The 55,000-nt window shown below is 42.0% G+C and overlaps 1 protein-coding gene across 4 annotated transcripts; it reads left to right on the top strand.

Moving 5' to 3' along the window:
* The first annotated feature begins 11,690 nt into the window (after positions 1 to 11,690).
* Positions 11,691 to 50,239, top strand: LOC122876345 (EMILIN-1-like). Of its 4 annotated transcripts, none has more exons than XM_044196592.1 (14): positions 11,691 to 12,210; positions 26,964 to 27,089; positions 29,688 to 29,935; positions 31,711 to 31,967; positions 33,322 to 33,513; positions 33,709 to 34,593; positions 34,999 to 35,332; positions 35,706 to 35,942; positions 36,033 to 36,281; positions 40,924 to 41,115; positions 44,423 to 44,512; positions 44,776 to 44,793; positions 45,998 to 46,132; positions 46,867 to 50,239. In XM_044196592.1, exons 1-14 carry the CDS (start codon positions 12,077 to 12,079, stop codon positions 47,187 to 47,189), a joined length of 3,420 nt encoding a protein of 1,139 aa, XP_044052527.1. In that variant the 5' UTR covers positions 11,691 to 12,076; the 3' UTR covers positions 47,190 to 50,239. The 4 variants fall into 4 exon arrangements, with proteins under 4 accessions (XP_044052527.1, XP_044052510.1, XP_044052537.1 ...); XM_044196575.1 differs by having other exon boundaries at positions 44,423 to 44,539; XM_044196602.1 differs by having other exon boundaries at positions 44,423 to 44,539; positions 45,998 to 46,182.
* The last annotated feature ends 4,761 nt before the right edge of the window (positions 50,240 to 55,000 follow it).

The raw sequence follows: 55,000 nt of genomic DNA, 5'->3' as shown, positions 1-55,000 counted from the left end.
GCGTTATATAAACTTCTCCTGCATGTTTCCTGAGCCCACGATTAATCCTCTGACTCCTTGTGTTCAGGTTCACTCTTCAAACCGACACCTACCTCTGATCTACCCACCGGCTCTCCAGAAGCTTCTCGCCACGGGTTCGCCTCTGCTCCACTCCAGCCAGCCGTCCTCGCCAGGCTACCTGTGCTCACGGACTGCCTGCCTGAGCCTGGGAATCATCCTCGCATCACGGAGCCTCCCTCCACACACCTGGTTACTCTTTCGACTTGTTCGTACAATAAACCAAAGACTAACCTTGTCCTAAACTTAACTCTGTTTTCGAGTCGTGCTTTTGGGTCCAGAATCTGTGTGTATTATAACAACGGAGGGGAGAGGGTCGGTTTTTATTTCCAATTATCGTCACAAAGTCTCCATGTTATTTTGCTGCTGTGATGGAAAAAGTGTAAATGTATCAACGTTTTCAGGAATCCAGGGGAAATATAAGAAATTTACTGCAATTACAATGCGGCTCTGATCATCATTATGTATTAATTTGTTAGAATCTGTTTTAAAACTAGAGTGGAAAAGGAAAACCTGGAAGCCTGACTTTATTACTCTTCACTACATTGTAAACTCTTTTGTCCCTGTAGGAACGATGACTCTGATTGGTCAGGCTGTTGGCTGTGTAGCATAGGTTACCATGGTGATCTGCTCCAGTTATTGTTGTGATCTGCCCCGGTTAAGTCCAAAGATGGCTAGTTAACTCACCGATCTTGCCTCATGGTTCAGACTCCTGGAGCTGTTTAGTTGTAAAAGGTGATCACGTGCGCTCGAAGCTCCTCCTGTTGATCGTTGCTCTGCTGTCGTCCTGCTGCTCTGATTGTTTACATTTACAGATTTTACACTCTGCTTTAACTTACTCAAAAAATGTTTAACCAGACAGCTGAACTGTAAACTGCCATTTTATAAGTAAATGGAAGAAACTTGTGCGGGTTGATCCATTTTGCTACACTGATGGCATTTTAAGGTTGGACTGTATAGCAGCTGTGAGGAAGTGTTTTAGAAGTTTGGTGACGACGTCTTTGTTTTAGTACATAAGACATTCTTCAGTGTATGAACATGTGATCTTGATGTTAATTTTCTGGGAAAACTTTACCAGATTTTGGTGCGAATTCTTAATAATTGTCTCAGTTCCCAGTATTTAACTTTACTCAGTGAGTATAAAAGGTGCTTCAGATCATATCTGTGAAACATGAGCAGTTCAAGTTCTGCATGAAGGCATTAAACAGCTGTGGAGGGTTCAGTGTGTTGCTCAGAGGCACTACAGCAGGAACTAATGTCTTGCTGTTCTCTCAGCATGCACTGACCGGTATCAGCTCTGTCCTCACAGATACAGCAGAGAGCAGTGTTTTCATTAACAGATGGAAACAAAGACAGCACAGCAGACAGTTTCCATCTTTATCACCACAGAAACTCTCAGTGATTTTAAGACTGACAGCGTGCTGCGTTCAGGGTCTGTTGTTTACATTAACATCAGGAATGTTAACAGTGATCTCATCCATTTCCCACTTTATTCCCTGTGAAGACAAACTGACTGAATCTGTGTTAACTGAACAGCTGTAAACCCTCATCTTTACTACCACAGTGTACTTCAGCAACACATCAACCCTCAACCTGCTAACAGCTGACAGAGGAGAGTTTCTCAGAGGAGAAAAGTAATAAATACAGATTCATAGTAAAGATAGGGCAGAATACATGTTAGAGACACAGATTGTCTTGTGACATGAAGGTTGCTTCTCTATTTCCCCCACAGGCAGAGGAGCAGTGTATCAGGCTATTAAATCTAGAGATGAATTTCAGTTGAAGTTGTTTCGTGTCAACTGAATACTGATGGTGAAACAGTGTTTAGATTTTGTTGTACATGAGAGAGTGAGAGGAGGAAGCAGTCTGCTGCTGTGCTGGTTGTTGTTGTTTTGTCAGAAACAAATCTTTCCTGAACTACTCTTGGAAAACATTACAGGTGTTTCCCAGCATGAAGCAGACACCTATAACACCTGTGTGTGAGTTTCTTTGTGTGTGTGTGTGTGTGTGTGTGTGTGTAGTTTTCCACTCTGGTTTCTAAGATTTTTTTCTCTGCTCACATCTGCAGCATATCAACACAAACACACATCTCTGTTCTCTCTGCTTTCTGTTCTTAGTCACGACTCAGTCTCCGCTCAGTCACGGCGGCTTTAGTGTTCACAGGAAACGTTTCAGAAGTAGCAGACACATTTGGAGTCTGGTGGAGTCCGGTAGAGTCCGGTAGAGGCCCTGCAGCCTGACCTTAGTGTGTTCAGACCTCAGACTGACCTCAGATCAGACTGATGAACTCAGAAGATAATGAGTCAAACAGATTTTACAGTCTTTGACCTTTGACCTCTAGAGGTCACTAAATCAGAGTGTCTGAACTTTAACGATCAAACTGGTCAGCTGGTCTCCATTCGTTCATATCCTGATACACAAAATATGTTTAATTATGCCTGTAAAGATTTTTTTTTATCAACTTAATGCGTAAATATTTTTAATGACATATCTGCAAAACATTCACTGTCAACATATTTCATTAGAACTGAACTCCACCAGAGTTTAAACTAGTGAATCTGAAGCTGAGTTACCTGAGCAGGTTCATCGGTTTGTCTGTATTTTATATAAAAGCTTCATCACACCAACACATATATGAACTGTTGTACAGATACACCAGAAAAAAGTTTGTCTTTATTATGTTTTATTGTGTTAACACAATACAGAGTAGCCCAGTCAGCCGAGGTTTATCTTCTTCTTCTGTGGTGTAGACAGAACCCAGTTTAACTTCAAAAGTAAATAACTTAATTAGCAAACTACAAGTGGCTTCAATGACTGACACACATTTAGCTGTCTGGTGAAAACCATGCATCTCCAGGTTGGGTAATGAGTTAAAAGGATTAATTGGCGCTTAAAGGTTGATTCAAGTCAGTCTTATTTACATCACCCAAATCGTTTTACACCTGCACATTAGTTGTATGTCATTTCTTTGATTTTAACCTGTGCAAATAAACTCAAAAATCCAACTCCACAAAAAGCATTTAAGAGGGAGAAACTTCTGGAAGATCAACAGAGGAGAGATTACTCTTCGTGTAACAGATGTCTTTACACAGGACACAGATGGACAGGGAGGATAATTACTACAAACACAATGAATATATGAAGGAAATAAACTTACTTTGAATATCATCAACATTAAAACATTCAAAAGGAAAAGAGAGAGCAAGTTTAAAACATGTCATTAGTTTAACATTTTCAGTAGTTCCTGCAGTGTTTGGAGATGTGTGGTTTTCAGTGGCTATGGGAAAGAGTGGCTGCAGCTGAATGACGAACATTTGATGCATTTCTCAGTTTGTGTCTCACCTGAGGCTCTCCCTCTGGAATGTGTTTCATACAAAATCTCCATTTAAAAACAACCTCATGAAACTGAAAGCAGTGGTTAGTCTGGGTCGTCTGCCTCTCCACCTGTGGAGGGTGGGGCCTGAGGGAGGGTCACCACACGATTGATGAGATCTGATAAAGAATATTTCCACTGTAGCGTCCTGTTTTTACTGTCTCATTCTGTTGTTCTTATCAGATAAAAACATTTGAGTTTTTATTGGCGTTTGGCCAGGTGTCGACTCGTCTGCTGTTCTCTCCATGCTTACACTAAAGTCCTGTGAAAACAGACTGAACAGAATTTATTATGTTTGAACAAAACAGACATTTTATCACATGATTAACCTGTGTGAATAATTATTATTCACGTCTGTAGTGATGTCACTTGAGTCAGCATCAGCCAGTACTACTTCTTATGTTTTAAAAGTAGTATGAAGCCTTTAGTGTCTCGGAGGGAGCTGTGTGAAGTCTGATAAATGTCCTCAAATGATGTCACTTGAGTCAGCATCATTTGGGGCTGAAGGCTACAAGTTTGAAAGTGAAACAAATCTTTTGGTGTGGAGTTAGAAAGAAGTGAGCTCACCAGACCTCTGCAGCCCACTGTTCATCTCTGCTGCAGGCCAGCCCGCATGCTGCCCGTTGCCGTAGCTCCGTCTCGTCGTCTTACTTTTTCCAACTTTTAACTTTTCTTTTTCTTCCAAACTTAAGTAACTTGTGTGTAAGTATAGTTTAAACTATGCTCTTTATGAAAATGAGGGTAGAAAGTGTTTTGGTACTTTTTTTTTGCCGTGGAACTTCTTCTCCTGCTACTCGGTCATGGCACCGCTGCAGATCAGCTGTTTGGCCGCATTGTTTACACCAGGGAACAGCTGATCGCGCTGAAGCCGAGCAGCATGGCGCCCAGGACAACCGATGTCCCCACTGAGATCTGGAGGAGGAGACACCGAGGATGCAGAGGCGGAACGAAGCAGCGAGGAAGAGAGAGGGGTGCAGACAAAAGAGACTTAAGAATAAGAGATGTAAGCCGTGTCTGCCTTCTCTCGTAATGGGCAACGTGAGATCACTGGCGAATAAAATGGACGAGCTAACGGCGTTAGCCCGGAGTCAGACGGAGTTCCATGAGTGTAGTTTGATGTGCTTCTCAGAGACATGGCTACACCAGGATATCCCGGATCATAACGTTTCCATCGACGGGTTTCAGACTGTTTGGGCCGACAGGGATCACACCGGGAGCGGTAAGAGGAAAGGCGGTGGGCTTGCTGTTCTGGTTAACAACAGATGGTGTAACCCTGGTCACGTTACTATCAATCAGAGTATCTGTAGCCCGGACATTGAACTGTTAGCTGTGGGACTCCGGCCATATTATCTGCCCCGTGAATTTTCACATGCCATTGTTGTGGCTGTTTACATCCCCCCCTCTGCTAACCCGGCATCAACGTGCAACGCCATTCACACCGCCATAGCACATCTCCAGACTCAACACCTGAGTGCACTCATTTTAATCTCGGGTGACTTCAACCATGTCAGTGTTTCAACAACACTGACTAATTTCACCCAGTATGTGAGTTGTCCTACTAGAGAGGAGAGGACACTGGACCTGCTGTATGCTAACGTTAAGGATGCATACAGCTCTTCCCCCCTCCCCCCCGGGTAGGTCAGACCACAACCTGGTTCACCTCAAACCCTGCTATGTGCCTCTGGTTAAAAGGCAGCCTGCGACCACAAGGACAGTGAGGAAATGGTCAGGGGAGGCCTATGAGACACTGCAGGAATGTTTTGAGGTGACAAACTGGGATGCACTCTGTGAGCCTCATGGAGAGGACATTGACGGGCTCACTGAGTGCATCACTGGCTACATTAACTTCTGTGTGGACTGCAACGTCCCAACTAAGATGGTCCATTGTTATCCAAAAAACAAACCCTGGGTAACAAAGGACATCAAGGACATCCTGAATGCCAAGAGGAGGGCCTTTACTGATGGTGATAGGGAGGAGGTGAGGGCAATCCAGGCCGACCTGAAGGTGAAGATCAGGGAGGCCAAGGAGAAGTACAGGAGGAAGCTGGAGCGGAAACTCCAGCAGAACAATATGAGAGAGGTCTGGAGCGGCATGAAGACCATCACTGGCTTCAGACCGACTGGCAGCAGAGGAGTTGAAGGCAGCGTGGACAGGGCCAATGAACTTAATCTGTTCTTTAACATATTCGACACACCGGCTCCTGCTCATCCCCCCTCTAACTCAGCTGCTGCCAGCCCTCAGACTCCTCTGAGTACTCTGCTCCCCCCTCCCCATCAGGCTAACGGTCCTCTTCAGACTAATGACTCCCCCCCTCCCCCACCTGTAACCTCTGCTGTGTGCCTGACTGCTGACCAGGTGAGAGGACAGCTGATGAAACTCCACTCAAACAAGGCTGCAGGCCCCGATGGCGTTAGCCCCGGGGTGCTAAAAGCCTGTGCCCCCCAGCTATGTGGAGTCCTTCAACATGTCTTCAACCTGAGCCTTCAAAGGGTCCCTGTTCTGTGGAAGACATCCTGCCTCGTTCCTGTGCCGAAGACGCCGCGTCCCAGTGGCTCCAAGGACTACAGACCGATGGCACTGACCTCCCACATAATGAAGACCCTGGAGAGACTGGTGCTGGAACAGCTGCGGCCCATGGTCAGACCCCTCCTGGACCCCCTTCAGTTCGCTTACCAGCCCCGAATGGGAGTTGAGGACGCCATCATCTTCCTGCTGAACTGCATCTACACCCACCTGGACAAGCCGGCAAGCACGGTGAGGATCGTGTTTTTTGACTTCTCCAGTGCTTTCAACACCATCCGGCCAGCCCTGCTGGGTGAGAAGCTGGCAGCAATGCAGGTGGATGCCCCCCTTGTGTCCTGGATTGTGGACTACCTGACTGGCAGGCCACAGCACGTGCGCCTGCAGCACTGTGTGTCGGACAGCGTGGTCAGCAACACTGGGGCCCCTCAGGGGACTGTCCTCTCCCTTCCTCTTCACCATCTACACCACGGACTTCAGCTACCACACAGAGTCCTGCCACCTTCAGAAGTTTTCTGATGACTCTGCTGTGGTGGGATGTATCACCGGTGGTGATGAGACTGAGTTCAGGGCTGTGGTGGGTAATGGAGGGCCAAGGCACCAGTGACCCCTGTTTCCATCCAGGGGGTCAGTGTGGACATTGTGGAGGATTACAAGTACCTGGGAGTACACTTGGATAACAAACTGGACTGGGCTAAGAACATGCAAGCTGTTTACAGGAAGGGCCAGAGCCGCCTCTGTTTCCTGAGGAGGCTGAGGTCCTTCAACATACCGGACAATGCTGAAGATGTTTTATGAGTCTGTGGTGGCCAGTGCTATCCTGTATGCTGTTGCATGCTGGGGCAGCAGGTTGAGGGTAGCGGACGCCAACAGGCTCAACAAACTGATCCGTAAGGCCGGTGACATTGTGAGGGTGGAGCTGGACTCTCTGGCGGTGGTGTCAGAGAGGAGGATGCTGGGTAAACTACACGCCATCTTGGACAGCGTCTCCCACCCACTCCATGACGTGCTGGTCAAACAAAGGAGCACCTTCAGCGGAAGACTCATCCCCCCACAATGCACCACAGAGCGCCACAGGAAGTCACTCCTGCCTGTGGCCATCAGACTCTTTAACTCCTCCCTCTAAGTGTCAGTCTGTATGACCCGAAGTCACTAAACTGCACATTGATCATCAACATCTCTGCAATACTTGAATAATTGTGCAATATCCGTGTAATACTCATGTGCAATATTTAGTTTTCCTATGTTAGTTTTTCCTATTTATGGACATTGATATTATTTACCTCCATTACTGCTGTGCAATATCTTAATAATCTCAATAAGCTACACTTAACTCGACAGTACATGCACCACTGCTTATTACTTATATTATTACATTGTATTATTATACTGTAGTATCATCATCAACCGGTAAACTTATTTTATTTTATACTTATACCCACCCGGTACTTAATTTATTTTCTGACCTGTTTTTATAGTGTATTATAGTTTTTGCTAGTACTTTCTCCTGTGTGCACTGACGTAAAGTCGAGCTGCTGTAACAAAGAGTTTCCCTTCGGGGATCAATAAAGTATTTCTGATTCTGAGTCAGACAAGACCCAAGGTGTAGGCTGTGCAAAGAAGCCCCTGAGACAATCCAGCACATAACTGCAGGGTGTAAGATGCTGGCAGGGAAAGCATACATGGAGCGCCATAACCAAGTGGCTGGCATAGTGTACAGGAACATCTGCACTGGACTGGAAACCCCGAGGTCACAGTGGGAAACACCTCCGAAGGTGGTAGAGAACAACCAAGCCAAGATCCTGTGGGACTTCCAGATTCAGACTGACAGAATGGTAATGGCGAACCAGCCTGACATCGTGGTGGTTGACAAACAGCAGAGGAAAGCCGTTGTGGTTGACGTGGCAATACCAAGTGATGGCAACATCAGGAAAAAGGAACATGAGAAACTAGAGAAATACCAGGGGCTCAGAGAAGAGCTGGAGAAGGCCTGGAAGGTGAAGGCAACAGTGGTGCCCGTGGTCATCGGAGCACTCGGGGCAGTGACCCCCAAACTGGAGGAGTGGCTACAGCAGATCCCTGGAAGAACACCAGACATCTCGGTCCAGAAGAGCGCAGTACTGGGAACAGCAAAGATACTGCGCAGAACCCTCAAGCTCCCAGGCCTCTGGTAGAGGACCCGAGCTCGAAGGATGAGACCACCCGCGGAGGGTGAAAGTTTTTTTTTAATATATCGTTACTGCAAACCACAAAGCAATTACACTTAGGGCACCCAAATGACCAGCAGCGGCCCTGGCCCAGGACAATCGCCACACATTCACAACAGACCACGTGTACTGGAACTGTTTAATAGAAATATTTGTTCTACTTACTGTTTCTGTCAGTAACTTATCTTTTAGTTTTATCACAACATACAAAAACTGCTTAAAAAACATCCAAAATAGTTTGGTACAGCCTTCAGTTTCAGGAGTTAGTCAGCGTCACTTCCATAATGAAAGCATAACTATTTTGATTAAACAGTGACAGGAGCTGCCCTGTGTCGTTTATCTTTGATTTACACATTTCGTTTAGGAGTTTGAACACTGGCCAGACACTCTGGACCAATCAGCTGGCCAGGACACTGAGGATTATCCCAGGCCAGAGTATAGGAGTGAAATGATAAATCTGGGAAGTACTCCATTAATATGTCTGTACAGATTTAAGGAGTCTGTGAGGTGAAATGTGTTTTCTCATTATGTCAACATATTTGTATTGTGTGACCATCTCAATATTAAACTTCATGTCAGGGGTGTGACCACAGAGGGGGCTGAGGGGCCTGGGTGGGGCCCCATTCACAGTTTGTGAACAGAACAAAAATGTACAACAATGCACTGAGATAAAGGATGAACACATTCTGGTGAATGTTAATATCATTATACATCAATATGAGTAAAAATGAATGTTGAATCTACTTTAATGAATCAGTGATTTAATGCTCCACCCAGTGAGCACGCTCAGTGACACAAATCAAACACACCCACAGAACAAGAAGTTCACAGAGTCGTGTTGTTCTCACCAGAGAGACTGCAGCTTCCACTGTTATCTACTGTGTGTGTGTTAGAGGTCATCTAGACTGGTTTATTTTAGGGAGCAGCAGATATGAAACATCCTTTACCCTCAGGAAGTCTGCAGGATGGTTTCTCCTCTAAAGGACAGGTTCACATGTTTTTAATGTCCATCTGTCAGTGTAAAGAGTAGTTAGTGTCTGGAATCATTTCTCTTGTTGATACAACACAACTACACTGTAAGAGATGCAGGACTAAAGCTGCAGTCCTCCTTCTACAGTTCTACAGTCTGCCTGTTAGTTGCAGTTACAGTGTGTTTAGTACCCATTTCTCTCCGTGTGTTTCCCTGCAGTGATAACACTGATAATAAACCTTCAGACAACCGTCTGTTTATGTGATGTTTTAATCAGTTTAAACAGAAAGAGTATGAGCCAACTACTTGGTTCATATAACATGAGATGGGTTATGACACGGTCCATTTGTAAACATTTAAACATGTTGGTTCTGCTGTGAAGTGACTCTGCTATTAGTATTAAATCCTGAGAAGGTGTAAACAGTCCTTCTGCTGCTTTTCTGCAAGTAAAGACTCCTTGTCTTTCCTCTGAGGAGAATTTAAAGAAGCTGACTGACTTCATCGATTGGGTCATATGAACCAAGACCTTATGAATGATGTAAAACACACAGGTCATATCTCAGGAAACTGACATATACCAGCTAAACAGTTTCTAATCCAACCTTCAGACTGAAGTCTGGTGGTTTTTAGTTTCTGATCAGTCACAAACACATTTAAACAAGAAGAAACAGAGGACGACGAGTCAGCTGTAGCTGCTCACCTGTAGCTAGCTGTTCACCTGTAGCTGGCTGCTCACCTGTAGCTAGCTGCTCACCTGTAGCTGCTCACCTGTAGCTAGCTGCTCATCTATAGCTAGCTGCTCACCTGTAGCTGCTCACCTGTAGCTGCTCACCTGTAGCTAGCTGCTCACCTGTAGCTGCTCACCTGTAGCTAGCTGCTCACCTATAGCTAGCTGCTCACCTGTAGCTAGCTGCTCACCTATAGCTAGCTGCTCACCTGTAGCTGCTCACCTGTAGCTAGCTGCTCACCTATAGCTAGCTGCTCACCTGTAGCTAGCTGTTCACCTGTAGCTAGCTGCTCACCTGTAGCTAGCTGCTCACCTGTAGCTGCTCACCTGTAGCTAGCTGCTCATCTATAGCTAGCTGCTCACCTGTAGCTAGCTGCTCACCTGTAGCTGCTCACCTGTAGCTGCTCACCTGTAGCTAGCTGCTCATCTATAGCTAGCTGCTCACCTGTAGCTAGCTGCTCACCTGTAGCTAGCTGCTCATCTATAGCTAGCTGCTCACCTGTAGCTAGCTGCTCACCGGCAGCTAGCTGCTCACCTGTCCAGGGAAACTATGCAGAGTCGGAGTGTAACGCTCAGTCTGGTTCTTCAGCTGGTTCTGGATCAGATGATGATCAGATTAAAAACATGTTATTACATTTACCAACCAGCCATAATTATAACAACATATGAAACACAAACATTAAACCCTCAAACATCAGTGAGGACAACACACACACACACACACACACACACACACACACACACACACACACACTTTCTGTTGTAATATTACAAGTAAAAGTTGTAATATGATGTAAAATAACTTTATTCTGAAAGTTTTGCACCTTTTCTGGTGAAATAACACCTTCTTTTAATATTATATAATTTTCTTGTACTACTATGACTTTATTTGCAAAATATTATGACTTTTTTCTCGACATATGAATTTAAATCTTCTCTTAAAATAACTTTATTTTGAAATATTTTAAATCAATATTTTGAAACAACTGTATTGCTGACATTCCACTTTTTGTAAAATAAATGAACTTTAATTAAAACATTAATGAACAGATTTTTATTTAAAAATGTAATTATTTAATTTATAATGGAGCTGAAAGCGAACCAACTTGGAGTTTAAATACATTTCCTGTTTTATCTGTGAGTCAGACTTAAAACAGCTTCTTATTGGTCCAACAGTGTGGATAAAACCTAACTAACAAAATGAACTGAGGTAATGCCATCAGTCTGTTTTATTCTTTCATTCATTTCTAAAGCGTGTTTTCTGTTGCACAAACCTAAGATGAAATCCTCGGCCATGAAAATGTCAGTTAAGATCAGGGAGAAGAAAACTTCTGTGGTTTAGTTTGTAGAAACAGGTGATGCAAAATCAAATGAAGCAAGAAAAAACTAAATAACCCAAAATAATCAAGATATTCACTGACGAAAAATAAACAAACTGCTGATGTTTGTGATGCATGTTTTTTATCTGAGATATTACAGATACCAACCAGTCATATTTCTAAAAACATGTGAAACACAAACGGATTCAGCTGAAGAACAAACTTAAATACTTATTTCACAGAGACTGACAATAATAAAAATAAAGAAAAACAGCAGACTGATCCTTTAATTTAAATTTACAGAAAGTATAAAGTTTTTCCATCGCAGAGTCAAAATGTAAAAATCAACAAGTCTTTACAGAATTTGATCAGTTAGTTGTTGAAATGTTTCAGGTTTTTTACAGTGCATCAATAAAAGCTATACTGTCAGTACCGCCCTGCTGCAGGTGTGGGTGCGGAGCTGCACGTGTCTAGTTTCTCCTCCGGGAGGGGCGGGGACAGTTCGGGGGGGCGGTGATGAAGAGGAGGAGCAGCTGGTCTCGGTTCAGTCTGTCGCAACGTTTTCTTCTTTTCTTTGTTTCACATGAAAAGTTCTGATGCACAAACTCTGACCGGATCAAACCGGATTCAAACTGGATTAAACTTGGATCAAAGGCGGAGGACCAGCGGGACCCGGACCCGGACCGGGACCCGGAGCGAATCAGAGTAGACTGGACTCTACTTCAGGTCTGGTTTCTGGGTGTTTGGATCAGAATCCGGATCATGGGTCAATAGGACGGACGGACTTTGTGGAAACTTTTATTTGTGTCTCCATGGAGATGGGAGTTTTTCCCGCCAGTTGAGGAGTTGATCACACTGATCGAGTATCAATACTCTGTATTGATCGTGTATTGGTCAGAGGGATGGCCGCGCTCCTCCTGCTGCTGCTCGCGCTCTGGACCTGCACACACGCCAAGAGCGCGTTCCCGCTGCGACCCGCTTACAGTCTGTACGCCGGCGGGCACGCGCACGGAGCTCGCGCCGCCAGCAGACACAGGTAGGTTGACACGTGCATGGAAAGCCTGATGATGAGGGTGGAGATGAAGGAGGAGAAGGTAACGTCAGAGCTTGATGACCTCACCATAGAAGAGTGAGTGAGTGTGTGTGTGTGTGTGTACGCACGCGCAGCAGATGTTTTATTGTGAGCCAGTGGACAGGAAGTGCCAGGAGGTTGCTGGTATGAATCCCGGTCTGGTTCTGCAGGTCAGATGTTTCAGACAGCGAGGCGTGGAAGCTGTTTGTGGATGAAACCAGAAGCAGACGGAGAGAATAACTGCTGACGTCATGAAGAGCATCAGCTGTGTGCGGAGCGATGAGGAGGCTGGAGCCTTCCTCACATGAACACATGAAGCCAACAGAAACGTCATGTTCCCACATGGTTTCCATCGTCTGAGCTTTTAATGGCGTCGTCTCGCTGCTCCTCCTCTTCTGCGCTGCTTTAACGGCAGCGGCTGGAATATAATTAATAAAGATATTAAATTATCTAGAAGCTGCAGGTCTGAACATAAAAGAGACATAACATGATTTTATTTTGATGGTTTCTGCTAAAACTTTTAAGGCATCCATCTCTAAAATCTTTGATAGAAGTATATTTAATATTTACATTTTTAGATGTGTGATATTATTCTCATCAGTGTCATTAAGAAGAACAGATTGATATTGATGCGGGACTTTGCCAGAGCAGAAGGGGGGAGCGACCGTTGCGAAGGAAGGAGTAGGCTAATGTTACAGCAACGCAGCGCGGCGGAGCCCAAGAAGCGTCGAAGAAAAGTTTCTAAAGCTCCAGATGAAAAAGAAAATCAGCGTTCAGATGAAGGTCGAAAAAAGAAAGCGATCGACGGCGAGGACAAACACGATTTACCTTTGATGTAGCGCTGAGAAGGAAGGGAGGCTGTGTAGCTATTACATTTACTCTACCTAAATGGACTGGTGTGGAGCAGCAGTGCATTGTGGGATACACTGAGGTGTGCGGCTTCAGTGTTGTGTGCTGGACTCACCTGTCTGCTACCTGCCAGTGTGAATGTGCACTGGAGTGCTGAAGACTGACGCTGTGGGTGTTGGGACGTGCCTCCCTTTAACTGCAACGACCTCTGACCTTTGACCTCTGACCTCTATTCTGTTTCCGTTTGGGCTGGTTTGATTAATGTTGCTGTCACCTTCACAAACCACGGGAAAGTTTTTGTGTCTTTTCCTTTTATATTTTTTAGTGTCGACGTTGACTTGTGTCTTTTTAACTGTGTGTGTTATTGTGTGTTTAGTATTTTACAGCCCTCTCTAACGGTGCTGGTAAAACGCCGTTCTCTGTTGGTGTGAATGGGTCAGAGGGTCATGTGACCTGGGTCAACACTGAACTGGCATCGGCGTAAAAGCAGCTGGAGATGTTTTGATGTTTGAAGCTTCAGACCGAACATTCAGATCTGATCTGCATCACTGGACATGTTTCATACAAACACACACAGTCAACAAGCACCTGGAAAACCAGCAGCACTGAGACCGGCTGAAAACCAACATCCTGTGGTTCAGGGGTCGTTTCAGAAGACATCTGGTGGCTGTTACAGGAACTGCACACAGTTCAGAGCTCCTGGAATAGGTTTAGGGGTCCATGAAAAGGTTTTGAGGTCCTTGAAGAGGTTCAGTTGAAGAAATTAATTGTTGGAGAGTCATTTTTATTAATGTTTTAAAGTAATGATGATGTCAGTGATGATGTCAGTGACATCAGGATGTTGATTGTGGTTTTATACCCTAACCACAGAGAATTCTGGATTCTGATTGGCTGGAAGGTGTGGATTCATTTAGTAATTGGACCAGTATTGTTTGCAGTTCTAAAGTGATGTGTAAATTAAACTGAAGGTAAAGACAGTGAAGCTGAGCTGAAGAGTGTCGAGCTGGAGTTCTTTATGGAACCACCAACCAACCAAAACCAGAACTAATCTAAATAGCTGCTCAGTCAGAACCAGCTTAGGGTTTAACCCTGACTCCTAACCCTACAGGCTGCACTGTTCACTACATAAGAGATAATACCTGACAAGGTGCACGTTTCATGATTGTAATGGATGATCAACCGATTCTCACTGAGCAGCTGTTTCGGTGTGTTTTGGTGGTGGACTGCATGTATATAGCCATTTTCTACCTTAAAGGACAAACCGCTTACAATTTTGCCTCCCATTCACCCATTCACACACACAGCGATGGGGCGAAGCTGCGAGGTGCTGGCGTTTCCGTCTACTGGAGGCTGAAACAGGAAGATCTCCTCAGACTGTCCACATGTTTTTTTCTCAACATTTAAACAGATGAAAGAATCAACAGGAAGTCAAAATGTGGAGGTCAAACAGAGAAGGGACAGACAGACGCTGACAGACCACATCAAACACACACTGAAGTCCTGTGTCGGGTCCTCAGTTCGTCCAAAGACTGAACTCTGTTTAAACTCAGCTGCTTCATCTTCTGTAAAAGAGAAGGAGGCTGAAGAAACTTAAGTCATGTCTGTGGCGGTTGCGTCGGTGGTTCGCCCCCCGGCTCCTCCTGTCCCCATGTTGAAGTGTCCTTGAGCAAAATACTGAACCCTAAACTATATATATATACATACACATACACACACACACACACACATATATATATATATATATATATATATATATATGTATATATATATATATATATATATATATGTATATATATCATATATGATATATCAGACATTAGAACATAATTAATTTGATCTTTACAGTCTGTTATCAGTAGTGTCCCTCCCTCTGATAGACACTAGGAAACATAATGCTGCCTGGATTGTGTTTTTATTAACATCATCAGGAAACATTGTTAATGAAAACTGATCTAAAAGAAAAAAGTTCTGTCAGCATTCACACAATAACTTATATTTCTACACATCTGTATGACACCTGTTTACATGTAAGTAAGTTATAGTTACTTACATTATGAATCTGCTTCATAACATACAAAGAGGAAAGAAGGGGGGTTCCTGCAGAGTTCAGAGATCATTCAGAGGCTGGACTCAACACACACACACACACACACACGGTGCATGTGTACTTTTCTAGCTAGCTTACAGCTGACATCTGTACAGACATTGGCACGGTTCATTGGCAGTTTGGGGAGAATACACACAAACAGTCCAGTGGTCAAATTCAAATGAATGATTTGAGGCAAAAATTCACCTTCTGTCTAAACACACCTTTAGTATATTAGTGTAGTGTTTGTGTGTTTGTGCCCAGAGACTGCAGATAGCTGGAAGATAAATCTGGTACAAATATCTCTTTTCTCTTTATGAGATTAATGCTTTTTTAGTTTTTCTGGTTCCTGGCAATATTTAGTTCTTAAATATCATACATTTCAAACTAGATTAAATTTAGACTCAGATTAAAGGTGCTCTGTGGAGTTTTCTTGTAAACAAAAGTGTAAATATTTAAAAATTGAAAAATATTTACATTGTGTGAATCACTGAGCTGTAACAAATGTGTCAAGTGCATTTCCTTCTTCACAAAACATTTGCAAGTATTTTAAATCCAGCGTTGTTTACATTCATGTTTACTAGGCAACAGTCTTCTTCTTCACTGCTTTTCCCGACACATTGCTGCATATCTCGGTGCGTTACCGCCACCTGTAGATCAGTGGAATAATGTCAAACCATTGGTGGGACTTTATATTGTGTCACCTGCGTGAACTCGTGCACCTGTGTCCTTGTGCCGGGACCCACTCCCACAAACAGCTCCATAGTGCTACTAGAGGTCAGAAACTCCACAGGAACCTTTATTTTAAAACACACACACACTGTAAAACAAACACACCTCCATCTGGCAGTGAAGCAGTTGGGATATCAGCAGCAGCAAACTGAAACAAATGCCCGAATGACTCATTTCCTGTAGAGAGAGTGACATCACTGTGTGTGTGTGTGTGTGTGTGTGAATCCTGTTATGGACTTATTAGGACTTATAAGGTTATATCCATATATTGCCCGTTGTGTTTACATGCATGATACATGTTAAACAACAGTTTAACCAAGATGATGCCAGAATAAAGAGCAGGGTTTTCCTACACTATAAGACAACACCAGAGCGTTTTTTTTTTTCACAGAGCCTAAGCAGAATGTAACAGAAAAAAAACTATGCTGAGTCTGAGACATGTTTTGCTGTTTCTGGTCACACTGCTTCTGTCCTCTCGTCGTCTGCTCTCTATGTCTAAATTTTGCCATGGGCGGGGCTCAGGCAGCTTAAAAGTTCATTGCTCTTTGAAAGGGTGTACTTGCATTATTATGATATTATATTATCATTATATCAGTGGCATAAAATGGTCTTAAAATGACAATAACATTGTATATCGCAATTTTTTTGGGGACAATATTATCGTCCAACAAAAGTTAGTTATCGTGACAGGCTTAATCCTGCAGACATAAAATCTCTAGTTTTCTCTATGGATTCTGGTTCACGGTGAACTCTGGTTTAAGGCTTTTATTTTCTCTGCAGTGTGAAGATTAAAATCTGTTGGAAAAACATTAAAACATCATCAGTAGAAATGTTTTGATGTTTTTCTACATTATTATTTCCACACAGAATCCTGCTCTCTGATTGGCTGTCATAGTACTGATGCTCACATACTGTAATGCTGCCATTTAACTCAGGTGTCTCAAACTCGCGGCCTGGAGGCCAGAACCGGTCCTCGGACCCAATTAATTCGGCCCATGAAATGATGTCAAAGATATAGAGTAATCCACCCCATTTATTTATTTATTCATTCTTTTTAAAAATTATTTAGTGTGCCTGAAAGCACAAGGCGCACTACTTATTATTTGTCATACTTATCATTATTGTTCTGTGTCTGTATCTTCCGCATGATTTTCTCCCCGGTTTTCACAAAATCACAGTTTACATTTTATGCTTTTTTAAGACCGTTTCAGATTTTACAATGTTTTATAATGTTCAGAGCCAGAGTGGGTGACATCAACGTTACTGTGGAGAGCAGCTGTACATTTTTCTTAAAAATTTCTATCGTAGAAAAGGTTTCAGTCGTAGTCGTCTGGACACTGTTTTCAGAATCAAGGCGGTTCGGGTCCCATCCGGAAGTCATTCTCAAGAAACGTCTTGATTCTGAAAACAGTTTCCAGATGACTATGAATGAAACCTTTTCTACGATAGAACACCCCTGGACGAATGAGGGACTACACCGTCTTAAAAATTTCTCTTCAACTTGCTCTTACTCCCACAATTTTGAAGCTTTGCTTTTGAAGGATAGGCAGAATCACTTGACACGCACATGATAGATGTGTACAAAATGCGCATCTGACTGATGATCTCCTCAACCTTCCTGAAGTCATCATCTGTGACCTTTTCAGGTCTGAGATGAAATTCTTAAAATATTATAATGTATGTATTGTACATTATTTGTATATATCATGACATGAATTTTTGTCATGCTGACATGAACTCATTGTTTTAAATCATACATTATTATGTTTGCTTGGACATCGGAATGTTCAGGCAGGCCTGAAACATATAAATGACCGATTGAAATCCATTTAAATATATTTAGTCCTGCCTGAATGATACTGAAACAATAAGGCTTTGTTTCTTACCCAGGATATGCTGCTTCTCCTGGAACAGAACGATGGATGATCTCTTGATCCACACAGTGGCATCCCGGATCCTTGCCGTTGACTTGGAGATGGTTTGGATGGTATAGGCCTTTTGTGCTCCAAGATTGAGAGTATGCGCAAAGCATCCAAGCTTTATGATTTGGAGCTGTCGTACAGCCACGTCCATACTTGCAGCATTATCTTCAGTTGCGGCTACACTGTTCTCTCTTACACCAAATTCTAAAAGGACTTTTCCTATCTCCTCAGCCACAACAGGACCACTTTGAGACTCATACACTGCCTAGGTCTTTAGGACTTTCAATCTCAGTTGGCCTTCATTTACATGTGCAATTGTGATATAGAATACTAGGGTCAATGGTTCAGAGTAATGGAGACTGTGGAAAAGAGGTGAAGAGGCGAGTGCAAGCAGGTTGGAATGGGTGGAGAAAAGTGTCAGGTGTGTTGTGTGATAAAAGAGTATCAGCAAGAATGAAAGGAAAGGTGTTCAAGACGGTGGTGAGACCAGCGATGTTGTACAGCTTAGAGACAGCGGCGCTGAAGAAAAGACAAGAGGCAGAGCTGGAGGTAGCAGAGCTTAAGATGTTGAGGTCCTCTTTGGGAGTGACAAGGACAGACAGGATCAGGAACGAGGACATCAGAGGGACAGCTCATGTTAGATGTTTCGGAGATAAAGTCAGAGAGGCCAGACTGAGGTGGTTTGGACATGTTCAGAGGAGAGACTGTGAATATATTGGTAGAAGGATGCTGAGGTTGGAGCTGCCAGGCAGGAGGTCTAGAGGAAGACCAAAGAGGAGATTTATAGATGTAGTGAGAGAGGACATGAAGTTAATTGGTGCGAGTGAAGAGGACGCAGAGGACAGGGTTCGATGGAGGCACATGATTCGCTGTGGTGACCCCTGAAAGGGAACAGCCGAAAGGAAAAGAAGAAGTGATTGTGAAATAGAATCAGAATCAGAAATACTTTATTGATCCCGAGGGGAAACTCTTTTGTTACAGCTGCTCACTATCACGTCAATGCACACAGGAATAGAAGTACTAAGCAAATCAAAATATAATACACTATAATACAGCTAAGATAAATTAAGTACAAAGTGGATATAAGTATAAAAGCTAAAATAAGTGTAAGTGAAGGGATTTACAGGTAGTATTAGTGCAATAATGAGTACTGTCAAGTTAAGTGTAGCAGATTAACCAGATTATTAGATGGTGGATATTGCACAGCAGTAATATAAGTATGAATAAATATCAATAAATAGGGAAAATTAAACTGAAAACAGAGTATATTGCACAATATTTCAAGTATTGCATATATAAAGAGTTTGATGGCCACAGGCAGGAATTACTTCCTGTGGCGCTCTGTGGTGCATTTTGGGGGGATGAGTCTTTTGCTGAAGGTGCTCCTTTGTTTGACCAGCACGTCATGGAGTGGGTTGGAGACACTGTCGAAGATGGCATGTAGTTTGTCCAGCATCCTCCTCTCTGACACCACCGACAGAGAGTCCAGCTCCATCCCCACAATGTCACTGGCCTTACGGATCAGTTTGTTGAGTCTGTTGGCGTCCGCTACCCTCAGCCTGCTGCCCCAGCATGCAACAGCATACAGGATAGCACCGGCCACCACAGACTCATAAAACATCCTCAGTATTGTCTGGAAGATGTTGAAGGACCTCAGCCTCCTCAGGAAACAGAGGCGGCTCTGGCCCTTCCTGTAAAGAGCTTGAGTGTTCTTAGCCCAGTCCAGTTTATTGTCCATGGGTACACCCAGGTACTTGTAATCCTCTACAATGTCCACACTGACCCCCTGGATGGAAACAGGGGTCACTGGTGCCTTGGCCCTTCGTAGGTCTACAACCAGCTCCTTAGACTTTGTCTAACACCATGAGACAAAGTTCCCCACCACAGCCCTGTACTCAGTCTCAACACCACCGCTGATACATCCCACCACAGCAGAGTCATCAGAAAACTTCTGAATGTGGCAGGACTCTGTGTGGTGGCTGAAGTCTGTGGTGTAGATGGTGAAGAGGAAGGGAGAGAGGACGGTCCCCTGAGGGGCCCCAATGTTGCTGACCACGCTGTCACATGCTAATCAGGCACTTAACAGTGATGAAGTAGATGCAGCCAGAGAACAATAGGCCTGATTACTGATTACTGGGCCATCTTGAAACTATTAGGTCAGTTTCAGGTGAAACTAGCTATTAACAGATACTCAGGCAGATTCCCTCCTGAGGGCAGGGCTTATGTAACTCAGAGTAGTTTAAATTTCCAGTTCCCGTCCAATTTTTTCACAATTGAGAATGACTTCCGGATGGGAGCCGAAACGTCTTGATTCTGAAAACAGTGTCCAGATGACTACGACTGAAACCTTTTCTACCACGCTGTCCGACACACAGTGCTGCAGACGCACGTGCTGTGGTCTGCCAGTCAGGTAGTAAACAATCCAGGACATGAGGGGGGCATCCACCTGCATCGTTGCCAGCTTCTCCCCCAGCAGGGCTGGCTGGATGGTGTTGAAAGCACTGGAGAAGTCAAAAAACATGATCCTTGCCGTGCTTGCTGGCCTGTCCAGGTGGGTGTGGATGCTGCCAGTCGGTCTGAAGCCAGTGATGCTCTTCATGCCGCTCCAGACCTCTCTCATGTTGTTCTGCTGGAGTTTCCACTCCAGCTTCCTCCTGTACTTCTCCTTGGCCTCCCTGATTTTCACCTTCAGGTCGGCCTGGATTGCCCTCACCTCCTCCCTATCACCATCAGTAAAGGCCCTCCTCTTGGCATTCAGGATGTCTTTGATGTCCTTTGTTATTCGCCAGTGATCTCACGTTGCCCATGACGAGAGAAGGCAGACACGGCTTAAATCGCTTGTTCTTAAGTCTCTTTTGTCTGCACCCCTCTCTCTTCCCTCGCTGCTTCGTTCCACCTCTGCATCTTCGGTGTGTCCTCCTCCAGATCTCAGTGGGGACATCGGTTGTCCTGGGCGCCATGCTGCTCGGCTTCAGCGCGATCAGCTGTTCCCTGGTGTAAACAATGCGGCCAAACAGCTGATCTGCAAGTTTCACAGCGAAAAAAAATGCCAAAACACTCTCTACTCTCATTTTTGTGAAGAGCGTAGTTTAAATTACACTTACACAAAAGTTACTCAAGTTTTAAATAAAAAGGAAAGCTGAAAGTTGGAAAAACTAAGACGATGAGACGGAGCAACGGCAATAGGCAGCATGCACGTTGGTCCTGTGTGATACTTGTCCACCCATCAGTGGTTATGGCTACTTTTGACACATTGGCAAGCTCATCAATGATGTTTTTCTTCTCAACTTCATAGCAAGCAGGTATGAGGATGATAATGTGCCTCTGGAAGGGGGGCGGTAACTGGGGTTAAGGGCTGTATGTTGGTTTTGTGTTTCATGAGGTTGCTGGTGTTGCCCCTTTTACACGAAACTACCTTTATTTATTTGACTATTAACATTTGTTGATTCAGAGCTCAATTAAAAGTATGGATGTCCTGATCCTGATCAGAGTCTTTTAATATTATCTTCAACCAAACAATCTTTGTATTTGGTGATATTTTTCTTTATAATGCAGCTGATATTACCACATATTACTGAGGCTACATGAACATTTCATTAATATGCAGTCACATTAGTGAAGATATGTAAATTAAATATTAAATATGCATCAGGCTTTCTGTGATGTTATTCAGGGTTTCATGTCTCCATGTTAACTGTAGATCTGCAGTAAATCTTTAGTTTGGGTTGGGTTTCTGTGTCTGATTTCACTCATGCCTTCAACGTTATGTCATGTTTTTAATCCTCGGGAGGGCACAGAGTTACACTGTGTACTAACAGTTTGTCTTTTTAAGGTAGAATTGTAGTTGTGTTGGACAGTGTGTGGTGGTCTCTGTATGGGCCTCCAGTGAGGTTTTTGATTTAGTTTGATTTAATTCGGTTTATGAATATTCACACAAGGAAAACTCCATTCTCATCCAAATTACGCTCCCCATATCTCTTTATTTAGAGTGAATGCAAACAACATTATTTGTCCTCCACAGCGTCTCTCTTTTTGTTTGCTTGCTGGGATCTTGAAAAGGAAGTTTTGATTGAGATATGGATTCTTGCTGAGATTCAAAGAGTTTCCCCTCGGGGATCAATAAAGTATTTCTGATTCTGACTGATTTGAACTGAGACAAGGACTCATTCAGTGGTGGTTGAACTGTGGGTTTTGTATTGAGCACTGACTGTATAATACACTGTGGTGAACTTTAAATTCTTGTGTGCATTCATTGATGAATGCTGCAGCGTTTATTCATAGGCAAACTGTAACCTATACTGTACATTTACTGCCATTGCCATCACCTGTCTGCTCTGAGTGCAGTCACCGCCACTCTCTCGCTCACCCACACACTCACTACGCACTGCCCTGTTCCTTAAAGGTGGGATATGCGATTCGTGAGAAGTCCTATACCATGACAAGTACCATGATATAGAGCAAACAACGACACATCAAGTAATATAACTAACATTAGCTAGTTTGTGTGTTAGCAAACTGTCCCTGCAGTTGCTGCTGTGGAGCTAACAGCCAGAGAGGACGAGACAGTTTCCCAGTGCCAGCACAGCAGCTCCAGACAGCAATACTCAAAACTCTCATGCTACTATAGCTAACATCACAACAACAGCATATCTTGGCAAACTAGAAAGTAAGCTGAATGTCTGTGGGCAAGTCAGTTAATGTTACCTGACACACAAATTATGGCTGGAATGGCTGGAATAGTGTTGTGTGGCTTGGTCCAAGCCACTTTGTTTGTACACAGCCCTGGCTCTGTAAATGGGAAACAAACACCAGAGTTTTTTCAGTGCACATACTGAACAGACAGCTAGTGTACCGTGGGGAGATTTTTGCTGAATTTGACAAAAAGACGTGTATTGGATTATAATTGCATACCCCACCTTTAAAGGAGCCACGCTACTCATATAACAAATAGGGAGGAAAGTAAAGAAAGACCGGGTACCGAGTAGTTGAGGATGGGCTGTGAATGGGCTCAAATGCCCCCCCCCCACGATCGATGTCATCGTCCATCTCAATGTTTTACTGCCAATGCCAATTTGGTAGACATCGCCTAACCCTTGTGCTTTGCGTCTTTTGTTGTCTGCTGGTGCCTTTGAAATACCTGGTTGTTAGTTACTGTTAAGGGGTCATGTACTAAAAGGTAGGGTTGACTGGTACAGAAATATTATCTCTGTCAGACCTTAACTCTGACTGGCACCCCAGCTCCCAGTCGAACTGCTTCATAAAAAGTGGCACCCCAGATAGGACTTCTAACATCTAACAAACCAGTTTGTGTGCACGCTAAAAATCGGAGGAGACCTTGTGAAAAACAAAAAACAAAACAAACGCTCAGTTCCCTATTTAAAAATCTGCCAAAAGGACAATACAATTTTGGGAGGAGAGGGAAATGGCTGAGTTGCTGGAATTGTTGGATCTCTCCCTGGAGACACCGCCACCTACTGGCCAGGAGGAACAGATGCAACATACCTCCTTTAGCCATAAACTCTCCATACAAGGGAGCTTTGGAGGTTATACAGAAATCAAACCACAGAATGGACACAATGATTCAGGAGTTGAGAGCAGAAAATCAACACACTAATGCGAGTGTTACTAATGCTCAATTCCCTCAAACATGCCTTCACTGGGACTGGGACTTGGGATGGAGTTATTGGACGCATGCCATTTGCTCCCTGATACTTCAAATCGTTTTATACTAACACTGCAACCAAAGTGAGCCAAAATGAGAAAATCCCGCAGCTGTCACGGCAAAAGTCAACTACAACTGACTCAACACTTTAGCCCACAAGATAAGGGTGCTAGCAAGACGGCTCCCAGTGCAGCGGCAGTTAGTGCTAACACTCGATAAGCTACGTAAAAACATAACAGGTGAACTTACCGCCTCCTCGAACGCTGCCCTGGTACCAATCCAAGCCTCTCTCCAAAAGATAGCTGACACCGTGGCCTCATACACCGCCACCATCTCTGGATTGAAAACGGCTGTCAGTGCCCATTCAGATGGAATTACCACTCTTATCCTATCTACTGTAAAGATTTGAAGGCACTTTAGATGCCACTTTAAAATTGCTTCTCTTTCCCCACTAATGCCCATCTGTGACAAACATCTACTGCCCTCAGCATTTGACCCAGTCTTCTCTTTGTGGAAGGACAAAGGTCTGGTTCATTTTAAACAACTTTATGTTGACAAGGTTTTTGCCTCTTTTGACAATTTTAAGACTAAATTTGACCTTCCATAATTATTTATTTAGATATTTTCAAATCCGAGACTTTGCTCACAGTAACTTCTTCAACTTTCCCCATCAACCACCTGATTCTCTCATTGATACAATTCTATCTTTCCCTGTAGTTCGTGGAATCATTTCAGTCGTGGTGAAGTTAATCATATCATCATTATCATCTACTTTGGCAACTAGGCATACCTGGGAAAAAGAGCTTGTTACTGTCTTTTCAGCTAAATGGTGGCAGGGGGCCTCAACAGAGTCAATTCTACTTCATCTTCAGCTAGTCTGACAATGACTCAGTTTAAGGTCTACACAGGACACACGTATAGACAGTTCTTGGACACCCTTAAGTAGAGGCTGCATCATTATCATACGGAGCTGCTGAAGGACATCAGGAATATAATATCCCCAATGGTGGCCATGGTCACTCACCTACAGGATGAAATTTTAACACGTAACCATCAATTGCACAGTGTGGCTGAGGAGGTTGGCGTCATAAAACAACAAACCCTCTAAACCCCACAACCCCTACATCGACCCACTCACTAACCTGGAACAGTGTCAGGACTATCTGGCCTTGAACCCCCTCACCGATGAGGAACTTCTCGCCACCCTGCACAATGTTCTGTTTGGCACAGCTCGCGACTGGTGGCACATGGTGAAAGCTAGAAACTACCTGGGGGGGCCTGTGAACATACATTTCTTTCAGCATTCCTCTCTAAGGATTATATGGATGAACTGGAGGAGCAGATCAGGACACAGGTGCAAGGAGAGGAGGAAAGCATCGAGGGACTCTGCTTACGTACCGAGCACTCTGCTGCAGATGGAAACCAGAGATCACAGAGGAAAAAGTGCTCCAGCTCATATACATAAACATACGCCTGCATTTGGCAAGCCAGCTGAAGAGCACTGGTGTCACAACTGTAGATTCTCTGGTGAGGCTAGGCCAACAGCCTCCAAGGTCCCAGACTCTAATAACACCCACCGCAACCTCACACCCATCTCCTTAACCTCAACAAGCTAAACTTGCTCAAGCTTCCTGTTGGTGGTGTAAAGGTTCACATTCACTTCACAATTGTCCAAGCTTTTCATCTAATAAGGGGAAAAATTCCATGCACGTGAATCTAAATGGCCCTTTTTGAATATTTTCATTAAACCTCCGAATAGATCTAAGCTGCTTTTAGATATTGGTTTTATTCATGACATGAATAATCCATATCATGTTTTTTAACTTTGTATTATTATTGTGCCCTTAAATATAAAACCAGTTTGCTTTGTATTTTTGGATGCAGCATCAAACTGTATGTTGTTGTTGAACATTATCTATACATTAAATGATACAATCATCGGGACATTAAAAATAATTATCTGGACGTCAAACATCATCTGGATGTTAAGCACTTTAAACAGCAGCATTCTGCACCAGTAGAAGTTAAATTCCTGGTTGTTGATCTGGATTCCAGAAAAAAAAATCAACACAATTTAATTTAAACACAAAGAGACACAGTTTGTCTGCTGCTGATCCAACATGGCCGACACAGAGACACATTCATCATCATCATCACACACTGATGACATCAGCAAATTACATCAGCTCTATGCGCTGAACATTTTTTACTCACAACAGGAGACACACACACATACACGCACACACACAAGCACCCAAACACACACACGGACAATGAGTGAGTTGTTGTGTTTAATGAGTCTCAGTGTGTGAAGCTGTCAGATGATCTGCAGGATGTGTTTCTATATAAGATGAATTTCTAAACTGAACAGAAACATGGAAACAGAATCTGTCAGAAATCTGTCTGACAGTAAAAATGTGTTCATACGTTATCATCTGATGGTTTTGCAGTTTTAGCTTCATATATTTTCAATCAGACAACATAGCCATGAATTCAGACAATACAGACTTCAAAATAAAACATATCATATATAAAAATGCAAACTGATCTGAAAACGTTTAATGAAAAGGTGAAATACTGGTTGAAACAAAACCAAACATGCGATCACTGATCTCTGATCATGCACTATTGCACACACAACAGATACACATACTGTAGATAAACATACATACATACTCAGAAATTCAATTCAGTTTTATTTATATCGCTCCAAATCATAACAGAAGGTATCTCAGGGCACTTGTCATATAGAGCAGGTCTAGACCGTACTCTTTATAATATTTATATAGACTACTAATATATACAGACAACAGACTGAGTCGGTGGAAGTGATGTCAAAGGGCAGGAAGAGGAAACTGTGGAGAGCTGTCAAGTATTTAGATTCTTATATTGAGATAAAATTTAGTTTTGAACACTGGGGCAATATGTTAATACAAAGTAAAGGTTAATGTTTTAAATGTTGACAGGAAGTTGATGGCGTTCAGATCTGTCATAAGATCACCCCTGACCTCACTGATTGGTTGGTTTTTGGAATTCAAATTTTCAAGAAAGGAAACAACTGTGACATATTGTTGAGGTGGACAGTAAAGTCACTGATGAGCAGAACACGTTAACGTTTCTGTGAACCTACACAGAGCCGTAGTTTACCTGTAACACCTGTGCATCAAGCAAGCTGGTTGATTCAAGTCCTGTCAGGAGGCAGGTAGAGAAAACATGTAAACAGAAACTGTATGTACAGGCATGAATAAAACAGAGTGGATCATGTTCGTGCAGCAGAAACTGACCTCTCTGCTCAGAGATACAAGTTTCTGATAATGAATAGGTTTTCATTGATCACATGATGAATAAACTTTCTGAACTCTAATAAGCCATGGACTTTATCTGTTGTTGCTGTTTATCTTGTCATGTGACTGAAACCTGTGTGTGTGTGTGTGTGTGTGTGTGTGTGTGTGTTTGTGGTAAACAGGAACTGGTGTGCGTTCGTTGTGACAAAGACGGTGAGCTGTGTGGTCGAGGACGGAGTGGAAACCTACGTGAAGCCTGATTATCATCCCTGCAGCTGGGGGAGCGGACAGTGCAGCAGGGTGGTGGTGTGAGTACACACATGCAAACACACACATACACACACATATACTGTACAGACCGATCAGCTGGTAAATCCAGCCCCTCCTTGTGCCCCAGCTGAAAGTGATGCTGATTGTGAGTTGTTTTTATCTTATTTTACTGATAAAGTGGAGTCAATTAGAGCCTCTATTACCCCAAATGCCACTTACTCTGATGTCTTTCACCTGCAACAAGATAGTTTTAACCAGTTTTATCCCATTATCTTGTCTGAACTTTTAGAAACAGTATCACATATGAGAGTGTCTTCCAGCCCTCTTGATGTAATACCAACAAAGTTTTTGCAATCTGTCGAGCCCTGTTTGCTTTCTGTTTTTAACAGTTCCTTGTCTACTGGTTGTGTCCCTGATTATTTTAAAACTACTTGCGTGAAGCCACTGCTAAAAAAACCTGGTCTGGATCCCTACCTCCCTCAAAACTACGAGCTACGAGCGTTTAATGGCCGATGATGGCATGTGCTCAGTCCTTGTACTGCTGGACCTTAGCGTAGCCTTCGACCACGGCAGACAGACGGAGGCACTGGGTGGGGATATCTGGTACAGCCTTGGAATGGTTTTCATCATAGCTGTCGAATAGGAGGTTCTGTGTCTCTGTGAACAACTACGTCTCTTCATTTTCCTCTGTTAAGTATGGTGCATTTTACACGTCTTCATCTCATCACGCCTGGATTAATGCAACAGCCTTTTTACTTGCCTCGACCAAAAATCTATTAATAATAAATAATAATAAAACTTTATTTATAGAGCACTTATCAAAACAAAGTACAAAGTGCTTCACAAAAAGAGAAATAAAATACCTCAGTGAATGATGAAATACATAAAAGCAATAAAATAAAGAGCCAGCGCAGGTAAAATCAGTAGAGCCAGGCCATGAAGAGCCTTATTATCGACTCCAGACTGTACAGAACTCAGCTGCCAGGCTTTTAACCAGAACCAAGAAACGTGATCACATAACTCCTGTTTCAGCCTCTTTACACTGGCTCAGTATGTTTTAGAATAGATTTTAAGATTTTACTGATTACTTTTTAGGCACTTCATGGCCTGTATCGCTGACCTCTACGCTTATGTTATTGATTATTGATTATTTTAATTATTTTATATTGTTTTCCCAGATGTGAGCCGAAACGTCTTGATTCTGAAAACAGTGTCCAGATGACTACGACTGAAACCTTTTCTACAATGTTTATATTGTTTTATTTAACTTATTTTACTCTCTCATATGTAGCTCCTTTTGCTCAATGTTGTATAACTTTTAAAGTGTTTTGAATTTTTAAAAAGATTTTGTCTTGTAAAGCACTTTTTTGAAAAGTGCTATATAAATAGTTTATTATTATTGTTATTCTGTTTGTTTCTACTCGTCTTTTCTCACTCGTTTTTGAACAGAGCAGATGGATAAAATGGACTCCAGAAATGTAAACCATCTTCCTGAGAAATCATCACATTCTCTCTGGAACCCAGAACGTTCCATTCTGTCTTCATTTATATTCATATCAAATCTGATCATGCTCTTGTTCTAACCCTAGCAAATCAGGAACATCAACTTTAATGTGGAACACAAAATATTCCACCATACTGTCTGGAAAGACATTTGATTTTTGTCTTTCCTTTTCTTCCCTTTTTTTTTGTTAGTAAAGACCAAATTTTTGCTGTACAACATCAGTTGGATCTCAGATCTTCTACTTTTAGATATTTTAGAGTAGATGCTATATCTCAACAACCACTGGCTGTCTGATGTTTACTTTGAACATTTAGGAATATTTTTTCCAGGCAAGTTACTACAGCACCTTTCAATGAAAGGCAGATAATCACAAGGGGAGCTTTAAACTTGATGTTTCCTCCACAGATAAGCTTCCTGCTGATTCTGACTGTAAAGGGAAACATTCAGTAAACATCTGTCCTTCAGTATATCTGTTAGTAATTATTTTCTTTTTGTTGCCTCTGCAGCCTCACAGATGCGTTCAGTCAAGTTTTACTTTCAGTTTGAGCTGATTGACTGAGAGCTGCTGTCAAACATGCTTGTGGTGAACATTGACGTCCCTGAACTTTAGACTGAAGGAGTAGAAATGAGACACGTTTGAGTCACATGTTGAAGTCCGGGTAATGTTTCCCACTGCTGAAGGGAAAGGACGGGACGGAAGATCTGATGAGAATAAAGACAGTTTGATTTAAAGTTGAATTTATGTTTAAATCAACAGATCTGAGATCAGACACAAATCTTCTGATCAGCAGGAAACTGTTAGTCTGTACAGTTTATATATTAGTATTAGTAGTATTTTATAACATGGTGCAGGTGAAACTTCAGTTTAACTTTCATATGAAGAACAATTAAACATCTTTCTTTCTAACTGAACACACGAGTGCAATGTGAGGTGGTCCTACACAGAGCTGTCACATGACACATCATGATGTCATGATGTGTCATGTTTCAGGATTCAGACACATTTGTGTTTTTATTCTTCACTCTGTTTCTTTACTCAGATTTTCTGTTGAACTTTTAACTCTTGCTCTGTTCATTTAAATCAAACGTCTCTTTCTCCCTCCGTCATCAGTTATCTCTCATCTCTCTGCAGCTATCGGACCTACATGAGGCCGCGGTACAAAGTGGCCTACAAAATGGTAACAGAGATGGAGTGGAAGTGCTGCCATGGTTACAGCGGAGAGGACTGCAATGACGGTCCAGTTGGAGGAGCAGGAACCCAGATTTCCACCACCAGACCTCAGCCCAGACCGGGACAGGGAGGAGGGTCGAGCTATGGACAGGGGGGAGGTGGACAGGGAGGAGGCAGTTCTGGATCTGGACCGAGTGGAGGACACAGCGGTGAGTAGATTCTCATTTACATATATTCATTTGACACTTTTGAACATAAATACTTAGAAAGAGACATATTTTTAAAAGAAAACTTATTTGACCTGATTAACTGTGGCTGAGCCTGAAAGGTGACACACTGTGTGGACAAACTTCTGTCCCCTATGTTCTCAGTTATTGTACTGCACCAGCAGTGGGGATGAACCTACATGGGCACATTGGATCTTAACACTTTAACAAACTGGTACTTGTTCTTATTCATGAGTTTTCCCAGTTAGAGTGCTGATGGAGATCCTTTTTATTCTTTTTGGGGTCCAACACACATCTTCACATTGGACAGTGGATCCAGATCAACTCAGTAAAACAAACCAACCATCATCATGGAGAAGCAGGCCATATGTTGTACAGGTAGCACATTAAGCCTGAAACAGTAACTCAGTCAGAGTCACACTGATCACTAAACCATCCTGTAGTTTATCTTTATTGTCTTCTCAGTGGTCAGACTTAAGTATCCAACATGCAGTAAACTGCAGGACCTTCTCCATGGCCCAGTTCCAATCTGACCCCTACACCCTCTCCCTACCCACTCTCACTCTATTTGCATGGAGGGTTTGATTTATTCTTTATTCTTTATTTGGATCCCTCCACAAAGTGGTCATTAGGCTTCCTGGGTCCACACAAAAACAAACACAATAAAAAAGACAACAATTTAAAATCACACAGTATCAATAAGACAAGAAACTGCGATATAACCCAAATATAAATAATAAGTGAAATGACTCTACACATGAAACAGTAAGTAGCACAAACACACGGCACCAATAAATAAATAAAAACGAACAAAAAGGTTCCAAAAGCAATAATCAAATAACATCTATATGAGATTCATCAATTTTTGTTTTAGTGACTTTTTGAAAGCAAATCCGTTTTTGGTCTGTCTGATGGTGGGGAGCAAATTCCAGTCAGAAGAAGCTCTATAAAGAACAGTCATCATACTGACGGGTCATATACCCATGAAAAAAAACAGTATATACAGTTTTTCACAAAAGAAATGTGGTGTATTATTCCAGATGCAGTTCGCATAAATAACAGAACTGGGTTTTAATTTTTTGACTTGATTGTCTGTGTTGTGCAATTTCAGGGACTGTGCAAAAAACCAAGGACCAATCAGATTAAGAATGGCAAATGAAAAAATGTACCAAAAAAATACATGTGGCCAAAGATGTGTGGGAGTGTTTTAATTTGTTAAATTAATAATTTTTCCTTTCACAAGCTTACTATGCCATGAATTTAATGAGAGTGCCATGTCACTGCCCATACACCTAGGCTACATCTTGTCAATATTGTGTATAAGATTATCTTTTAGATTTAATAACAACAATATCCTTTAAAATATCTGAAAGATGTTGATTGGACACCATGCTGACAAATGTTCCTGTTTTTGTCTGAGAAAGGCAAGGGTGTCCCAAAGCTTGCTGGTGTATTTCCCTTCCCCCTTAATTAAAAGACCCTCCACAGCCACAAGTGTGACTCCGCACAGAGTGCACTCCGTCATGGAGTCATGGAGTGGGAGGGTGTAGGGGCCCGATTGGAATTGGGTGTATGTACATCTGTATGAAAGAAACAGGAAGTAATTTGTGAGCTGTGCTGACCTCTGCTGGTGACCAGTATGAACTCCTCTTAATATTGTACTCATGTGTCAGGTGTGTGGCCCCACCTCTGTCTGCACGGGACTGTAAAAGCTTCTGTGATTGGAGCTCTGAAGTTGCTGCTTCCTTTTCTTCCAGGACAAGTTGAGAATGAGAAGATGAGGCAGCTGGAGGAGAAGATCCAGAGTCTGACCAAGAACCTCCAGGACCTTCAGTCCACCTTGAACACCATGAATGAACACTTCCAGCAGGAGGCCAACAAACCAGGCTTCAGTGGAGGAGGAGGAGGTACCTCTTCAGGAGGAAGAAACCCTGCTGATGCAGCTCAGCCGGAGATTAAAGAGACAATTCACAGCATTCAGACCAAACTGGACCAACTGGACAACCGCACACAGGTGAGTCACTGTTTCCACACTTCACCTATACACCAGTACTGGAGGAATGTAGCCCAATACCAGTACATTATTCATATAGGAACACATACTGCCCTCTGAACAGATACAAACATCATCCGAATTTCTGGAGTAATATTTGTTTTAATTTTTTTCACAACACAGATAAATCAGAAAACACAATCAGGTCTTTGTCAACACAGTGTACACAGAGGTCAGACTCATTTTATTAGTGTTTATTATTAAGTTGAGTTTAAACTTGTCAAGATGAACAGGAGGCCAGTTTGAAACTGAGAACTGAGTTCTTACTAACATCAGCAGATCAACTGGACTCAGGTGATTACACTTATTCACACCTGTAAATAATCTCAACTAAAAAAAAGGTTCTTCCAAATATTACTGTTTAAAACTCTGTGGAGACATCAGAGCCCGTGGTAAATTACCAAAGAGCTGCTGAGGTCAGACTCCTCGGGATGATGACCATGGACACAACATCACAACAACAGCATATCTTGGCAAACTAGAAAGTCAACTAAATGTCCGTGGGCAAGTCATTTAACGTCACCTGACACACAAATCATGGCTGGAACAGTGTTGTGTGGCTCGGTCCGAGTCTCTTTATGTGTTTCCCGCTTACAGAGCCGGGGCTGAGTACAAACACCGGAGGGTTTTCAGCGCTCACACTGAATGGACAGTTAGCGGACCGAGAGGAGATATTCACTGAATTTGACAAAAATACGTGTACTGGATTAGAATCGCTGACCCCGCCTTTAAACTGAATTGATGTAGTTTCAGATCAGTCCGTTCCGCTGCAGCGTCCAATCACTAACAAAAATGATAAAATGTATCCTTGCTCATCAATCCTCTGAGCAGAAATTAGAGCATTGTAAAGTTGATCAAGATGGAGGAACAGATGGATTTATGGGTCATGTGAGGATTGAGGATCAATCAGAAAAGGGAACTGGGATGTACCCATTACTAATTGTATTGGTAACCCTCTGAGTTTCCACTCAGGCAACCAACAGGCAAAAACTGCAGCCTTGTAAGAACAGCAGACCCAGTGATGATCCTTCAGCATCACATACAGAATCAACTGCAATCACCATGATGGAGTCCTGCCCACTTCACATCAGGGAGTCCAGTGGTTTGCCCACACCTGATGAAGGATAGACAGATCCACTTAATGTGGCAGGTGTAAAGAAGTAACAGTTTGTTTGTCTAGCTGTTGAAATGAGCAGAGATGGTTGGTGCCGTTTTGTCTTTATGTTGGGTTTTAATCAGAACTGTAGCTGAGGTGTCTCTCCTTTAACAGGCTCATGATAACATTTTAGTTTTAACGTTTTAATGAGAACTGTAGCTGATGTGTCTCCAACAGGCCCATGATAAAACCCTGGTCAGCATCAACAACCATCTGGTGAATGGGAAAGGGAATGACCTGGATGGAGGTTTGTCTGGAGGAGGACTGAGTGGAGGGAGGCTGAACTTGCTGAAGGAGGAGATCCTGAGGGAGTTGGAGAGGAGGGTGTCGCTGTCCTGCTCTTCCTGTCAGGTATGATCAACCTCCTTTAATGAGCCAGTAATCCAAAATAACAAAGGCTACCGACATTCTCTGGGCGTTCAGACTGAAGTGTGTGAGGTAGAAATAAAATGACTTAAAAGAAACATAAACAACAGAAAACAACCGTGTAGCTGAAGTAAAACGTGTAGTTCAGTAAAATGAAATTCACTGTTGTGTGTTTTCCAGGCTGGTGTGGAGGATCTGCGCAGACAACAGCAGGCGGACAGAGAGAGTATTAGAGCTCTGGAGAAGCAGCTAAATGCCATGGAGGTTCGGTATAGGCAGAGCCTGGATGGGCTGCGAGGGGAGGTGGTGCGTTCGCAGGGATGCTGCGACACTGTCAATGCCCTCCAAAATCGCATTACTGACGCTGAGCGCAAGATCAGCACAGCCTCAGAGAACTTTGATGTTCTGCAGAACCGCCTGGACAAGGAGCTCAGCGGAGGAGGCGGCTTCATAGGAAGAGGTTTTGATGGTGGCATCGGGGGAGGTGGGAGGGATGTTGTGGTGACAGAGGATAGACTGGAAAATCAACTAAAAGACCTGGAGCGGCAGATCAACAATACTGTGCAGTGGACAGAGCAGAGCTGCTCATACCTAGAGAATGACCTGAAGGACTACTTCCACAGAGAACTGGGGGACCTGAGGACAGTGTTCTTGGACCGGTTCGATGACCAGGCCTTCAGGATTGCAGATGTGGAGCTGGAAGTGGGGCTGGTGAAGGACAGGGTGAGCGACCACGACAAGAGGCTGTCGAAGCTGGAAAACAATACCTCACTCCTGAGCCGGAAGCTGGAGGAGTGCAGCTGTGGAGGGTCTAGAGGAGGAGGAGGACGAGTAGATGGTGACCATGCAGATGGAGGAGGAGGAGGTGATGGGGAAGCAGGTGGAGATGGAGGAGGAACTACAGGAGGAGATACACAGGGAGAATTATCTAGGACGGGGGGAGAAAGAGAAAATACAACAGAGAAATCACTGGAGTGGAGAGTGGTCGCCAACGAGGATCAGATTCAACACTTTAACACTCGACTCAAAGACCTGTCGGTGTCTGGAGACTCTCTGTACGACAAGGTGAGATACGGATTTATCACAACTTTTAAAAATGACGACTGTAATCACCTAATGATGTTTAAAGGAAATCAAATTATCACTGTAGAAGGGAACTACAAATAACAAATACTGTACATGCAAACAAGGGAATTTGTTACATTGCAAAAAATAAATCTCTGTTTTTAAAACAGATACAACACGAAACTACAGATAAGAAGAAAACGTCTAGATGAGAATGATGTTATGACAGATTTCTGCACTAGATTGGACTCTGTCCAAATATAAACATAAACCAGTCTAAACATTTTAACATTAAAAATAGGCTGATGTGAATAAAATAATTATAATACTGTTGATATGATAATGAAAACAATAACTATGTGTGATATGATCATTATGAATATTAACATGTAAATCATCACTGAGGTTGTGGACCTGAGCCATGATGTGCGTAAGATCAAGGCTCTGACCGGGGATCACGGCGAACACTTTAACCGAATCGTGACAGAGGTGGAGCTGTTGGGGCAGGACTGCGATTTATGCAGGAAGGTTGAGGACGAGCTGCAGAGGCTAAAGAATCATTCCCAGGATTCACTGGGGCGCATGCAGAGCCACATCAACAGACTCCAGATCAGACTGGACTCAGGGAATGAAGGCTGCTTCCAGATCTGTTCACAACTGGAGGATGAAGTCCGCCTGCTGCGAGATGACGTCAGGAGGTGCACTGGCCAATGTAAGACCAGGACGGACACCCCCACAGGTCAGCTTAACCAATCAAGTGATTGCTCATTACACCCCGCCCCCCTGATTTACTGTTGCTAACCTGTCAATCTTTCTGTTTTCACACAGCACATATACAGATAACAATGAAAGTGGCAGATTTACCTTAAAATTCATATTAATTTACGGCAAAATGAGTTCTTGATTTGAAACTTCCCTCCTTGAGAACTATGGCTCCGGCTGTCATTTTAACGTTTCAGCGGACTCTATTTATCTGTCGGTCTGTCTGTCTGAGGGAATAACATGCATTTTGAGTTGTTTTTTTGTTCACAGTTTCTAACCCTAACACACAGTTCAGAAAGTCTGTAGTGAGCATTTTTTAAAAAAGTTGTATGCAAACTAAACCCTACTAGGTGGTGGTTCTGGTAGTACTGGTGGCACTGGTGGTACCAGTGGACGTGGACCTGGGTTGGACGCTGAGAAGCCTTTAGACGGCCACAGTGTGATCGGAGGCTCCATCAACAGCAACCAGCTAAAGACACTGCAGGGTGAAATATCTGAGGTCATCCTCACCTTCAGCTCCATCAACGACACCCTGAAGGGGCTCGAACACACGGTGCAGAAACATGGCAGCGTCATCACGGATCTTGGTGAGCCCAGCTCAGAAATACTGACTCTCTGGATCATTACTGAACCTTTCTTGGCTAACATTCACTCATTCTTCCTATGACCACTGACAGGAAACACCAAGGATAAGATAATCTCTGAGCTGGACAAAATCCAGCAGGAGGTGACGGAGCACATCGAGGAGAGCGCCGACCGTCTGGACCGGATGGAACGGGATGTCCGGCGGGTCGAGAGCACGCTGCTGGTGGAGATGGGAGACTGTAAGAGGTCTGGAGACGGGCTTGAGAAGAGGCTGTCAAAGCTGGAGGGAGTCTGTGGGAGGTTGGACGGTGTCTCCGACTCCATCCTCAAGATCAAGGAAGGTACTGTATTTATTTTCCCTTAAAAAATGCTTCAGCAAACCGTTTAAATCCTACTTGCTGTGGGAGCTGAAAAGCAGGTTCTGCAGGTGGAGTTTCTGATATGTGTTGCTCATTGGCAATTCAACAGTATCCGAGTGGAAAAGCATGTAATAATTCTACAAGGCTGTCCAACTCTATAAGATCCCAGCTTAGAGTGTATAAAATACATAAAAACAAGATCAGGATATGCTTTCCGATTTATATAAAATTAAAAAAAAAAGGATTTGGAGAAGAGACTTAAAAGGAGACACAGACTCAGACAACCTAATTTCTTTGGGCAAGTTGTTCCAGAGCCTCGGGGCCCTGATGGCAAAAGTTCTGCCCCCCTTAGAACTCAGCATACTAAGGTCAGTGGACTTGACAGGGAGGTACAACGGTGTGTCATCGGCATACCAATGAAAAGAAATACCATGTCTGCAGATGACATCCCCAAGGGGAGCATATATAAGGAGAACAGTATTGGTCCCAGAATTGAACCTTGAGGCACACTGTAGTTGATATGGGAAAAGGATGGCATGAAGTTATTAGTGCTGACACAGAATTTCCTATTGGAAAGATAAGATGTGAACCAATGTCTCAGTCTATCTAGAAGAATGCCATGATCAATTGTGTCAAAAGCAGCACACAAGTCCAGCAACACAAGAATTGAACATGTGCCTGCGTCGGCATTCATTTAAAGGTCATTAGTGACTTTGAGAAGGGCTGTCTCAGTGCTGTGGTGCTGACGAAAGCCAGATTGGAACTTTTCAAAGGTATTATTGTTTTCCGCAGCAGCAAGAAGCTGCTTAGATACAAGTTTTTCGAGAATCTTCGAAATAAAAGGCAGTTTGGAGTTTGGACGATAGTTATCCAGGAGGGTGGAATCAAGCCCAGGTTTTTTAGGACTGGCTGGACATAAGCCGTTTTAAAGTAATCTGGGACACAGACAGTAGACAGCGAGCTGTTAAAAATAATTAGCAAATGGGGCACAATACAATCCATAACTTCCAATAAAAACCTAGTTGGGATTTTGTCCAGAGGGCTGGAGGATATTCTCATAAGAGACATGATGTCTGCGAGTTCAGGCAGAGTAACAGCAGAAAATTTGCTCAAAGAATCCCTGAGCGGGTGATCCACATCTAAAAAGGCAGGATTGGGGGAGATACTAGATCTTATTACTCCACCTTTTTGCACCTACAGCAAAGTGCAAAAGAAACTTTTCACAATCAGCAGGGGCACAAGGAGAGGCTGGGTTAACTAACTGATCCACAGTCTTAAATAGTAATCTGGGGTTGTGCTAATGGGCAGAAATAAGTGCAGAGAAATGTTCTTGCATCCTTCACAGTGTCTGCCCCCTGACCACTTAAATTAATAAAACCAAAGTTAATAGAAGAGGAGTTATACATAATAACCTAAACAAAAATGCTGAAATAGCACAACAAAATAGGAGAATTAAACGTGGACTCATAAACATCAGATCTTTGTCATCTAAAGCTGTACTAGTGAACGATTTAATATCAGAGTATCATATTGACTTATTCTGTCTTACTGAAACCTGGCTGGGTCATGAAGAATATGTTAGCCTAAATGAATCCACTCCGCCCAGTCATACTAATACTCACATTCCTCGAGGCACCGTCCGAGGAGGTGGAGTTGCAGCCATCTTCGACTTAAACCTATTAATCAGCCCTAAACCTAAACTAAATTATAACTCATTCGAAAGCCTTGTTCTTAGTCTTTCACACCCAACCTGGAAAACACAACAGCCAGTTCTATTTGTTATAGTGTACCGCGCTCCTGGTCCTTTTTTTTAATCAAGTTTAGTCCTTAAAACAGATAAAGTAATTATTGTAGGTGATTTCAATTTTCATGTGGATGTTGATAATGATAGCCTTAGTACTGTGTTTATCTCATTATTAGATTCGATTGGCTTTTGTCAGAGTGTACATGAAGCCACTCACTGTTTTAACCACACCCTCGACCTTGTTCTGGTATATGGCATTGAAATTGAACATTTAATAGTCTTTCCACAGAATCCTTATTTATCGGACCATTACTTAATAACTTTTGAACTGCTATTACTGGACTACACGCCATTAGGCAAAAACTCTTAGTCTAGATGTCTATCTGATATTGCTGTGGCTAGATTCAAGGAAGCGACCCCATCTGCATTTAATTCAATTTTATGTCTCAATATAACTGAGGACTTCTATGCTAATTTTAGCCCCTCCCAAATTGACCATCTAGTTGATAGCGCTGCAGGCTCACTGTGAACGACACTCGATTCTATCGCTCCTCTAAAAAAGAAGATAATAAAACAAAGAAGGTTAGCTCCGTGGTATAACCCCCAAACCCGCACATTAAATCAAACATCACGAAAAACTTGAAAGGAAATGGCGTTCCAACAACCTGGAAGAATCTCGTTTAGTCTGGCAAGATAGTCTTAAAACATACAGGAAGGCCCTCCATAATGCCAGAGCAGCTTACTACTCATCATTAATAGAAGGAAATAAAAACAACCCCAGGTTTCTTTTCAGTACTGTAGCCAGGCGGACAGAGAGTAATAGCTCTATTGAACCATGTATTCCTATAGCCTTTAGTGGTAACGACTTCATGAGTTTCTTTAATGATAAAATTTGAACTATTAGAGAAAAAATTCATCATGTCCTGCCTTCAACTGGTACCGACTTATCTTCAAACACAGGAACCTTAGAAACAACTCTAAAACCTGATAAATATTTTGACTACTTTGCTACTATCGCCCTTCTTCAACTAACTTTGACGATTAATTCATCTAAGCCATCAACCTGTCTCTTAGACCCCATTCCAACTAGGCTGCGTAAGACATTTTACCCTTAGTTAGCACCTCTTTACTGGATATGATCAATCTGTCTTTACTAACAGGCTATGTACCACAATCCTTTAAAGTAGCTGTAATAAAACCGCTTCTTAAAAAGCCCACTCTTGATCCAGGGGTTTTAGCCAACTATAGACCTATATCTAACCTTCCCTTTCTCCCTTCCCTTTTTATCCTTTAACTCCCACATGAAACAAACTTCAAGGACTGCCTTTTTTCACCTACATAACATTGCAAATCACATCCCAATGTGGGTTCGGGAGGCAGACACCATCTCCACATTTAAGAGTAGGCTTAAGGCTTTCCTCTTTAATAAAGCTTATAGTTAGGGCTGGCTTGGGTGAGCCCTGAACCATCCCTTAGTTATGCTGCTATAGGCCTAGACTGCCGGGAGACTTCCCACGATGCACCTCTTTCCTCTCTCCTTCTCTCCCTCTCCGTCTGTATGCATTTTTATCCCATTACTGCATGTTACTAACTCGACATCTTCTCTCTCCCATAGTTCTGTGCTTTCTCGTTTCTCTTCTCTCTCCCGTCGCTTTCAGCAGGTATTTCTGCCTCCAGAGCTGCAGAGACTGGATCTGTGGTTGTCTTGTCTTCATAATTAAAGATGTAAACACTACTGGCCTGAAGTCATTTAATGTCGCAGGAGTTTTAGTCTTAGCAACTGGGACAATTGTGGAATGTTTCCATAACTTCGGGACCCTCTGTTGCTGAAGAGATAGCATAAAAATAAAATGAAAGATGCAACTGCTCAGCACAGGTTTTGAGAACCTGGCTGCAGATATTATCAGGCCCAGGACTCTTACTAGACTTGATGAGTCTGAAGTGTTTTTCCACACTTCTGATATCAACAGCCAAAGTTGGAGGAGCCCTAGTGTTGTCCTTTAATACATTCAGTGTTCCTTTAATACATTAAGTGTATGAGTGAACTGTTTATCTGAATTAAAACCAGCCAGGGCAATGTTCCTATTGCCTTTATCATTAGACCCTGTCACTGATTTCATATCGTTCCAGGCTGTTCTTAAATTGTTACTGCCCAGCTCAGCTTCAATTTGATCTCTGTACCTGAGTTTATCCTTTTTCATTTCTGACCTGATCTCCTTTGTTTCCATAACTTCAGTAACATTACCCTCATTAAAAGCATTTTTCCTTTTACAAATCAGACCTTTAAGAGCTGTAGAGGCCCATGGTTTGTTGTTAGGGAAAATCTTGACAACCTTGATGGGAATAACATTGTCCCCTAACCCTACAACAAGAGATGTAGCTACACACAACATCTGTTAACTCATCAGTGTTGTCTGAGGACTTATATGCTCCCTTTATGGAGCCATGACAGAGGTCGATAGTTCTATCATGGCGCATAGGACAGCTGACATATTGATTAAAAACTGTTCAATGTTTTCTTTAAGTTACAGTGGTTAAAATCTCCCAATATAATATTGGGAGATAGATTGGGGGGTAGATTGAAGTGTCTCTACCACTTAGAAAATGGTGTCTGCAGCGACTTTCGCGTTGGCCTTAGGATGAATGTAAACCATGGTAACAAACACCTGAGGGAAGCTCTATGTCTGGCAAGCAGAACTGCTCCCGCACAATAAAATTGTTGCACCATCTGCGATTGATATACAGGCACACTGCCCCTCCCTGCGACTTCTGTGTTACCTCACTGTCCCGATCCAGCCGGATAGGAGCCCCTAAGCTTATTAAAGCCCACCTCGTACTGTGTTGTGATGTGTACTATGTTGTGCTCCGTCCCATGTTCAGGACTGAATCGACACGTGTCAAGCTTGTGGACGTGTGTTTCTGGTCTGAATGATTCAGTTGTCCATCACGGAGGAATCATGGACTTTATTCAGAAGAACCAGGACGATGTCTACAGCAGGATGAAGAACCTGAACTCGAGCCTGAACCAGGTCCTCAAAGACCTGCAGAGCTTCTCTGAGCACGACATGACTGGTGAGCTAGACTCTTGTCTTATTATATTCTTATCTATTGCTCAGCCTCACAGTGATGGTTCAATTCAGCTATGTAAAGAGAAACAACACAATGACAAGTCAAGTTCAGATCTTTACTTTTATGTATTACATTTTTTCTCAGCAGCTTTGGCTCAGTCCTCAAGTGAAAGTCATGATTCTTAAAACATTGGGCAAAATTCTCAAGTCCACTTTCTCTCACAACAGTCTTTTATTTTTTTCTTGTTGTTTGACTCCTTGACCGACGGTGGCCAGTTTGACAGGGAATACAGTATCGAAGTGGTTTTCTAGCTGGGTTTGCCTCCTGGGATCCCAGGGCTGAGTCAGCTAGTTAATAGCACGACCGGCTGCAAGGGTTTAACCATGCTAATTTGCTAACAGCAGCTAACAGTTACAATTAGCAGCAGTTAGTTAATTAATATTATTATATTAATAATAATAATAATGGATTACATTTATATAATGTTAGCATTTTATCTTGATACCCAAAGTGCTTCACAGTGAAGGGGGGAAACTCACCTCAACCACCTGGTGGTAGCTAACCTTACTTTAGCAACAAGTAAAGCTATTTGTACTCTGTCATCAAACTGCCCTCATAGCATTACTGACATCTTTATGATAAGTCCAAATGGTTCCACTTTACTTGAGGTCAAGGGAATTATTCATGACACAATTATAATGGTCTCATGTCAGTTGTCAAAACTAAGCACATGACAGTATAATGTAATGTTAACACATACAGCTAAATAGTTTCTTTAAGTTTGATAATTAGACCTGCTATGGCATGTTTTTGACAAGTTATATTTTCTTGGTTAATGTCAAGTTGTCATGACAAAGACATTTGTGTCTTGGTTAATGTAGAGTTGTCATAACAAATACATCTCAAACAATGTCAACTTTGCATTAAAAGTGACATAATTGACCGAATGACACTTAATGACACCAGTGATAAACCTTCATAAAGACTCCTTCATGTTCATGACAGGTGTCATGTCATGGTTATGACGGTGTCATGTCAGTCTTATGAAGCCACCTTCAAATAAAGTGTTACAAAAAACTGTTTCTGTGTTTTCTGCCACACTGAGACAGCTCTTCAGACATTTGACTGTCCTAACTCCAGCAGTCATAAAGGTAAACTTCATGTTGGTTTCAGTGATGAATTTATTTACTTTTGACTCATGAGTTGATTTCAGTGAAACTGTAAAATGTTAACTGAAGCTTTTTAAATACCTGAAAAATCAAATGTAAGAAGGTGTGTTGAATTGTTTTGTTTTGTAGGCACTGTGCTGCTCAACAGAGGTTTGAATTTGTAGCTCTTTTGGTTAACTCACCAATTACAGGGCCCTATTTATTGATATTGATCTTACTCATCCCTCTATTACTGCTGTGCAATATCCTCCGTCTCATTATAACCTTAAATAAGCTGCACTTAACTTGACAGTTCATGCACTATTACCTTATACCGTATTATTATCAGCAACCGGTAAACCCACCTGGTACTTCACACTTATTTTATTTTATTTTATTTTATACTTATACCCACTGGTTACTTAATTTATTTTCTGACCTGTATTATAGTGTATTATATTTTTTGCTAGTACTTCTATTCCTGTGTGCACTGACAAAGGCGAGCTGCTGTAACAAAAGAGTTTCCCCTTGGGGATCAATAAAGTATTTCTGATTCTGATTCTGAGAAGGGGATTTGTTGTTTTAACACAAATAACCATCAAAAGAGAAATATCCTAAAACTCCAAAAGCTCCAAGTCTGTCTGATTTACATGTTGAATGTTAACTAATCAGCAAATCAGCAATCAATCCTGTAGTCAGCTGGTTTATTTAACAGTCAAGTTCAGACAGAGCTCAAACCTGAAAACAAAACTATGAGTTCAGTCACTGCGTCCAGCTGGTGTCGGTCAACAAATCCAACGCAAACACAAACACTAAAACTAACACAAACACCACTAACACCAACTGTTGCTAAAAACATAATGTCTCCTTTTTCTACACCTGATCAATAACAACATGTCGTCAATCACCTGATCAATAACAACATACAACATGTTAATCGCCTGATCAATAACAAACTACAGCATGACATGAATCAATCAAGTCTTGGATTGACATTAATTATCTTATAAAGATGGAAAACAAGACGACGACTTCACTGAATCAATTAACATTTAAATGCTTTCACCTAGAGGTTAATTTGACCCTCCTGTCTCTCTTTGGCCATTTGTACACCTGTAATCTGTATCAGCCTGTGTGTGTTTAAAACAGTTAAACAGGATAAATTAACGATTTACACACAGAAGAATCATGAGTTCATGTTAACATCCTGAGCTTTGTCTTTCCTCATCATTGTCTTTTTATCTCTTCACATTTATTTCATTCAGTCCACTGTGTATCTATGTTATGTTTTTGTCTTCTTGTGTTTTTGTCTTCCTTAGTATGTTCTTGTCTTCTTCACTGTGATTGTCTTTTTCAGTGTGTTGGGGTTAGGGTTAGGGCTATATTTGAAGATGTTTCACAGATTAAATTTCAATCACATTGATCAGGTTCTGCTTTGTTCAGAGGAGTATTTACAAACCGAGTTATAAGACACTTGTACCTGAGGAGGTGAATATTAAACCTCACAAGGACCTTAATAGGCAGATGATGATGACAGAGGAGGGAGGTGGGTGAAGAGTTTGGTGTTAACATACGTTGTGTATCCTCAGTGTACCAATGATCCAGGACTCCACGATGTCTGATTATGTGACCCAAAGGAAGCAAGTAGATGACAATAAATATAATTTAAATATCTGATGGTCCTTTGATGATGGTATTATAATAATACATAATAATACATCTCCAGTCCCACAGAGATCTGTTATTTCTGATTGAGAAGATGCTAAATGTTGCTTTGCTGTGATAAATTAAAAAAAATAAAACCTCAGCTAGATGCTAACAGTTTCCCATCACTCATAAACTATGTGATGTTAACAGACAGAAGAAATGATGGATAACAACTGAATTTTGTGTGTCTATATGAAGCTTTTTAACCTAGTTAAACTCTGCCAGCTTCACCTTCATACACACTTATTGTTTGGGCAAAGCCATGTTCAAGCCTACACAACTTTATTTAAATCTAGTGGTCACCCAAAGGTTTCCACAGATGATTTGTCAGGATGAATGTTGGGGGGGAGATGTGTATAAAATCAATTAAAGTTAAATAAGAATTGTGTCAGTTAAGCAGCAGCTTAGATTTTTATGTTCATTGTCAGATCATATGAATTCATATCATTACACAGGCCTGCCTGGACCCCCAGGACCCCCAGGAGAGAGAGGCTTCAATGGGCTGCCGGGTCCCCGAGGGCCTCTCGGACCTCCTGGACGACAAGGTGATAGTGGAGCACGAGGTCTGCCCGGTACGACAGATATTTATTTAGATATTTATATATCATGATATTATAGAGGAAGAAACCGATTGATGAAGCCAGTAAGAGGTAGCGTTTATAAAGACATGGAGGGAAAATTACAGGATCCTCCATCCAACTAAATGTCTACATTTACTACTGCCATTATTATTATTAACAGATTGTTGGCTACTCATTGTGATATTTATTTTTCTGCCTTTTCTAACAGCTGCTCTGGTTTCTTACAGGTCCCAAAGGTGAACCAGGTACGTTTTTTTTTAAAGAATAAGGTTTCACGGCAGTAAACGGGCTGAAACAGCCGATAGCATGTCAGTCATGTTTGTACACTGCAATCTTAATATAATCTCTGGTTAGTACTGGTTCACTCTGCAGAGCTGTGTTTACAATATGCTTCACAGGGCTCACACACGAACAGTCACTATAACATCAGGATAAACATTAAGATAAAGTCACAATATACAATACAGTAGTAATGACTATCTAATAATACTAATCATCATCATACTGTAAAACTATTTATAGTGATAGAGCTCTGGATTTTAGTTTTGAATGAGTCTGTATTTGTTGTGTGAATTTTGTCAATGAAAAGTTTTTTTCATGAAAAAAACTGGAACAAGACTTAAACTCAATAAAAAGTAATCTTTGATAACAAAAACAATGATATGATATTACTATTTTTGCCGGAAATTAAAAATTAAACAAAATGTGAAAATCTGAAGAATATGCAAATGAACTAAAATGCAGTTTTATTCTACGGCCTACAGAATCACACATTATAGCTCCTGATTGGTCTAGCCGTTTCCTCCACCAGCCAGTAATATCTCTTGTTCAGAAGTTGATATATCTGTTTGACTTGTTGCACTAATCAGCAGCATCTTGTATTTCAGTAATGTTTTGTTTCTGTCAGTAATGTTAGGTAATGTTACTGGTTCTTAGATGTAACAGTAACAGATTTATGGATTAAATTAGTAAAATAGAGTTTATAATGACAGCTGAGAGTCAGTGTGTTGGTTGACTGCAGAGTCACACGGACAACCATTACAGTCTGCTTTAAACAGGTAAACCACACCATTTCCACTAACCTTCCATAGACGAAAACGACACCTGTAACCGTGGTAACTGTACACAGCAAAGATGGGCACAGCTGTAGCCTCAAAATGCTTCGAAGAGATAAAAAAAAAAAATGCACGACTAAAACTAAAATTTCACTGATTTAAAAAAAGGCTGAAATTTATTTACTTTTTGTTGACTAAAACAAAGAAAAATGAAATGACTGAAATGTGATGTGTTTGAGAGCCGACATCACTTCCAGATCCACAACAGTCTGCTGTGATATAATCAATGAAATCACTGAACCTGCCAGAGTTATCATGCCGACTATCCCACAGCTGTACACACTGGATACTTGAGTGTGTGTGTGTGTGTGTGTGTGTGTGTGTGTGTTTTCAGGTCTGCCTGGTGTTGATGCTCATGTACCCAGACTGTCGTTCTCTGCTGCTCTCACTGTGCCCATGGAGAGAGCTGGAACCATCGTCTTTGACAAGGTCTTTGTCAATGAAGGAGACTTCTATGACCCAAGAACAGGTAAACATGAGGGAAGGCTGCGTCTCAGTCGGTCATCCACTAATCACAAGGTGGGTGGTTCGATCCCCAGCTCCTCCTGTCCACATGTCAATGTGTTCTTGGGCAAAACACTGAACCCCAAACTGCTCCTGATGGTCAGACCAGCAGCTTGTATGGTAGCTTGCTGCCATCAGTGTGTGAGTGGGTGAATGAAAAAGTGCTTTTGAAAAAGGTGATCTTAATACAGCCATTTACCATTTAAACATGCTCCACATCGTCTAGATGATGGGGAACAGTCAAAGCATTCGTTTTTTACAGGAACTGAGAGAACTGTGGGTGTGAATAATTTATTTAGCCTTCCTATATCGAGAATAAACCTCAATAATGATGTGATTTTGAAGCTGGGTTTGGTGACTGTTTAATCATAATCAAGGTAAAATGATCTCTTATGTCAAGATAACAAATTAGGTTTGTCATCACTAAGCTATGTTTGACATCTACACACAAGCTGATGATTATATCTGAAGGCAACAGTCAGAGATCTAAATATGAAAACTTTTTGTTCAATGTTGAAGTAATTGAGCCATGATGTTGAAATAATGGTTCTACAAACGTATCGCCTGCACCTGCTCTTACTAAGTGTGACTGATGAATGTTTTACATCTCACACAAATATTTAGTTTGATCTTTCAATCACTGAAATGTTTCCTGGTGTTGATCCGAGCTTTAACACACACTGAATCTGTCACCTTCAGGTATTTTCACCGCCCCCATAGACGGACATTACTTCTTCAGTGCCATCCTGACGGGCCATAAGAACGAGAAGATCGAGGCGGTTCTGTCTAAGTCTAACTACGGCATGGCACGGGTGGACTCTGGAGGCTACCAGCCTGAAGGCCTGGAGAACAACCCTGTGGCCGAGGCTAAAACCACTCCAGGATCTCTTGCCGTCTTCAACATCATTTTGCCTCTGCAGACTCGGGACACGGTCTGCATCGACCTGGTGATGGGCAAACTGGCCCACTCTGTGGAGCCCCTCACCATCTTCAATGGCATGCTGCTGTATGAGGACATGTGAAGGGTTCATTCGGATGTCTAAATAACGATGAGGCCAGAGAACCTGAACAACACCGTTTAAGATTCATGACAATCCCACAGGAGGCTGCACCATAAAGTATGATGTCACTTCGTCATTCAGGAGTACAATGCTAATGATGACAGAATATTTTAAATGAACCTTCAGTCCTGAACAGATTTGTCTCCATATTCTAACAGATCACATTTGTTTTATGTTATTATTCTAAAGAGTGTTTGTCACTTCACATGTAGACGACAGCAGGGGTCGATTTACTGTCTGACTACTTTAATCCAGTCAACTGATCTGATGTGGTCACATGATCTGACATCAGAGCAGCACTGTGAAGACAGATGTCCCTGTAAACCAGGATCAGCTGATACCTGGCAGGCCTGCTTCCTACTGCTGCTTGAAACTTTTAAACAACTTTTTGGAAGCACATGAACTCTTGTGGTGAAGAATTACAGTGTTAACAGTCTAAAGTGCTGTTAGCACCCCCTACAGGCTGCAGAGTTCATCACAGCCATAGGTCAGACGTTGTCATGGCAACATGTGACAGTGTGACTTTAAAAATGATGAAAAACAAAGACAGCTTTTTGCTCTGAAACTTTATAAAAGCAGAATGTGTTTTCTGTTTGATCTTATGACTAAGATGAGTTCACATTGTGAATGTTTTATATTAAGCTGCACCTTTTCTTGTTTTATTAGTGTTTTTATGTCCTGCCAAGTATTTAAGCCATTATCACATAATTTTGCTTTGATGGACAAATGTTAAAAGACAAGGCTGGAAATACTTTACATTTTCTTGCTGTCAACAAATCCCATTAAAAGACAAGTGATAGAAGAAATATTCAGATCCTTTACTTAAGGAGAGGTAGTAATACCACACTGTGAACATACTGCATTACACCGTGTCCTAACTGAATGTGACACGAGCGAGCGTCAGCAAACAAAATAAGTTAAACTGCATTGTTTTCTATTGGAATGTCCTAACGGGTGTGCCGTTTTGAGCTGAACTTTTGTCTGATGCCCTGTTTCTATTTTATTCCTGTTGCTTGCATTGAAATCGCTGTAACATGGATCAGGAACGGTTGATTCATGAAGTTGACATGAGTTAACCTAAATAAGGTGGCAGCTGGCTGGAGGGAGATTGCCAGGGAGCTGGAAGTTTCTAGTTAGAAGATTTATTTTTGTGTGTTTTCTGTCAGGATGCTCAGCAGAGCTTGCTAGCTTGCAGTAAAGAAACATCTAAACATCACAATATAAAACTTGTGTTCTCTGTTTAAAAAGTAGGCCTACAAACGTAACTAGTTAGCAAGTACTCACCCATCTTTTACTTGAGTGGTTAAAGTCTCCAGTCTGATTTTGAGCACACAGCTTATAGGTACATGGTTTAGTTACATGAAAACAGACGTGCATATATGACAGATTCAGTGTAGACAGAGAGCATCCAATGTCACGCAATGAGACACGATGGTCGGACACTCGCATTCAGTTAGGACACGGTGTTACAGGTAAAATCCTGCATTCTAAATGTTATTTAATGCTGCAGCACTTAACTGTTGTCTCCCCCTTCTGGCAGTGAGAATAATTACACAAACACTGATGACACGTGCTGATGATGTTTACCTGCAGTGAGCTCCAGGCTTGTGTTCAGGAATAGTTACAGAAATACAGCGAAGTTTCCACAGGTCCAAGACAGTAATCCATTATTAGGTAGAGTAAATGTAAAAGCTGCACAGCCTTCTCCAAATATTTTACCAGCCTGTCCGAGAGCAGTCACGTGACGTCTGTCTGTCCTCAGCCCGTCTCGCAGCTCTCTAGCATGGAAAAGCTAAAGCTACACCAGTGGTTATCCGTGTTTGTCCTCGCCGTCGATCGCTTTCTTGTTTAGACAGTAATCCTTCCTCTGAACGCCCAGTTTCTGTTTTATCTGGAGCATCAGACACTTTTCTTGGAGCTTCTTAGGTTTTCCTCCCAGCTGCTGCAGGCCACTGCGTTGCTGCAGTCGCTCCAGAGCCGTGTAGAGAGAGAGTTGCATCAACTCTGTTCAGTTTCAATTCAAGTGGCTTTATTGGCGCGACTGCATATAACACAACATTGCCAAAGCATATTAACACAAGCTATACAATCATAATAAACAGTAAACAGTAAGCAATGATCAATAATAACGTTCTCTCCAGTGGACCTTTTTACAGCATGGCTCTGGGTTGCTTCCTGCTTCCGCTCCGGCTAACCAATCACTGCTGGTTGGCGTAAAACACATCATTACCGGTGCACCAGCGCGGGAACGTCACCACAGACACCAGATTTAGAAACTCTGTATACGGCGAATATAGAGAGATTCACCTGGCAATGACAGGGTTAATCAGCACTGTGTGAACTCATTTGGCAACAGCTTGAACGTAATGGATGTTCATTTATATGTAAAAGTATGAAAAATGTACTTAAAGTATTAAAAGTAAAAGGACAACAATGGAGATATGGCACAGAGGAATAAGATATAACAGGCTCTGATACACACACAATACTTGTTTGTAGATACATTCAGTGCTGGTTTGAGTCAGAACAAGAGATTTATTGACAAAAATAGAAACATTCGGTATCATCAGACTTGTAGTTTAAAACTAATGTTAAGCACATGCAGCTGAGCATGAAGAACAACACAATCTGATGTTTCATCTGATGATGGTTGTTTTGAGGATAACGCTCATTATTATGACAACTGCCTGAGAAGGAAATATGAACTATTTTAACTAAATCACTACAACAGATCAACACATTCAACAGCTCCATCTGTAACCTGTTTGTCTCGACTCTTCACTGTCTACAAACAAACTGATGAACCAGAGATGACAGATATTTATAACACTTATACTCTGATTATCATCTTCATTTATACTGAGAAAAGCACAGGTGACTGAGTGGATTTTAGAAACGTTATTTTCTGACAGGCTTTAGCGCCAGCTGTCGTGTAAACCTGTTTTTACATTTCACCCTTTTGTATTGATGAATCATTTTCACTTCATTAAAATTATCACAAGCCAAACCCAGCAGGTTTAACACTCTGCGCTGTGTTTTTCAAGATATGATAATAGTCATATATATATATATTCATATTTGTATGACTGATTTCTGTGTTGTCTCAGTCACGAGTTCATTACTGTAATGTCAGAATTGAACACATAAGGTCCATTTGAGATGAACTGCGCCTCGCCTGGAAAGTGGACGAGATCAGGCGGCAGCAGCAGGGAGCGGTGACAAAGAGCTGCAGTCAAGTCAGACAGTTTCCAGCAGCCTTCAAATAACAAACAGGAAGTCCCAGAAATATTTACATCCTGTTAGATCCATCTGTAGGCTACCTGTAGTTTGCGTTCTTGATCGCTGATGAAGTTGATCGCTGATATTTGCATGTTAGTTTGATCTTTTTCTCTTCTTTGCTAACTCGGACCTTATGACCACATTGGGACCATTCTACATGAACAGACAGCAAACCAACTAAATTACCAGTGTCTAACAGTGGTCTCGTCTGTCTGTTGACTCTGTCTATCCAGGAGTCCTATAGGGGTGTGGCAGACAGATTCAGCATCTCAAAATCTACAATGTCAACACATCTCCATCTCTTTTGTTCCCTGGTCAATTCACATCTGTCCCATCACATTACGTGGCCTGCCCTTCACACATCTCAGTTACTGTTTTAAACAGCCGGAATTGCAAATGCAGTCTGTGCTGTGGATGGATGTCAAATTTCCATTATAAAACCACATTGCAACAATCCTTTAGCCTATATTAACAGAAAACAATTGTATTCCATCATCCTCACTGGAGGTCACCCTGGCATAAATCCAGTGCATTTCTCAACACAGATGTTGCACAGCTAGTGGAAGAAGATCCCCAGGCCCTGGTCCCAGAGGGAATGCACATTATCTGCGTTTCAGCTTATTCTCTGTTGCGACAATGGATGAAGTTCTACAGGGATAATGAGCACCTTACTGCCAGGCAGAGGCGCTTTAACAAAAAGCTTAATGCAGCTCATATAGCCATTAAGCATGCTTTTGGCATCCTGAAATCCAAGTTCAGGAGGCTCAAGAGTCTGCACATGAAAAATGTGCCAAATATCAATGCAACAGTCACAGCATGTTGCATTCTTCACATTTGTTTAGATTCAGGTTACCAACTTGAAGATGAGCAGGGACTTCTTCATCAACTCGGAGAGGACATTGATGATCCACACACACCACAGCCCAACAACCAAGATGCATCTCATTACAGGGACATGATTTGTGCATACATTTAAGGATAGGATACACCTTCACACTCATACTTTTCATTAAGTTTTTCCTCTTTTCTTTACACATTTTTGTGAGCTGGTGTGCAGTATGCCACAGGCTGATGTGAGGCACCTCTGATCACATGCCAAGTTCATCATGGAAATCACTAGTACCTTGTAATATTTGCTAAGGCTCTAAGGCAGGATAGTCATACTGACTCAGAAGGCCGATGTGGCTGTAGGTTTTCATTCCAGCCAAGCAGGAGCACACCTGACTGAACTCATTCAATCAACTGAATTGCCTTCACGCAGTTGATTGTTGTATCAGGTGTGCTCTTGCTTTGTTGGAACAAAAACCTGCAGCCACACTGACCCTTTCACAGACCAGTTTGACACCCTGCTCTAAGGCATTGAGTTAATTACCTTTCGACTGAAGTGCCTCTACATCATCAAGACTTCTGCTGTGCCTCCAAGTGGGAGCTCATGGCTACTGGGTGGTAAGAACCCAGGCAAAATCAAAAATCATGAAATAATGGTTGGCTGTGGGGCCTTTATTGTAGCAGCAACTATTTATAAATGTCAGTGGAGAATTGTGTAACTGTATCTCAATCCGTGTGTGCGTAATCAGATTTGTAAATGTGTAGTCAAATCTGTAAATGCGTACATAGACATTAATGGCTGAAAAGTCTAAGTATTTTACCGGAGCTGGAAATACAGACAAGTCATCAGTTACAACTAAAGTGGACCTCTCAATTGGCTGTCTTTTTACACAAGACTGCTACACCTCTGCCGTGGCATGTGTGTAAAGATCGATCGCTCTATCCATCCATCTATCTATATGGTTAGGGTTAGGGGTCTATAAATGTGACTTGGTTAGTCGTTTGCACTGGCACTGGTCTCAATCATGATGATAGTAGTTCTTTTTTGTTAGGGGAAGAGTTCCCAAATAAATATTAAGCCCAGATAGAAAAATAAAATGAAAATAAAAATTTAAAAACATTTTTAGAGAAGGTATTTCTTAATACACTAATAAAAAGAAAGTATATAAAAATGAATAACCATAATCCAAATTTGAGAAGGAAAGGAGAAATAAGAAGGGTTAGAGAAGTATTAGAGGAAAAGAAACAAGGACATTTTTACGTAAAAACATCTTCAAAAAATATATATTTGTCAGATTAGAAAAGGGTTTTAAAATCTAATTAACCACAGTAAATGTATACCAAATATACTCCCAATAGGAAGTTATAATGCACTGGCAGTAGTTTATCTTTGTATTGTAAGTTCCTAAATTCAAGAGGTTCTACCATGTGGTTTATAAAAGATCTAAAAACCAAAGAAGGAAAGAACTGGGGGAAACAACAAAATAGTTATGGACTAAAATAACCAAGAAATGGATCAACCGACCACATGCAACAGGCAACGGGGCTCAGAGTTAATTCTCCTGTACCTGGGAGATTTGAGATACCACTATTAATTCATAGCAATATATAGATAGGTGTGGTCATTCAATTTTACTTATATAGCGCCAATTCATAACAGAAGTTATCTCATTGTGCTTTAACTATAGAGCAGGTCTAGACTGTACTCTATATAATATTAATTACAGAGACCCAACAAATCCCACCATGAGCAAGCATTTGGCGACAGTGGCAAGAAAAAAAACGTCCTCTTAACAGGCAGAAACCTTGGACAGAACCAGACTCAATGGTGGGCGGCCATCCGCCGCTGCCGTGTTAGGTCATGTAGGTTTGATATAGAAAATATTGAAATGATGTACTCGGGTTAGCGGGTTAGGGTTAGCGAATTAGGGTTAGGGGAACTGAACCTGACCCCCAGCAAAGTGGGAGACAGGACGTGCACGGTCCTTCCCCCGGTAGTCCCTACCCCCACCCCCTCGATCAAAGGCGGATTGGTGGTAATATCCGCCCTGAAATGTTCTTTGTCGATCCCGTTCAGGGACCCATTAACCCAATAAATTGTGAACTTAAATTATATATTTTTTAATCAATTTATATATATTTTAAATTTTTTAACAAACTAAATAATATATATATTTTTTAATAAATTGCGCCTATGCGACGTTTCGACCTCTTTGGGTCTTCTTCAGGCAAAGGCACAACTTTAAAGAAAACTGAAAAGGCTTGCAGATCGGCAGAGATGTTGACTGTTCGATGGTCAGAGCAAGAATGAAAGAAAAAGCCACTGCACTCTATTTATACCCTCCCTTGTAACTTGTTTTAACTTTGGTTTGTGTTCTTAACTTGTATCTGTGTTTTACAATTTGTATTTTGTCCACTTGTTTTTTAACCCCTCGTATGTTGCTAAATATAAGTTTTTAATCAGAATTAAACCGATTTTAATATTGTATATGTAGTAGGTTGGAAAAGGCTCCATCTAAAGTTTTATGGATAAACAGACACCCCCTTTATTTTTTTGTATTTTCTACTGTGTGTTTTATTGTGGGTACATCCGCACCACTAGAGGGCGCTCTAAGCGCTACTGTGGGGACCAGCGGGACGAAGCACAGGTGCCGCTTCAGAATTAAACGAGCTGTGGCGACACTGACACGTCTCCTCCTCAGGTATGACTAAAAAGTTATTTTATTAACTCAAACTTGGTCCAAACACACTTCAAATTGCTGTGTAAAGGTTTTGTACAAACTGTAAATGTGTCAGAGTTTAGTTTAAAGTAAAATGTATTTGTTTTTGCTACTGTTTCATGTCGTCTTGTTTTCACCACAAGTCCGCCATGTTCAGTGTAGCTATAATGTGTTTAAAGCCTTATTTAAGCGATCCAATTCGCTCAAGTGCTTAGTAGTGCACATTTAGAGAGTTTTAGTTGTAAATGTTAAGAAATTTCAAGTTTAAGGCAGCCGCCATGCCGACTGTTCAGACTGTAGGGAGGCAGTTTTGGCGCCATTCGGAGGCGCTTTTTCTTTTATGTTGCCGACCTTCGTGTGTGTGTGTGTGGTAAAGATGTGAAAGAGACATGTTAAAGTATTTTTATTTGCACTTTATGGTTTATTTTGTGGTCTATTATTGTTTTTAGCCAATTTAGAAATTATTTTAGTGTTTATCACCAAATCTGTGTTAATTTATTTACTGTCCTTTATCTTTTAATCAGTTGATTTTTGTAAGAATGAGATAATTGAATGATTGTCAGAATTAAACAAGCTGTGGCAAGACAGACACGTCTCTTCCTCGCCGCCCACAGCTACACCACAGCTTTAGGCTACACAGTGTAACCCTAGCTGTTTGCCACTTGGTACCGCCCAGCATCCCCTAGGGCTGGCGCCAGTAACATGAAATATGAAACATGAAATATTAATAGTTTTTGTCGAAATATATTTATGGATTTTAAGTCTATGTATAAGAATTTTATTGAATATCTTTAGGGATCAATTTTAGGAATAGGGTGGGGGTGGGATTTGGTAAAGGGATGGTGGTTGGGTTAGGGTTAGGGTTAGGTGCAAAAAGGGGTTAACTCCCTGCAGGGAGTTATAATGCACTGGCACTAGTATTTCTTTGTATTCTAAGTTCATAAA

Source organism: Siniperca chuatsi, linkage group LG1, assembly GCF_020085105.1.
Source record: "Siniperca chuatsi isolate FFG_IHB_CAS linkage group LG1, ASM2008510v1, whole genome shotgun sequence".
Lineage (NCBI taxonomy): Eukaryota > Metazoa > Chordata > Actinopteri > Centrarchiformes > Sinipercidae > Siniperca > Siniperca chuatsi.
The sequence above is the reverse complement of the archived record's forward strand: the minus strand, read 5'-3'. Positions and strand labels throughout refer to the sequence as shown.

What these genes read in the sequence shown, in the direction of transcription:
- LOC122876345 (XM_044196575.1), top strand. Translation starts at nt 12,077, where the DNA reads ATGGCCGCGCTCCTCCTGCTGCTGCTCGCGCTCTGGACCTGCACACAC. An exon ending in CATCCTCAAGATCAAGGAAG is followed by an intron (nt 36,282 to 40,923) that starts GTACTGTATTTA and finishes TCCCATGTTCAG; the next exon opens with GACTGAATCGACACGTGTCA. An exon ending in CTTCTATGACCCAAGAACAG is followed by an intron (nt 46,133 to 46,866) that starts GTAAACATGAGG and finishes TGTCACCTTCAG; the next exon opens with GTATTTTCACCGCCCCCATA.